The sequence below is a fragment of the Micromys minutus genome, assembly GCF_963924665.1.
Source record: "Micromys minutus genome assembly, chromosome: 1".
Lineage (NCBI taxonomy): Eukaryota > Metazoa > Chordata > Mammalia > Rodentia > Muridae > Micromys > Micromys minutus.
Window position 1 is genome coordinate 120,497,380 of NC_137969.1, and position 60,948 is coordinate 120,558,327.

At 42.7% G+C, this 60,948-nt stretch overlaps 1 protein-coding gene across 1 annotated transcript; it reads left to right on the top strand.

The window, feature by feature from the left end:
* Positions 1-35,143: 35,143 nt before the first annotated feature.
* PGM2 (phosphoglucomutase 2) lies at positions 35,144-60,534 on the top strand. Its single transcript, XM_080939433.1, has 14 exons — positions 35,144-35,264; positions 39,117-39,284; positions 42,048-42,154; positions 44,148-44,232; positions 44,654-44,737; positions 44,899-45,092; positions 46,714-46,903; positions 47,569-47,666; positions 48,624-48,804; positions 49,124-49,217; positions 51,019-51,148; positions 52,188-52,377; positions 53,741-53,874; positions 60,024-60,534. The coding sequence occupies exons 1-14, from the start codon at positions 35,160-35,162 to the stop codon at positions 60,124-60,126; spliced, it is 1,863 nt and encodes a 620-aa protein (XP_080795559.1). The 5' UTR covers positions 35,144-35,159; the 3' UTR covers positions 60,127-60,534.
* The last annotated feature ends 414 nt before the right edge of the window (positions 60,535-60,948 follow it).

Below are 60,948 nucleotides of genomic sequence, written 5' to 3' on the forward strand. Positions count from 1 at the left end.
TTTAGTTTGTTCTTGAGGGAAAATTTTTTCTTCTATTTAAATAATATATAGAGAGAATATATATGCATATCACTGCTATATATAAAGTATGCTTTTAAAAAGAAAAAAGTGATTAAAAACTAAAAGTTCTTTTCTCTGTGACAGAAGCATTACTTTATGACTAGCAACACTTGAGAGAGCACACAAAGAACTCAGAAAACTGGCGGGGAGAAGCCTGGAGCAAAGGTAAGCCCTAGGATATTCCAGCACTGGGCATTTTCATTGGAGAGTTGGTGCTCTGTTCCTAAACACAGATGGGCTGGTTTGTTCCTCAGTATCCTACTGAGAGGCAACAGCAGACCTGGGGCCTGGAGCTCACTCTGAGGCACTTGCTCTGGCCATCTTGGATGACAAGTTTTTCATTCTTAGACTTGCAAGGAACCTTATAAGAGAACTGAGCATTCGATTATCTGGATTTGGGGTTTGCTGCTACAGGTGGTTTTTGTTTTGTTTTGTTTTTTGGGTTTTTTTTTTTTTTGTTTTTGTTTTTTAAGACAATCACGAGGTATGAATGAACATGGTCAATAGACTTGGGTAGCAAGCACCTTTACCCACAGAGCTAGCTCTATGGTCTAGTAGAGACAATCCCCCTCACAATCCCCCTAAAGGAAAAAGAATGCTTTCTATTTTATTATTCATATCATGTTTATTTGATTCTTTAAATAAATGTGTAAATATGGCCAAGTAGCATATGACTCAAATTTTGATTTTCAAGTGAGGAGAGGAAGCCACGTGATTCTCTCAGGGCTATCTCAGGGTTCTTCTGGGGGAAGCACATGTCCCATTTCCATACCCTTAAAAAAGAGCTGCAGCACACACAAAGGTATGAACACTGCTCAACCAATCGAAATGAAGGAACAAACACTATCTTACAAGTAGCAGGGATGAGAGGGGAACAGAGAGAGAGCAGTAGTCCTGCTCACTGACAGGATTTAGTGTGTTTCCTTTTAATACTAAGTAACTATGACCTTGATACATATCAGCTGTGTTTATTGTGTAGATTAAGCAAAATAGTGGAGACACACCTTACTGAATATTAAACTCTAAATTTGCCAGCCAAGATAATAGTGTGGTGTCCTCCCTCCCTCCCTCCCTCCCTCCCTTCCCTCAGTCTCTCTCTTTCTCTCTCTCTCTCTGTATGACTATGAGTATGTTTGAATGTGTGAGAAAGCGTGTGTGTATGTGTGTGTGTACGTGTGCACGCATGTAAAACTCAGATTATATATGCTGTCTTAGAGCCCCTTTTTTTTAAGTATAGAATACTGTTTATTCAGGTGATGGGGAGGGGAGTTAAGAAGGTAGTAGAGGCAGAGAGAGAGGAGAAGAAGAGGAGAGAAGTAGAGGTCAGCCATGAGCATGTGGAGAGAGGGTGGGGGAAGAGAATGGGAAGAAAGTGGGGGGCAGGAAGGCAAGAGCAAGAGAGGAGCAAGAGGGGAAGGGAGAGAGAGGAGGGGGCAAGCCGGCCCCTTAGAGCCCTCCTTTTTGTTTTACAGTTAGCAGGATATTGTAACCATCTGCCCAGGATTTGTGTTCTAAACCGCACCTCTGTCTGTGGTTCATGCTCACTTGTCCCCCCCCGCCCCAATGTCCATTGTTTCATAATGGCAGATGTGACTTATCTATTGCATTGTGCAATTTGTGCCACAAATTGTTACAGTGGACTTTCATGCCTGAGAATTCAAAGATACTGTCTCAGGTACTTTTCTACTGCTGTGACAAGACCCAGGTAATTTATAGGGGGTGGGGAAAGAATGTATTGCTTGAAGCTTACAGTTACAGAATTTCAGATAGTCCATGTTCAATGTAGCAGAGAGTTTGACAGCAAGCTTGTAGGTCTCATATTGCAGAAGTAGCTGAGACTTTAGTTACCTACAAGTAGAAGGTAGAGAGAGAAACTGGCTCAGGCTTCTGAAATTTGAAAGCCAGCCCTGGAGTGACACACCTCCTCCAAGACCGTTCCTCCTAGTTTTTCCCAAACAGTTCCATCAACTGGGGACCAAGTATTTAAACATATGAGCCTTTGAGGATCATTCTAATTCTTTCTACCACAGATACTATAGACTGCTCTGTCAGGGACTGAGTCTGAGAGACAACTGTCTCAAAGGGCAGAGCCATGAAAAGTAAAAGACAGCTCTACAATGACCAAATCTGTTCATGGCTTACTACCACCCAAGATATTTTCTCTAACACCAAGAATGGAGCCCACAGTCTCACACATCTGTGGCAAATGCTCGACCACTAAGCTATATTCCCAACTCTCATTCTTTATTTTTTAATGTCTATTTATTTACTCTATGTATGTGAGTACACTACACTGTCTCTTGTCTTCAGACACACCAGAAGAGGGCATCAGATCCCATTACAGATGGTTGTGAACCACCATGTGGTTGCTGGGATTTGAACTCAGGACCTCCGGAAGAGCAGTCAGTGCTCTTAACCACTGAGCCATCTCTCCAGTGTCTCTGTACAGTGCCCAGGCTGGCTTTGTACTCACTCTCTTCCACAGGAATCATTGTACTCCTGCTCTACCTTTGAAAGTAACCAGGTTTACAGGTCAGCACCATTGTGCTTACTTCTTCATGAAAGTAATTTGTCTGGTTTTTTACAATTGTGCAACAATGGCTAGACATCAGAAACCTAATGAGGCTGGATGGGAAGGAGAAAAGCTGAACGTAGAGAAATAAGGCAGCCACGGAAGAGTTTTAGGAAAGGCTTGGAAGATATTAGCAGTTAAATTAAAGGCAATGGGAAGTTGTAGCCTATAAAGGCGATGGGTTGGAGAGAATTAATGAATACTTACAGGTCAACATAACCCACAAATACCACAATCTCTGGGCTTGTCCCACCCTGGGATCTTACCCCAGAAGAAACCCCAAACTCATGGCAAGGGTTTTCACATCCTGAGTGGCCACACCCAGGCTCCAAGGACTCAGCCTTTTCCTGGAGCTGATTCTGCTCACATCAGTGACTCTCCTCTCCCACCTTGATTTCCCAGATAGCTAGCACATCTTCAGCAGATCTTACCCAACATCACACCCTCCTCTCTCTGCCCTCATTTAAATGAGCGGACAGGGTAAATTATTTCTCCTCCCTGTGTTGAAGGAGGCTGTGTCCTTTGCCTAGTGTGTCACTAGGAGAAAAAGACTCAGCTGTGGCGTTTTGTAGGCCCCTGGGAGAGCAGAGATCTATGCGGTTTTCTGTTTGGTTTGTCCCTCACCCTTTCTCTTTCTCTTCTCTCCTTTCCTCTTTTCATTTCCTCCAAACCAATTATTATCTCTTGATTATCAACCAATTATTAACCAATAATTATTCCTTTGTTTTCCACAGGGAAGTTAAAATTATGGCTATTTTATTTTTTATTTTAATTTCTTTGCTGTTGTTAAATGTACTTTAGACATCCCCCTCGCTAATTCCAGTGCTAACTTTTTGTTTTCTTTTCTTTTTTCTCCTCCATAAAGTCAACTGTCTCCCTAAAAGGAATTCGGGTGCCAGGTGTGCAGATAAAAATATCCTCTACTTTCCTACATAAAATATAAGACATTTCTAAATCAGATCCTAACACTGAGTTTCTTAGAGATAGAAAACAGGACAGTACTGCCAGCACTGCTGAGGTAATGGTAATACTACCCAGGGGTGAGAGTCAATTCTAGAGTCAGGAATGAGAATCCCTCACAGAGTAAAGGATGAGACTCCTTGACAGACCCGACTCCTTCCAAGGGAAAAGCCTTCCCCAAAGGCTGAGCTCCTTCTCAATAAAGAAGGTCATTTTCTTGGGCTCAGGCAACACTTTGAGATTACCAGGTATATATAGGCTAAAGCCCTGGGTCTGTGCTGGCTCTTCTAAAACCCTGAACTGGATCGACCATGTGTGTGTGTGTGTGTGTGTGTGTGTGTGTGTGTGTGTGTGTGTGTGTGTGTGTGTGTGTGTGGTTTAAGAAACACTTATTTCATATTCATACTTACATAGAGTGTGTTTGGATTCTCATTCTCAGCCCACATTGGTTTATACATTGGCCATGTCCCTGTGGGACAAAGAAAATGTGTTGAAGGTTCATACACACATAGACATGAACCTCCGGGGGCCTTTGATCAAATTCTATCAGTTGTATCAGCTGTTACCATTTGGAGGTACCGCTGGTTTTCACTGGGCTCCAGAAGTCCTTTTTCATCAAGGACCCATGTCTCACCTTTCATTAACTCCAGAGCTCCAGGTTCAGGGCTCATACAAAAGACATTGAAACAGTTAGTATGCAAATAAAATGTACATCACTGACCTTCATACCTAAGACTGTGAGTTTGCTGTCTTATGTCTTTGATTCCCAGATTGGCCATATTGATCGACTTGGAGGAAGCACATTTTGCCTCCCTCAGAAATTTCTCGCTACAGTTAAGTGTCTTAGGTAAACTTGGCCACACTTCATATAACCCAGTCATGACCAGAGAGAACCTGGGTCTGTGACCTTCAGTGATACACTTGATGTTAAAAAAAAAAATGTCAATGAGCTTAAGGAGAAAATGTCAAAGAGTTGAGTGAACACAGTTGTTAAAATTAAAGCTTCATTGAGTCTGTCTGTGTGAATCCTAAACCTGCACATTCCTGAGGCATTAGTTAGCTTTCTAGTGTTTTCTTTGTAATAGAGCAGGCAACTCAATAAGGAAAAACAGCCCAGGAGAGATGTTTTCACTTCCCTGTGGTCAACTTACCTGTTAGATGCATGCTTAAGCCTAAGTCAAAAGACTTGCTTCAAAATAAACCAACATATGAACTATGGAATTATCTTTTTCAAAATAGAAATGATATCTTAATAATAATGTCTATACTCGAATATGATATGAATTTTTATAGCTCTCCATGAATGCATCTCTTATAGGTAATGCCTATCCTTATCACTGTAGAGCTGGGCTGTGCTCATTTACCATGGGCTGTTACATTCCTCAAGTGTTTTTCTGAACCAAATCAGGAAACCAACACATCTCACCGTTTTGAGTCTCCCAGATTGCCAGCCTACTCGGACTGACCCAAGGCACCACCCTGACCAGGATTGAGACACTCTGGAGTGCATGGTATTCCTGTGGGTACTCTCTTTCTCCTTTAGGTAAGGGATCCTAAGCAGTTGATAGGGGCTGTACCGAAAACACAGAATCAAAGGAGGAACCCTAGGCTGCATGTAAAAACACAGAGCAAGTGCCCTTCAAATTTATCATGAAAAGGTCAAGGGAACGGGTATCAGACTGGCTGATGAACTGCAGCTTCAGTCCATCAAGAGAGAGCATGGAAAAGGTCAAGGGCAGGAGGGATTAAGAGGAACAGGCCCTTTGGAAGCAGCCCTGGAGCCTGGGGCATGCTGAGCAGCTTTCTCCCACAGACACCATGACTGAAGTAGGAAACAGCATGGGAACACAATTGTCCTTCCTTCCATTTATTCCCTGTAAGCTGATTCTCCCCCACCCCTTTGGATCTTCCTAACCTATAAACAATTCCTCCACTAAACTTCCTGGCTACTGCTACATAGGGACAAACTGGACAATGGCCTGTGTCCTGTGCAGCAAATGAGGAGGAAGGAGGAGGATGTCATCAGTCCTAACACGGGAGGCCAAAGAAAGCTGGGTTCCACATAGTTGTATCCATGTTCATTTCTTTGGTCTGACATGGAAGCTTCCTGGGGAAGATGGAACCAGCCACAGTATGTTAAAGGATCACACGCCCCAGAAGAAAGTTCAGTGGCCACGTGACTAGCTATATAATGCAATCCAACTCCTCTATAAATAGCACGTTACTCAGCTCGTATGTTTGGCACCAAGAGTTAAGCGAGACACTCGCTACCTACTGAAAATAGCACACAGAGCAAGGAAAGCTGCTTTTAAGATCTAACCCGCCACCATTTTGGTAAGAAAATGGCTAATGGTTACATTCTCAGTAATTACAATGTGGTATAAAGCATGTAGAATTATGCCTACCCTACATGCTATATGTGTGCACTACATATAGAAGCATGTGCAGTAGCTCCTCAGCATTTCTTGAATGTTACTGTAAGACATGCTGTACAGCAGAGAAAATGGAGGCTTAGAGGGATTTATTGCCTCAAAGCCACACACTGAGCTGGGGTCTAGATCCCTGGATCTATCGGCTCAGGTGCCACATGCTATGACAGACGAAACTCATGAATAACCACAGCACCTTCTTTTACCCCACCCCCACCCGCCAGCTTTCTGTGGGAAGAGCCGCTCATGGAGATAGAGCCTGTTCCACGGAGGCACAGAGTAGGAAATTTCTCACCTCCTCGCTCTGCATCTCAATGTTGCCTGCAGCACTGATCCACAGAAGAAGTGTGTAAAAGCGTGGGAGAGAAGGAGAGGAGGGAGGGGAAAGGTGGAGGGTGAAGGGGAGGAAGAAGAAACGAGGGAACAGGAAGGAAGGGAGAGGAGGATGGGGGGATGGGGAAGAATGGAGATTTGAATGGTTTGAGCATTTCCTAGCAACCCACTCATGCCTGAGGAATGAAGTGCAGGAGAGTTTAGGGGGACAGAGAGAGGATGTGATGGGCAGATTGTTGCTTTCCATCTGGTCAGGAGTACTCCCAGGTGACTCACACTTAGCAGTCATTTGAAGATCAATGACTTCCACAGTCTCCACCATCAACCTTGTGTCAATCAAGAGAGGAGAGCAGACAAGGCTGTCCTTCAAACAGTGAGAAGGACTGAGACTCAATATGGGGCTGTGAGACAGACCTTAGCAAGCAGAAGGTCCCTTCCTCCCCAGAAGGTCCGTAGAACACAGAGGTGGGATCAGAGCCTTAGGTCAGAAGGCAAGGCCAGGAATCCTTAACTAACTGCCATGGGAGATGGGGGGAAAGTATGCAGGACATAAGGGGACCATGGACCGGACACAGGACACAAGGACCTGGGACCCTGACTGAACCTAGCCTACCAAGAAGCAGTTAGCAAAGAAGCCTGAGAAATGAACAGTAGAGGGCAGAGAATTGATCTAAACGCAAAGACAAGTGATTAACAGCAACTATGCCCGCCCACCTGCCTACGCCTCTTGGTCTTTAAATCTAACACCAGACAGATGGACTCAAAATGTTCAGCTTCTGTCTACACAAGTGTTTACCAGACAACTATTCAGACATGTGTAATAAAGTCACTCAGGTAAGTACATTTAATTACTCTCAGGGCAACTACTCTGTTAGGTTTTTGTTTGTTTGTTTTGCTTTGCATTTTTGTCTTAGCTATTAACTACTATAAAGTTACTAAAACAGTGGTTTGTTGGACTGTGCCTTACACTAGGAGAATCCTTTTTACAGGTAGCTTTTGACTCCATCTTGAGGGAGAAGGATGATCTCGGCTTCCTGGATGGACCAAGAAACTGTACCACCTATCAGGAACCCTAGGGGTACAAAGGAGCCACCCTCTCTAAAAATAACTTTTATTCTTCTAAATTAACTGTCATTTCTGAGGCTTACTGCCTCAGTCTGCTAACCTAGGCCTAATCCTGGAAGTTTTGAGCACTGTATAATCTTATCTAGGCCTAGATAAAATTTTCAGCCTCTGAGACTTACTGCTGAATAAACTTACCCTTTCTTGCTCTTTCTGAACTCTGACTGGCTGGTTCAATTCAGCTGCTTTGACTTAAGCTCCTCTCCAAGCTGACTGATTCAATCTGGCTTCTCTCAGCTTCTTCTGGATTGCTCTGCTTGCCCTCATACAACTCTGTCAATCTGTTCTAATCTCCTAGCTCCTCCTCCTCTGTTCACCTGTGTCTAGCTTGTTATCTCTCTGTGACTCCTCTACACAACTGTCCCAGTAAAACTTCTCTCTCTCTCTCTCTCTCTCTCTCTCTCTCTCTCTCTCTCTCTCTCTCTCTCTCTCTCTCTCTCTCTCTCTCTCTCCCCTCTCTCAAGTAGCCTCTCTTTCCCCTCTGTTCTGTTCTGTCAAATCTTTCTCTGATTTGTCACTTTGCCGCACAGTTACACATCACTTTTAAACATGGATACTTCCTTTTACCAACTAACTTTACCTTCATTGATTGGGACTAAAAGTGTGTACTAAGGGTTTGTGTGTGTATTTCAGTCAGAGGCATTAAAACTGTATGCAAAGGGCTGAGCACCCCATAACACAACCTCGAGGTTCACAGTGTGATCAAACGTCCTACAACAACCAAATAAGTTTATTGGGGGTAAACTGAAACCCTGAAAGAACATGAAAATATTAAATAATGTCAGGAAATCAGGCCTAAGAACTTACCAAACACTCCAGACCAAGGAGAGAGTGTAATTCCCTTGCTTGGACCCTGTAAAAAGATGGAACCCCAGCACTGTGATGGTATGGTTTTCCCACCAGCCTGTCATCTGTTGGTGTGTATCAAGGACGAAAGACTCACAGACTGTCCATGGAACTTCAACTCAGTGCTCCGCTGTCGAGGCCTGCTGGCCTGTGCCAGCCCACCTGTCTGTCTGGACCTAATCTGCCATTTCTTGCTTCAGGTTAGTCTTTGACCTCAGAGCTGGACTCTAAGCCCACTTGATAACTCTGTTGAACTCTGCTGGAGTCTTTTGAATTTGTATATTCTCTGTGTGTGTGTGTGTGTGTGTGTGTGTGTACGCACGCGCGCGCACGTTCGTGTGGGCATGCACATGCACATGCACTCTGTGCATAAGAACTAATATTAGTAATTAATATTTAAATAAAAGAGCCTGAATTCCTTGGCAGATTCTATGGCCAATTGTTATTGAAATCACTAAACCTTATGAATTTATTATCAGTCAATAAATTCTAAAATTGTGGAAAGAGACAAACATATTTGGGTATGTCTCCTGCATAGTGGGCTCACAAAAATCTCTTTAGAGGAAACCAGAAGTTGAGAAAACCTTACAGAAGACACCGTGGTTGTCCTGAGTATTACTCTTCATCCATTTCCCTCCCCTGTGCCTAAGCCCCCTTCCTATGCAGAGAATCCTCCTGATGACCTCTGCTGGGAGGGGGAGAGTCCCTTTCCACAAGGGGTGTAGCTAACAAGGTGAGATGCCACTCTGTCTCCTGAAGGAACAGCTGGGACCGGGACCGCCAGCCAAGGGTTAGAGAACAGAAGGTCTTGCTTGAGGACTCAATTCTTGACCACCAGAGACAAATGAGTAGTTAAGGTCATGTTCTTATGATGCTTCAGACAAGGCAGGCCCAGAAATGGACCCTTGGCAATGCTGGCAAGCCACTCCAGAAGGGTGGCCTTCTGGTGATGATTTCTCATGTCCCTCAGCTTCTTTCATTTGTTCCCTAAGCTTGATTCTTCAACCTCCCCCTGACCTATGAGCAGCTAATTTTCTACTTAAAGGGTTTTGTGGGTTTTTTTTTTTTTTTTTCCTGTTAATTCTATTACTTCAAACAAATGGTGAACAGGCTCACCAAGCTTTTCTCTCCTTTCCACCAATGACATCACTATTTTTCACTCCATCTGCCTCCTTGTCTTTGTTCCACATTGTAACTGGGGAGGTGACAGAGCATGTATGGGGGAGGTTGGGGGTGGGAATCTCACATTCTTCAGACTGGAACAAACTCAGAAATTCAGGCCCAGTCCTTCCAAAAACACTTGGCTTCTTATCAATCCCCTTCAGATAGTTCCTTTACCTCTGAGACACTTCTTGAACCCTCTCCACCATCTCTTGCCTGACTCATCCTTTGCCCAGGACTTAAGCCTCTGCCTATGGTGGGAATAGAAACCATGAGAGAAAATTACTGGAATAAACAGTCATTGCCCCTGATTGCCCCCACATTCAGTGCTTTCTCTTCAGCTTAAGATAGTCACCAGGGCTAGAAATGTATCTCTCTGGAGAGTTAGTGTCTAGGACTCCTCAGACATTAGGTGGAAACCCCAACATACACACATGCACACATAAACTTCTGACATTAAAATAATTCTCAGGATTTTCCCTGACTACATAAACCAATTGTGCCTAAAGATCGTGTGTGTGTGTGTGTGTGTGTGTGTGTGTGTGTGTCTGTGTGTGTGTGTGTGTGCATCACACATGTCTTTTGGATGGGATAATTTTTTTTCTTTATGCTAACACACACTATAAACAGAGCAGATATATTTGTACAACAACTATTATTGTTTATTTCTTTAGTGTATGTTTCCAGTAGAATGACTAGATTGAAGCACATGAAGAGGGCTGGGGAGACGGCTCAGTGGTTAAGAGAACGTGAACTGTCTGAGTTCAGTTTCTAGCTCCCAGGTCAGGTGGCACAAAACTGCTTATAACTTCAGCTCTAGAGGATCTGATGCCCCTGTCTTCTGATGGCACCTGCACTCATGTGCACATACCCACGTAATGACACACACACACACACACACACACACACACACACACACACACACACACATATTTAAAGACAAATAAACGGTTTTTAAAGAATGTAAAAACTTTAAAAAGATGCATTTATGTATTCTGTATATAGGTGTTTTGCTTGCATGTATTTACATACACTGGATGCATGCAGTACCTAGAGAGGCCAAAAGAGAGTGCTGGACTCCTGGAGCTGGAGTTACAGAAGGCTTTGCCATCTGCCATGTGGATAAAAGGAACTGAATCCCAGTCCCCTGCAAGAGCAACAAGTGCCCTTAACCACTGAGCCACCTCTCCAGAAGTGATGTATGATGTGTGGAGAATTTTAGAAGACCCTGAAACACACTGTAAAGTGGTTCTAAAGAAATATGTATATCTTATCATTAGGAGGCTGGGGCAGGAAGATTCTGAGTTGAAGCCAGCCTGGGCTATATAGTGAGAGAGTGAAGATAGGGAGAGAAGAAGATATAGGGAGAGAAGGAGGGAGGGATACATCTCCTCTACAGTGCTTTACTAAAATCATATCTTGCTTTTTCATGCTGAACATGCATCTGTGACTACCCTGGAAGTCACTATTTCTACTCATTTTTAACACCTTTTCTCCCTCCTGAATTCCTTTTCTACAATGTTCCTCATGCCTTGCTCCGTATCACCTTGAATTAGCCTGTTGGTTTCTTTATCTGTGTGTAACCGGTTAGACTCCATAGCAGATGAGTCAGGTGTTGTCTCGAGTTTCCACTATTCACTCATTTCTTCCCTTCCATGTTGGTTTGAATGTACTGTGTGTGTGCACATGTTCACCCTGACGGATGGATAGATGTGCATTGCACCTTCTGTGGTCACAGCCTGTCCCGCTCACTCTTCCCACAGCTGTTAGGACATTTTCATGAGTGATTCTACTTCAGCTTACTGAAACTCAATAAAACCTAACTCTGTCTCATTTGAGGTGTACTTTAGCATGTTTTTTTTTTTCTCCTCTTCTTCTCTGCTTGTTTGGAAATGTTTGTGTTACTGTCATTTAATCTCCATGTGTGCCCCCACTAGTTTTCAACTCCTGACAACCATTTCTTGGTTTAATATTTTGAGTGCACACCAGGGGACTATACCGACCTGCCATGTAGGACTATCTGCATTGTAAGAGGCTAACAAAGATAATTCAGACCAAAAGACTTTCCTTTGAGAGGACAAGACTTGTTTTTCCCTCAGCTCATGAGCATGTGGTAGATAAAGGCATTGTTCAGTTTCTCTCCCCCCTGTTGCAAATGAGGGAAACTGAAGACACCAAGGAGCTAATTATGGCAAAAGTTATTCTGCTGGGAATGTGTGAAAACATGGAGAATTAAAGCATCAATGAGAAGTTAAGAAGGTGTCTTGCAGAGGAGCAATAAATGCATCTAAGCATAAAATCTACCATCAAAAAGTCATATAGTTAAGAGAAAAAGCACACCACTGTAGTACATTGTTTCTAATGAGAATATATACTCATAAAAAACCTATGACTCTGAAGCTTTATGATCTAAGCCCTGGGCGTCTCTTCTAAGCTCATGACTCTTGGTCACAGTTCCCATTAATACCACTAGTAATTTGCTGAGATCTGCCACCAAGTGGCAAAAGTTGGATCTCACCCCTGCCCCCATGCTTTTCCTATACAACAGTGCCTCCCAGCTACCCAGCAATACAAGGCATGCTAAAGCTCCACTAAGGACCTCAACCAGTAAGATGACCATATAGTAAGTCTGGAGATGTTTGGCAGGTCTGACTCATTGCTGCAAGTGTGATTTAAGGCAAATCAGGTGACTCCTTAAAAGCCAGTTTACCCAGCTGTGAAAAGAGTAGACACAGACATGAAAAGTTCAGTGTAGAGATGACCTTAAAATCACTTCCAGTTTTAGCTTTTAGGATTCCATTTCCTGATGTTCACATCTTGTTCTTCAGTGAATAATCAAGAGTACAAAACTCTCTCTCTCTCTCTCTCTCTCTCTCTCTCTCTCTCTCTCTCTCTCTCTCTCTCAATTTTATGTCCTTTTTTCTTTAATTGTTTATATGTATATATTCATATATACATTTCTAAATACATAAATTCAGCCTGCCCAACCCATAAAATGTTACTGGTATGCATGTGACTTCTGTGCTGATCACTGGGTGTTGGATAAACAATTTGTGGGCTCTTCCCTGGAGGTGTGTGTGTGTGTGTGTGTGTGTGTGTGTGTGTGTTTTAGAGTCAGGGATAGCCTGTGAGAGCCAGTTGTCTCCTTCTACCTTGGGTTCTGGGAATCAAACTCAGGTCATCTAGCTTGGGTGGCAAGTGTGTTTGTGTTTGTAAGTGACTCATCTCGAAGGTAGCAGAACCCATCTTTGAGCCAACTAAAATATATTTCTCCACTCAGAACCAGTAACATTTCAGGTGATCATAAAAGAAAAGGAAATAATAAAATAGCCAGATTCTTTTACAAAAATTTCAAACTAACATCAGATATAAAAACAAATATTTAGTTTGTAGAATTTATGACATTAGCTTTTCATTTGTACATTGACGTATTTTTTATTTATCACAAAGCACAAAATTGTGATTTGCAATGAATCACTTTGACAGGATAATAACACCAGGATAGAGAGATAATTTAGCAATCAAGGGCACATGATGCTCTTTGAGGGGGTCTGCGTTCAGTTCCTAGCACCCATATCAGGAATTTTATAACCAACTGTAGCTTCAACTCCAGGAGATTTACTGCCCCCTATTGGCCTTCACAGACATTTGAACACATGGGAAATATATGCTTACAGACATATAAACATACACATAAATTTAAAGAATTAACTTTTAAAGAAAGAAAATTATGTCTTTTAATATGTATCATATATATTATATGGTGTGTGTGTGTGTGTAAACTCACTACATAGCTGTAGTTGGTCTCTAATTCACAACAATTATCTTGCCTTAGTCTCTTGAGTGCTGTGATTATGAAAATAAACATGAAATATTTTATGGATTCCTAAAAGGTTTCTTTTTTGTATGAATTTTTTTCTATGTAACTATTAAAACATTTATTTGCCTTTCCATCTCATTTTCATTTCTATTTGGAGATATGCTATATAAAAGCAAATTTTAAATCAAAGCATTATCATCTATTATATCAATATTTCTATGATCAAGATAATTATCACTTAGAGTTTAATTTCTGAAGCTGCTGTCCATGGACCAGGGAGCTGGGTCTATGGGTAAAGGCACCATCTGACAAGGCTGATGACATGACCCCTACTTGAGTGCTCTGAAATGTGCACATGCACACACACACACACACACACACACACACACAGGCATACATACGGCATACATACGTGCACACATGCATGCACATACACACAGGTGAGCACACACACACTCCAAATATACAAAAGCCATGTGTTTTTAAATTACTACTCATGCATTAAAACTACATTTTTGAAAATGCTTTGGGAAAAAAAGGTGTGCAAAATATGAAAGTTGACATTAAAATGCACTTGGCTACATAAACATAAAAACTACCTTATTTTCTCTCTAGTTACAAATATATATTTATGTCATCCTTAAATCTGATGAGAGCTCTCAAGAGAACATCTGGATAATTAGACAATAAAGTCTCTGCAAACAGATGTGCTGCCCTGAAGGCCTACTATGGTCCCTGATGACTAGGAGGCAAGCAATTGATGCCAAACGTCACGCACTAGAAACGAGATTCACAGATGAAAAGATGTCCCCCCTTAGAACTGTGCATATTATAATGTTTTACTCCCACAATACATTACCTACAGAGAGCAAAATGTTAACATGTCACTTAAGATCATAGGGAATCTTCAATTTTCAAGGAATATAACAAACACATTTTAATGAAAATAAATTCATTCGATTCAACAAGCTATAACCATGTTAAATGGGGTTTTATTATTAACAGTTAAAGACCAAAATCCCAACTGTAGGACGATTCTTGGGAAACAAAGTACCCACTTGGACTTACGCATCACCAATCTTCACCATCTTCAGACTAGATTTCTTCATTTCCTAAAGAACTAGGTGTTTCTGTTTCATTGATTTTAAAAGTTTCACCGTGTTCTGAAGTTTTCTTATATCTTCTGACTTCTGGCTTCACTTTGTATGCCATAAGGTGGCATCAACATTGCCATCCTATAGCCCTGTCCTTCATCCGTCCACCACCCAAGGCATGGATGCACTTTCCTTCTTGCTTTCTCTGTAATGTGGCACATGCCTCCTTGCTCTCCTGCTGTTCCGTGGATCTTCCCATCAGACCGAAGCCTTTCCTCTGGAGGAGTGGGAAGAAACTCCAGGAGGAAGAAAACTGACAATAAACTTGAAAGGCTGCAGGGCCTGTCCCTGAGATACATACGTAAGCAGTGTGCAGTCACACTGTGCAAGGGACTCTAGCAATGAAGCTTTGGAGATTATCTGAAGAACCTGGAGTTTTCAGTGATGCAGGTACCCCAGTTACCTGTGCTCAGAGGAGTAACTCCTTACCTGTGTTCATGTTTGTAACTCTACCAAACTTACTGAATCTTCGAGGTAGACTTTGATGAGAGTTTTCTTTGGTCTGTTTTCTGAATAAAGGTACTCTTGATGTAGAAAACAAAGTTTTTAGGGGCTCAGAGACTTTTCCAAAACACCCAGTTTTGAAAAGGGAAACAAGGATAGAATTTACTGGCTGACAGCCACAAGGTCTCATAGAAAAGTCCAAATATGAGTCATCATCAGCCTATACCCCTCAAAGTTTTTGAAAATGTATAGGCAAGGTTCTAAGAATGTAAAAACAAAGTTGTAATGGACAGGTCAGGCTATGTTGACTAAGATGAGTTAAGACAAAACAAAAATGACTGCTTTAAAAAAAAAAAAAAAAACAAAGAAAAAAAAACCAAAAAAAAAAAAAAACAAAAAAACACCCTCTACCCCTCCCAGTGATAAATTCTGAGAAAAACCACCAGGAGTCAACCTGACCCTGCCTGACCACCCAGTTCGTTCCCCCTTGGACACTTTTCCAAGCCAGCCCTTTCCCCAAGGCCAACCACAGGGCTAGATGAGAAAATGACTAACTGAGCCAAGAACAGCCCCTTGAGCGGGGCTGGCCAATGCCTCATCCTTTGCCCTAAGGTCCACCAATGAGGGTAAGCCAACTACCCTGTTGCTGAAGTCTGCCAGCTATAATGAATAAAAGATGTGTGCTTTTTGAATTTGGGGTTGACTCTCCCTGCAAGGATGAGCAACCCCATCTGTATGGAAGTAAACCTGTTATTGCAGTGGTCCGTCGTCTAATTGTGTTCTGTGGGTTGCACTCCTGAGCTAAGACTCCTTGGGAACAAGCTCGTAACACATATGTCTGTGGGTTCAGACTTTTCAAAACTGACTTTAATTATGGTTCTTTAACACTTCAACCTTCCTTCTAGGAAACCATGGTTGTGTTTAGAAATAGTTCATTGGGACGACTGAAATCTTCACTGTCAGCAGTCCAGTCCACTAGCAAAACACCAAACACAAATCAGCAGCAGCAGCTGGATCCAGAGGAAATCTGGAGGCTCTGTATGGTCAGCATGAGTCAACAGAAAGTGCAAGAAGCAGCAGGAACACCACCACAAGTTCTCTGTGAGGTCACGACAGGTAGAAATCAGTGAAGAAAAGAAGGCAAAGCAACACAAGAGTGTAGTCATCAAAGAACACCCTCAGCAAAGCCTGAAGAAGACCAGCAAAGAGTTGCAAGGTGAACCAATTCAAAAGCATCGTTCACTGTCTGTTGGGTTATACTTTTACTCTTTCCAAACATCATGTTCCTCTTGAGTGTTTACTCCAGCAAAGCATCACATGCCCTTTCACCAGGCAAATCCAGAAAAACATCATGTGTCTGTTCTCAGCAAAACATCCTCCATTAAGACAGTCTCCAGAAAAACATCACACGACACAACTGAGTCTCCAACGAAACCAGAAATTCCCGCTTCAAATGCCTATTTGACTTCTGGGGTCTCTGGTAAACCTCAAGTGCACAAGATCTGGAAGCTGCAAATAATAGAATATTTTTAAATAAAATATTGCTTCAAGATAACACAGGGAGATTAACTATTTTCATTTAATTTAAGACTACAATAATTATCATAAACAAGTAAACAAAAAAAGGAAATACTGTTTAACTAAATTGTGATGATGGGTTTAAAAAAAAAACAAAATCTACTAATTGCTTTTAAGCTACAGTTGCTATGACTTCAACTAAATTTGATGCAATCATTGACTACCTGGTAATTTCTGCTTAAATCCTTTCCATATACTGCACTTTTACATTTACATGAAGGTGTGTGTTAAATATTCAGTCTAACCAGAGTCAAGCTGGCTAAGATCTTGGAGCTGAGCAGATGTTTCCTCTCTGAATAGAAACAGAATTCTGAAAATTCGTTTAAGATTACGTAAACTGCCAGTATAAAAAAGATTCAGCCTGTCTCTCTATTGGTGTCATAGCAGGTCCAGAATTTGACCGTGTAAGAAATTTTGTAGTTTTCACTTTCCAGGGGAAGAAGCTACAGGGTTCTATGTTTCAAAATAAATAGAAATTAGAATTTAAAAAATATTTTTATTCATTTATTTTATGCATAAAAGTGTATATAAGGGCCTGAGCATATGGCTGTGTGCCGTGTGCATGCCTGGTATCTGAAAAGGTCAGAAAAGACCATAGGATCCCTTGGAACTGGAGTCACCAACAACTATAAGATGCCACATAGGTGGTAGGAATTGAAACCAGGTCCTTTGGAAGAGCAGTCAGTGCTTGTAACTGCTTAGCCATCTCTCCAACACCTATTTTATTATTTTTAATTATGTGTGTGTGTGTGTGTGTGTGTGTGTGTGTGTGTATGTGTGTGTGTGTGTGTGTGTGTGTGTGTGTGTGTGTGTGTGTGTTATGGGGGAGTGTAGATTATCCTAAAGCTGTTCGTATTTTAATGCTAATTCCAATTCCCCAAGAAGGGCTGCCTAGTCATATACTCATGAGGTGACTTCATCTGAACCTTCCCATTTTAATTAGAAAAATAAAAGAAAGCCAGTGACTGGGCCCGGTAAGGGAAGTGGAGAGAGAGGGTCAGAGGTCAGAGGACAGGAGAGGACCGAGGGGAGTTCCACAATGGAGGTTGAAAAAGATGAACTAGATCCAGGTGGGCTTTATTGACAATAAGTAATTATGAACATTTTAAAGGATTTATAGGTCTTATATCTCATATAGAAGGGCAGCTTGTATCTTTGTCTATTTGATGTAATCTTGTTGTGTAGAGGGTTTGTGGACTGAGAGTTTGATACATTAAACTAGTATGAAAAGCTATCGGGCATTAGAGTGATGTTTGTGTTGGGATTTGGGGTAAAGAAAGATGGAGGCTGTAAACAGGCAGTGTAAAACCGCCTGGGAAGGGAGAATGCAGACAGAATGAGACCATGGTGGTGGCTCAGACCAAGCAACAGAGGTACACACAATCTGTACTAGAAGTGGGCCCTCGAAGTGAGACCGAGGGACAGATAGAGAGATAAAACATTTATTATATTATTTAATATTTACTGCAACAGGGGAGTACGATGTGCATGTAAGAGCAGGTCCCCACTGAACCAGTGCTGGGTCTCCTAGATCTGAAATTACAGGCAGTAAAAAAGGTGCCCAAGTTCATGTCCTCTGGAAGAGTAGTCAATTCTCTGAGCCACGGAGCCATCGCTCCAACAAATGGGGAACTTTTAAAATTAGAATTAAATAATATTATTAAATACAAATTCTAAAAACGCCTATTCATCAAAACTTCTAAAATAATTTGGACTGGCTGAGACTAGGCGTGGAATGCCTCTTCTGCCCTCCCACAGTTTCTGATGTTTTTTAACTCTACATTTTCTACTGAAATTACTTTACCAACATTAAGCATGGGACCTGAAGAGGGCAGCCTTTCCTGTAAAAACCAAAACCCATTTGCTAAGCCTTCAAAGCTAAACTAATCTGAAAGAGGGAGTAGTAAGTAGCACACCAACCTTGGAATTTTAATATCAATGTTTTTAAATATCCAAGCAAATTTTAATAAAAATGTATATTATCATGTTATTCCTGCCATGCAGTTTAAAACATGTGAGGTACTCCCACAAGCCCTGAAGCCCGGAATTAAATTAAGCACATGACTAGTGATATAGCTCACAAGGACTAGGATTTGGTCCCCCACACTAAGCAGAATATAGTCAAATGTGGGGAAAAAAAAAAAACAAAACAATAGCCAGGAAGCCCTTGTATGTACCTCTTAGTGTTGCATTCACCCCATTTCCTAAGTGAATCACTTTGATTTTTTTCTCAGTTTTCTCCCTTTATATCAATTTTGTGACTTTTACATTACTTAATTTTGCCTCTGTCAAGCCTAAATGCCACGGCATTGTACTGTAAGATTTCTTCTGTGGCTGCCTTCTTGATCAATAGAAAGTTTGAGATCAACCATACTGACTCATGGAGCTGTCTGAGGTTCTTGCATTTAGGGAATAGAATGCCATCATATGGATACATCATGTTACCATTTATTGCCTGTGCTGACTGTGCCCTCTTCATGTTGTTACTGTTACAAGTTACAGCAACCTTCCTTCAGGAGGCACTGCAGTTCTAAAACAGGGGTCAGCTGCTGCAGTCTGAAGGCCAAGGGGCCAGCTGCTGCAGTCTGAAGGGTAAGACACCTTCCTGCTTGCATTATCTAGCTTGTAGCTGAGAGTAACTTTTACATGTATAGTTCTCAATTTTGTTTTGTTTTTTTTCAAAATGGGGTTCCCTGTGTAGCCTTGGCTGTCCTGAAAGCCACTCTGTAAAACAGGCTGCCTCTGCTGCTGCCCCCATCCCATCCCTGCCCCAGTCATCAGGTTTGGGCACCTTTAGCCACAGAGCCATCTTGCTAGCCCAGTGTTTACATTTTTTTAAAACTTTATTTATTTATTATATAGAAGTACACTGTAGCTGTCTTCAGACACACCAGAAGAGGCCATCTCTTGCATTTTCTTTGTTATAAAATGTTTTTTGTTTGTTTATTTGTTTGTTTGTTTTTTGGCTCCCTCTTAACTCGGCTTTAGAAATAGAAGCTAAATGTTATAGAGGTTCTTTCGTTTGAAACAGGGTCTCCCTATGTAGCCTATGGCTTGGAGCATGCTAAGTGTCCCAGATTGGACCCAAGCTTTCCATCCTCCTGCATGAAAAAATTAAAACAAACAAACAAACCAGCGAAATGCCCAGTTCCTTCTGCTAACTGAGAGCATGGCAGAAAAGCACTGAAAGACCCCCGGGTTGGGGAAGCCCCTCACTCTACTACCGGGAGAACTCGAACCCTAGAACTCACAGAGATCCAATCTTGCTGCAATCAGGCAAGAGGTTGATTGGGGGAGGGGGAAAGGCTAGACCTCTGGGGACAACATGTATCTCACGCAGGAGATAGAGGAGTTGACCCCAAACCCAATTAGGGGGACATATTTATAGGGAAAATTACATAGGCAGTTAGCACAGGCACATAACAGTTTCATTGGTTCATTCAAATTGGCACACTCTATCTGCTTTTGGAAATGATTCAACTCCAGACCACTCTGTTTTGGGGCACACTGACCTTCATACTAGTTTTTCTCAGGACTGCAGAGTCAGACCTTATCGAGACCAGGTGGTCTGCGGTTTTTGTTCTCAGCCTTGAGACATACTTGTCCTCAAGGCAGGGTGTGTGGGATCTAACATGAAATTTTAACTCTTTCAGCAGCACCTGTTGGTGCTGGGCCCTCAGCAGACACTAAGTTCGTTTCCCCTTCAGCTTGGGCTTCCAATCCTCTAGAACTGTCAGAAATCCATCTGTGTTGTTTATGAACTGCTCCTCCTGCAAGTATTTCATTAGAGTTATCTGATTGGACTAAAGCACAAACTTATTATTCCCCAAACATAAGTGAACATTAAGAGACAAAATTATGAGATGGTGTCTCTGTCATTCAGAAATTATTAACCTTGCTGAAAACCTCTCATTATTTAGGTGTCCAACCATAAAATTACCTACCTGTATTAGTCAGGGTTCTCTAGAGTCACGTTGTTGGGGATAGATTTCTTGGCTCACGTCCGGACAAACCCCCACACCAAACCAGCACGGTTCCACATGGAGAGGTTTAATAGAACAATGAGACAGGGGTCAGGGTCGAGAGAGGAGAAGGAGAGAGAAGGGGAAGGGGTTTGGGCTTTTATGGGGGTAGTGACGTCACTTGCTCCCAGGTGTGGGTGGGCATCTGAACTGGTGTACCCTGGGAATGCTTGGCTGTTTCCATGGCAATAGATGCTCCAGGTCCTTGTCACCTGTGGGTGGTGCCGTCCTAGTGCCACTCACCAAACTTTATTGGAATGTCTTTCTATCAAAGGAATTTATTGGAATAACTCACAGTCTGCAGTCCAACTAACCCGACAATTGACAAGTATGAGTGGCAAGTCCAAGTAGCTGTTCAGTCCCACAAGGCTGGGCGTTTTGGTTGGTCTTTGATATAAGCAGGCAAAGAAGGAAGCCTTCCTTCTTCCATTGTTTTTATGTAGGCCTCCAGCAGAAGGTGTGGCCCAGATTAAAGGTGTGCACCATCTTGCGTGGGCCTATGCTTTCCATGGACACTATGCCTCAAGAGCCATAACATAGCCTGTGTCTTCCAGCCTCGGGATCTGGATGGGTCGCAGGTGAGCCCTCCATTTCTGGATTGTAGTTCATTCCAGATAGAGTCAAGCTGACAACTGGGCATAGCTGTCACATCCCCTAAGCCTTTAATTTGAAAAGGAGTCTGCGTTAAACAAATTATACTCATCAAATCATGTTTGATAAGATTCTATCTAGTCAAACCATTGATGTCATATTTTTCAGTCAATTACCGGAGCCAAGACCCAGACACATTTTCCCTGAGTGCTTCTTGCATAAGTCTTTATCTCCATTTAAGACACTTTGCAATGCCAACCATTGACATTTTACCAGTAACAACTTTTATGGTGTGTGAAGAAACAATTTGATTTTCTTATGATTTAGAAGAAAGCTCCAGTGTGGCCCTATACATCTAAGGAAAGGAATGCTGCTGTTTCCTAAGGGACTCTTACAGGTGGAAAGGGCAGAGGGATTAAAACAAACCACTGGAGAAAAACAGGATTAGAAAAAAAAAAAATGAATAGCAATTAGAATGGAAAGGATAGTAGGTTTCTTTTATTACTTTTTTTTTTAGCTTTTTTTTTATTGGATATTTTCTTTATTTACATTTCAAATGTTATCCCCTTTTCTGGTTTCCCTTCCGGAAACCCCCTATCCCATCCACTACCCCCCTACTTCTATGAGGATGGTCCCCTACACACCCACTACCTCCGCACCCTGGTATTCCCCTACACTGGGACATCGAGCCCTCACAAGGCCAAGGGCTTCTCCTCCCACCGATGTCCGACAAGGCCATCCTCTGCTACACATGCATCTGGAGCCATGGGTCCCTCCATGTGTGTACTCTTTGGTTGGTGGTTTAGTCCCTGGGAGCTCTGGGGGGGTCTGATCGGTTGATATTGTTGTTCTTCCTATGGGGTTGCAAACCCCTTCAGCTCCTTCAGTTCTTTTTCTAACTCCTCCATTGGGGACCAGACAAGGTGAGTTAATTTTTTTTTTCTTTCTTTCAAGCTCTGGAGATCAAACTTGGGGTCTGTGCACACCAGACAGGTCCTACTACTGAGCTACATCCCAGGCCTCAAGTTGTTACAGTTTAATAACAGAAAAGCCTAGAAGGAGTTAAAAGGCTTTATTATTAAAATGAGCAATGAGAGGAAACGAGTCAGTTTGAGGAATGCCATGAAAATGGATATAAATAATTGATAGTTTTAATTTTCACTGGCAAGGCCCCTGGGTGTGAGCCTGCTGCAGAAGCTCCCACTATTGTTCTAGTTTGGATCTTGCCAGTGATAAATGCTGACAAGGGTCTGCCATAGGATTGGTCTCATCAGCCTTGGAATTAGATCACGAGAGCACAATCATAACTGTTTCATTTTCCTCTGTGATATTCAGAGAGTTTGGCTAATTAGTTCTTGTAGAAAAATCATGCAACACTTAAACCTGCATATTATCATGTTTAATTTCTTCCTCATAAACATTAAGCAGTCCATTGATTAGTTCTACAATAAACATTTATCAATTATATATAATTGATAATCTATAATAATCGATAAATAATGTTTATAATGAACTTATGTTCTATACACATGAGACAGAAAAAAGAGAAATGATACATAATATTTTCATTTTATTTATTAAATTGGTTAAATATTTTATATTTCAGTGTGTGTATGTGTGTGTGTGTGTGTGTGTGTGTGTGTGTGTGTGTGTGTTTGAGTTTGTACTTATGTGTACACGAGAACATGTGCCACAGAGGCCAAAGGAGGATATTAGAAGATCTTCTCAAGATGGAGTTACAGGTGGGCTACCCAGTATGGATACTAGAAACTGAACTAGGGCTCTCTAAGAACAGTAAGTGCCACGGAGCAGTATTTTTAACCCAACAGACATAATTTTAGTGATGAAATTTTTAACATGATGGCGCACAATGATAACTGCTTAGAAGAAAAAATAAAATAGAAAGTGGTGACGGCCCCTTACGGTTAGAGTGCCCATGAGGGTCAGGGCTGTGCTGCTGTTGGCTCCTCCATTTTCCTGAGCATGCGCTAACACAGTTTGGAGATTTTCAAGCCAGTCATTACTAAAAGGTAAATTAATCCAGGCGTGGTGGCTTGTGCCTGCGGGTTGCAGTCTATACGCAGGTGAGGGCAGAGTCTGTGATTGGGACATGGATAAAGAAGGCATGCTGAGAGTTTTAGAGACCGGACAGACAGGGACACACAGGGGGAGAAAAGGAAGGAAGATGGAGGAAGAGAAGGATGAACTTGATCCACGTGGCTTTGACTAGCCACAGGTAGCTATGGATATCTTATAAGGGATGGATAATTACAGGACAATTTGTCCAATCTAAGTGGGCAGCTTATATCAATATCAATTGGCTCTGAGTTCATCGTGCAGGCGTTTTGTGGGTTGAGAAATTACTTATATAAATCTGACTGATAAATTACAAGCCTCTAGAGTTTCTATTTTACCAGGTGACAGGGATTTGTGACAACTAACCACAGGGGGCAGATGGCTAAGAATGTGAGCAGGATCCACAGCAAGAGAATAGCAGCAAGTTGGGCTATGGCTGCATGGGGACTGTGGGGACCTGGGAGGCAGGGAAACCGCGGCACTAGCATGGGGGGCTTTGTTATATCTCGTGAAAAAGATGCCAAGAATCACAGCACTCAGTAGATGGAGATGGAATAATTGCAGTGAGTTCAAGGCTATTCTGAGTAATACAGTGAGATACTATCTTCAAAACACCAACTGGCAGATGTAACTCAGTTGGTAGAAGTATGTGCCTAGCATACAAGAGGGCCTGTGTTTAAACCTCAGAACACTAAACTGGGGTTTAGAGGTAGGGGAATCAGCTATTTGAGGTCAATCTCAGCCTATAAATGAATTCAAGGCCAGCCTGGGCTACATGAGCCTCTATCTCAACAAAAATAACAAACAAACAAACAAACAAAAAACACCCAAAACACTGAAAGCATTTTTATAAGTTAAATTATATTAACTTACAAGCACTTCTATTTAAGACAGAAACAAATATTCAAGGCATCATTTGAGGATAGACCATGAGCCGTGATTCATTACAGTAAGCACAGGCCCCATGTAATGACTGGCTGTGTGCTGAAAATGTATTCCAAAGCAAGTTCATCACTGAGCAAACATTTTTCTTACACGACAGCTTACTACACACCTCAGCTCTGTGAATGAACGCATGTGTATCTCCCAAGGGTAAACGTAACCAAATGTGTATGAGCACATAGGCCTTTTGCTCTCAGGCCATGATGAGTAAAACCATGTGAGATGGAATTGTGTGTAGGCAGAAATGATGAATTCTAATGACTCACTCAACATGAGCTTGGTGACGCCACTGTCTGTTGAGCACGGCATATGCATCTCAGTATTTTTGTTTGTTTTCCAAGACAGGGTTTCTCTGTGTATCATGGCTGTCCTGGAACTCATCTTGTAGACCAGGCTGACCTCAAAACTCAAACTCAGAGATCCACCTGCCTTTGCCTCTCGTCATATTAAAGGCATGGACCACCATGCCCAGCTAGGTTGTTCTTATTTGTGTTCTTTTTAAGTAAAATAAGTATATTCTAGAATAATGGTTAAGAGTTGTGTCTTAGGGTTTTACTGCTGTGAACAGACATCATGACCAAAGCAACTCTTGTAAGGACAACATTCGGTTGGGGCTGGATTATAGGTCCAGAGGCTCATTCTATTATCATTAAGGCAGGGGCATGGCAGCATTCATGCAGACATGGTACAGGAGGAACTGAAAGTTCTATATCTTCATCTGAAGGCTGTTAGGAAAAGACTGATTTCCAGGAAGCTAGAATGAGAGTCTTAAAGCCCATGCCCACAGTGACACACTTCCTACAACAAGTCCACACCTACCCCAACAAGGCCAAACCTCCTAATAGTGCCACTTACAGGTCCAAGCAAATTCAAACCACCACATTCTGGGAAATGGTTATGGTCCTGTACCAGTGGCCAGGGTAGATACACACACACACACACACACATGTATGTATATGTATATGTATATGTATATGTATATGTATATGTATATGTATATGTATATGTATATGTATATGTATGTGTATGTGTATGTGTATGTGTATGTGTATGTGTATGTATATGTATATGTATATGTATATATATCAAATCAATCACACACACACACACATACACACACATTTCACAAGAAACATAAAGCAACAAAACATAAAAATACAGCAACAAAACAACTGTTTATACAGCTTGGTAGAGCACTTTGCAAGCACTCATAAAATCTTGGGTTTGAATCTCAGGACATAAATAAAAGTACAGTAAATAGATAAACCAGTAGCATTGCCACTATCAAGTATTCTGCTCTGTGTCCTATTATGGCCATCGATAAGAAACTACACAAACTCAACCCAGGCAAAAGGACACATGGCTCAGAGCTATGAGGAACGAAGGTGCAGGTCACGTATCCAGGTAAAGCATTAAAGCCAGCTAAGGTGCAAGAGAAAGTCAGAGGACCCAGACTGGGTAGTTTACAAAGATAGTTATAAATGCCAGCCATGGCTATGTGGCCAATTACAGAATCAGAGGTTATAATTGTCGTGAATGTTTCTCTTCATTTTGTTAAAGCTGTTTATACACATATACTGTGCAGTTCACTGTCACTCACAAGTGCACACACAGAGTGGGTAGAGGGAAGGAGAGAGACAGATTACTGCTTCTGTCTCTCTAGAAAACTCTGACTAATACATGATTATTGCTTGTACTTTAGAAATAAAGAAACAAAACTTAATATTGCTTGTTGTCCCCAGAAAAGAAAGTGAGGAGTTAAGAACTCATCACCAGCAACCTACCTCTAAAGTCTTCCATGTTCTGACCTGAGGAAAAATACGAACAGCTGCTGAATTTCCTCATTTTTTTTTTTTTTTTTTTGGAATAAATATTTTTATTAGATACTTTCTGTATTTACATTTGAAATGTTATCCCCTTCCCCCACCCTGCTCCCACTTCCTCCTCCCCCTCCTAATCACCCTCTCTGCCCCAGTGCCTTGGCATTCCCCTACACTGGGAAAAGGAGCACTCCCTGGACCAAAGTCCTCTTCTCACATTGATACCAGACATTGCTATCTTCAGCTACATATGCAACTGGAGACATAGGTCTCTCAATATGTGCTCAATGGTTGGTGTTTTAGTCCATGGAAGTTGTGGAAGATAGATTTCCTCATTTTTACATGTATTCATTGAGACATACACTGTTAGATTCTGAGAAGGCAAAGATAAATAAGACACTGTTTTTTGATCTCAGAGAGTTCACAGTGACGTGAGGAAGGTCTCTCCCTTAAAGAGAATATTGTAACAAGCGAATTTACAGGAGGGGAAGGCAGGAGAGAAACAGGTCAAAGAGCCCAGAGGCAATCAGCAAAATCCAGGTTGCAGGACAAGGGACTCCACTCCTTTACAGGCAAATACCAGGAACCCAAGGCTATACCTAAAGACTGAAGGAGACTTGAGGCGCATCAACCTTGGCTCCTAATTCAAGCAAACTGAAAACAAAACACAGGCAAGACAGGATAGAAATTTGGACACTTAATGGACAGTTAGTAACACTGGAGAATATGAGCTTAATTTTTAAATGTTTATATGAACTCACTGTGCTATGGTTACTTTGAAATGGCTTTAGATTTCAGAAAAATACAAACAGATATATTTGTAAACAAAATGATACAATGTCTGAAACTTTTTTTCAGTAATTTAGGAGGAAGGCAGTAAGTGAATGAAGCAAGATTGGCCACCAATTAATAATTATGTTTCTGCATGAGAGTTACAAGGGTTCAGAGTTAGCAAATATTTAAAATTTCTCATAGTAAAGAGCTTTAGATGGCTGGAGAGATGGCTCAGTGGTTAAGAGCACCGACTGCTCTTCCAGAGGTCCTGAGTTCAATTCCCAGCAACCACATGGTGTCTTATAACCATCTGTAATGGGATGTGATGTCCTCTTCTGGTGTGTCTGAAGACAAAGACAATGTACTTACATACATAAAATTAATAAATTTAAAAAATTTTAAAGAGCTTTAGAAAAACAGTACTTGAGATGGATACAAATGGGTTAGAAACTGCTAAGGATTGGGACATGTTGGGATGCTTCCAAGGATATTGGAATATTCATATGAGAAATAGCTCTTTGGCAGCCAGAGAGCATGGTAAACAAGTAAAATCATTCAGAGCATCTCCTCCTGATGTCCATGTCAAAAATTGGTGGTATTTATTTATCATGGAGTGGCAGCTACTATCAGATACAAACAGTCTACTAGAGCTCATGGAACCTCCTCCTATAACGTATGTTATATGAGTTGAGTTGAACAGGGGATTAGATGTCTCTTTAGGAAATCAGGGGAATATGGATTGTATGATTAACCAGGTGCAAGTATTAATTTTTTTCTCTTTTTCTGTTTTTCATTTCCTTATCCATAATACTTGAGATTAGAGAACTTTCCTAGGTGCCTAAATTATTCACCTTTCTATTGTTTTGAAAAAGCACCATGACCAAGGCAATTTATAGAGGAGCTCATGTGGGCTCTCTTTCCCAGGGTTAGAGTCTGTGGTGGTAGCAGTCACAGTGGCTAGAGTCCCAAGGTAGGAGCTAACATCACCAGAACCATGAAGCAGAAAGAGAGCAGTGGAAATGTCCTGGGCTTTTTAAACCTCAAAACCCAGATAACCTATCTTCTCTGACAAGGCCACACATAAACCTACCCAAACAGTGCCACCAACTGGGGACCAAGAATTCAAATATCTGAGCCTATGGGGGACATTCTTATTCAACCACCAGGGTGCTGTTTCTAGTCTGATAAACTGTTCAACCGGATTCTCCCTGAGTGTGGTGTGACCATTGCCAGGCACTGTACCAGATGAGAGGCAGCAGAGGGCTGCTTAGACCCAGGAAGGCTCTCAGAGGGGCACAGCAGGAATGGGCTGCTCCCTAACCAAATCAGACTTGGGCCTACTTAACTCCATAGAGACAAAGACCACGGCATCATGATAAAGCCAGTTAAACTTCTGTATTCCTGACAAAGAACTGACGTGACAGCAGTCAGCTAATCTAACTGATATACTTGGAAAGTCCCCGCCCCTCTGCAAAGTCTCCTCCCTTGTCATTTTTCTTTCTCTCCCACCTGACTGTATAATCTAACCCATCTATTTCATTAAACAAGCTGTCCTCTGACAGTCTTCCACACTACTCACTGCCCGAGGGGACCCTGTCCAGCTCCTCCACATCCTGAGACAGGTGGTCAACAACCACCAATGGGGGTGGGGGACCCACAAAATACCTGTGAGAAATCAACTGCTTTAGGTCACTGCAGTATCACTGTCCAAACAAATTGTTGGTATGTTTGTTAAAGACACTCCAAGATGGGTTTCTACATGGAGAGACACCCCACCCCCAACATAGCCCAAGAAACTATTTTCTACTTCACACAGGGATGGTGGACTCTGTTGTACATTGATTCTCGGTGCTGTTCTTAAGAACTTGGCACTCTTTTCAACGAGGGAGACAATTGGCTATGATTTGGTGATATCCTTGTTCAGAGTTCCTCTCCGCATGAACACATTTATTTGTTGCCTTTTCTTGGTTCCACAGAGGAATATTGAGATTCTTGGTGTAGCTGATGACATTAAAAATAGTTCTTACTGGATATTACCTGGGGTCCATAACTCCTACAATAAAAGGTATGGAAGAACCCATTTTGCTGCCTTGCTCTACTTTGCCAATTCTTTCTCATTTTTGACCCAGCAGGGATTTAGCTGCAGTAACCCCAGGTGTCTTAGTTAGGGTTTCTATTGCTGTGATTGAAACACCATGACCTTATCAGGAGGAAAGGGTTTATTTGGCTTACACAACTACACTGAGTCCATCACTGAAGGAAGTCAGGACAGGAACCCGATCCTGATGCAGGACCTGTATGCACAGTTTATGGAAGAGTGCTGCTTACTCGCTTGCTTCTCATGGTTTGTTCAGCTTGCTTTCTTAAAGAACCCAGGACTAACTATCAGACCAGAGGTGGTCCTAACCATAATGGGCTGAGCCCTTACCCATCAATCACTAATTACTCTACAGATTTGCCCATAGCTTTTCTCAGTTGGAGTTCCCTCCTTTCAGATGACTCTAACCTGTGTCAAGTAGACATCAAATTAGCCAGCACATTGCCCATCAGGGACTGGCCAATAGTAGCTCTGATGCATTGAACCTTCATTATTTGGAAGCACCTCAGCCCCATCTTGGCAGAAGGCAGCAAAGTACACAGACAGGGCGTGAACTGTGCTGTGGCATTTGAAAGACAAACAAGAATGAGTGAGGTCAACTAGGTCAACTCCGTCCCTTACTACAGTTGGAGCATGGATGGGGCAGAGAAAGGAGATACCAAAATTGACAGAGGGGGATAGCAAAGCTGACTTCTTGCTATGGTTGGAACATATCTCCCAAAAGTTCACGATTATGCTTTTCCTGTTTTCCAGATGCATTAGTTAAAAGAAAAAAAAACTTTTTATGGTTTTCCTGTTTTCCAGATTCATTGGTGAAAAAAAAAACCTTTTTATGGTTTTTCTGTTTTCCAGATTCATTAGTGAAAAAAAAACCTATTTATTAAATATCCAATATCTATATCCAGTATATATTCAGCTATAGCCATAGAAACCTAAGGCAGCATCCTTCTTTTCTTCTTTTCTTCTCTGCTTCCTCCCCTCAGCCTTTTGGTTCAGACAGGATCTCATGTTTAAAATGCATTTGCAGGCTGCCTTGCCCAAGGTCAGCCACATCCCCTTTCTTGTCTCTGTGATTATTCAAGGAAGCTTCCTGATCCCAGAGGCCTCTGCTAATCCTCACCCTCAGGATTTCCTTTGTTTCCCTGCCAGCTTTGCTATAACTTAGTAACTATGTGTTAGTTCCTTTGCGCACATACCATACATCCTAATATGTGTGCTTTTATCTACCACTGCAATGGAACACAAAGAAAGCACACAGCTCTTAAAACTGTAGCTAGGTATGGTGGTGTGTGCCTATGATCCCAGCATTTAGGAGTTAGAGACAGGAGTATTGGGTGTTTAAGGATGGACTTTACTACATATTGAGTTGAATATGGACTACAGGAGACCCAAAACCAAACCAAGAAACCAACAAAAACACTATAGCACTATCAAGTAACATATGTGAATGCATCTATATCATTATCTCCATTCAGGTCAGGAATTGGAATAGGTCCAAGCAAGGGATGCTGGCAAATATCAATAACCTCAGCTACTCTAGGAGGCTGAGTCAGGAGGATCATAAATTTCAAGCCAGCCTTAGCTACAACTCTAGCCACTTTAAGACCAGTTTAGACAAGCTTTGACAACCCAGTCTCAAAAAAAAAAAAAAAAAAAAAAAAAAAAAAAAAAAAAGTGGCAATTAGGTAGATGGGATTGGGGATATAGCTCATGGCTAAGTGCTTGGCCAGCACAGCAAGGCGCTGATCAATTCCAGTAGTAGGGAGGAAGGGCAGAGCAGACACAAAATCCTCCTTCCCAAATATAATCAGTCTACTAATACCCACTGATCAACTCTTCTGTAGTTTGAACGTTAAAACATTTTTAAAAACTGAGATATGAAATAATGAGACAGCTTAGCAAGTTGTCTTAGTCAGGGTTTCTATTCCTGCACAAACATTATGGCCAAGAAGCAAGTTGGGGAGGAAAGGGTTTATTCAGCTTACACTTCCATATTGCTCTTCATCACCAAAGGAAGTCAGGACTGGAACTCAAGCAGCTCAGGAAGCAGGAGCTGATGCAGAGACCATGGAGGGATGTCACTTACTGGCTTGCTTCCCCTGGCTTGCTCAGCCTGCTTTCTTATAGAACCCAGGTCTACCAGCCCAGGGATGGCACCACCCACAATGGGCTGGGCCCTCTCCACTTGATCACTAGTTGAGAAAATGCCTTACAGCTGGATCTCATGGAGGCATTTCCTCAACTGAGGCGCCTTTCTCTGTGATAACTCCGGCTTGTGTCAAGTTGACACAAAACCAGCCAAGTACACAGGTAAAAGCTGTAAAGGTATCTTTTATTTGCCTGGTGTAATTGTCATCTCTGAGACTTATTGCCTTTGGTCTTCGAACCTAGGCCTAGTCCTGGAAGCCTCCGTACAATCTTACCTAGGCCTAGAATGTTTTCGGCCTCTGAGATTTGCTGCTGAATAAGCTCTCCTCTCCTAGTTCTGTCAACTCTGGCTGGCTGGTTCAACTCAGCTATTCTGGCTCAAACTCCTTTCCAAGCTGACTGATTCAACTTGGCTTCTCTCTCAGCCACTGCCTTTTTGCTTTGCTTGGCCTCAAACTAACTCTGACAATCAGTTTTGATCTTCTGACTGCCTTTACCTGTGTCTAGTTCTCTTCTCTCTGAAACCTGACTCTTTATAACTGTCCCAGTAAAACTGCTCTCTCTCCTCTCTCTGTGCTGCTCTCTCTTAGGTAGTCTCTCCTCTCTGTCCTGTCAAGTCTTTCTTTGATCTGTCACTTTGTCCGCCACTCAATTAGACATCACTTATAAACATAGATGCTTTCTTCTACAAACCCTACCTTCACTGTTTGGGATTGGTGTTGCTGTAAATAGTAAAAAGGAAGGCTTAGCCCTTTATTGGCCCCTGGGGTCTCACTCCGTGGATGCTCTTCTAATGTGGATCCAAGAGCACAGACTCTGTCACTCGGTCCACAAGCTACACTCTCCAAGAGATTCCCTTCCCACTCTGCCCGTCCTGGTGCTTCTGTCCCTGGTGAATAAGACCGTCCCGGTGCGTTTCTTTCCACTACTGCCCAGCACAAACATTACTCCAACGCCCGGTAACTTTTCAAGCAGGTTTATATAAAAACTTCCCAATCTACAAACCCTCTACACAATAAGATTACATCCAATGGACAAATATACAAACTGCCCTCCCATAAGAGATAAAAAGACATATAGAATTTCTTAAAAATATTCATATCTACCTAACGCCAATTACAGCCACCAGGATCTAGATCTCCTCTCTCCAGCTTTATCTTGATTTCTTCCAGTCTCCTCCTCTTCTGTTTTCCTAGCCTTTCCCCACCTACCTCTCCACTGTCCAATCATGTACCATCTTAATATAAAACAGATTAAAGGTGAGTACAAAGAGCGTGTCTGTATCCCTGCCAGAGGGATTAAAGGTATAATGGAGTGTACTTCAACACTGAGATACAACTGATAACTATGGTTCTAAGTTTTTATAAGCACCACAAACTCAGTGAATATACAGACTTGACCCTTCTCCTTAACCCCCAGTGACCTTTGTAGTGAGGCTCTTGGCCAGGCCACCTAGGGACAAGTTGCAGTTGTCCCCTCCCCATGGGACTTTTCAAAACACCCAAGAATGTTGTGAGGCTCTGGCCAGGTTAAGTTGTCCCTGCTCTGAGACTTTCTCAAGATACCCAGTTTTAAGAAACAAAACAAGAACAGAATTTTCTGACTGACAACCACAAGGTCTCATGGAAAAGCCCCAAATATGCACCATCATCAGCCTAAACCTCATCATCCAATGAATCCAAGGGTCACTGTAACCCACCACTGAGACACCACCACCCCATGCTGTTGCTAAAATTTGCTCTCAGAACTGTATAAAAATTGTGTACTTTGAAACCTCGGGGTTGTCTCTGTCCTGCTTGTAGAATGACCCCAGTGCACTAGACTTATGAGAATTAAACCTCTTGCTTATTGCATCATTCTCAGACTCTGTGTCTCTGTGGGAGTGGACACCCTGGTTGTTGGGCCATGTGGGTCCAACATTTTCTTTCCTGTGCTTTTCTTACTCAGTGTTGTCAGACCCAGCCTCTCTCAGAGGTCTGAATTCTTTCAGTCTGTGGGATGTGTATGAGCTGCATCCATGAGGTTGTATACAGTTCTTCTTTCTCATTGGGCTGTGTAACTCATGGCTGAGCAGCCATAATGTGTTTATATTCTTTTTTGTTTTGTTTTGTTTTTTGTTTTATTTGGAGATAACAAAATTGCCTTTATTACAAATTTCTGCAAACTAGAAAATCCAAAGATCTATTCCAATCACCTTCTACTCCAAACTGCTCCAAATTCTGTTTACATTATTTTTTAACCCCCGGGCTTGAGGCTCCTAAAGTCCACAGAACGCTTTGACTCATTTAAGTCATTTACATGAATCTAGACATCACAGATCCTATATAATTTAAGTGCTAATTAACAAGTCAAAAGATTCCCCAACACCAGGAAAAGTTTAGTCTTAAACAAAAAGCAGCTTCCGCATCTGCTGTGTGGCATCACCAACAGGAATGGCAGTGTACAGTTTAAACTGACTGTCCTAACTTAGCATTCTCAGAAGGAGCCCATCTTTGATAATGGCAGAAAGTGCAGAGACATCTGAATGGTTCACTGTTCCCTTCAAACTCATTTCCCTCAAGCCTCTTTCGTCTCTGCTCAATCCGAACACGTCTTCTCATCCTAGCTCTGCGATCCTTCAGCACCGACAGCAATGTGCGGACCTTTCTCTTGGGAAAGGCGCTTTGAACACCCCTCAAGATTCTTCCACTTCCGTTCTCCTCAGGTCTGCTCTCAGTGTGGCGACAGAGGCTGGGGCCACATGCTTGGCGCTGGGGTTCAGGTTTAGCTTTTTAATGACCTTCACTAGCTGCTTCTGGTCGTAGGATTTCTGAAACGGAATCATCGGATGAGTCCTCTTCATCTTTCATCTAAGGAGTTTCTGGGCCCACAACTGGGCCGACTTTCTCTAATGGCTCCTCCACGGCGGTGGGCAGAAGCCTCCAAAACTAGCTCTGAACAAAGTTGCTTAGTGTTTAAGAGGACTGAGAACCAAAGCACAACTAGCAGAGGCCATTTATATTCTTTAGTATGAGTGTACCACTATATATTTATCCATTCTATTGTTGCTGGTGATCTGGATGTGTCTGATCGGAGCTTTTTGTGACTAACGCTGCTAGAAACTTGTGTTTTGCTTTCATTTATGTCTGTGCACCATAGATATATGTGACAACGGAGGTCTGAAGAGGATGCAGGATTCCCTGGAGCTGGAGTTTCAGATGGTGCTGAGCAACCACGTGAGCGCTGATAATCAAACCTAGGTGCTCCTGCAGGAACAGCCAAGTGTTCTTAACTGCTTTGTTGTTTGTTTGGTTGGGTTTCGTTTCGTTTTTAGGGTTATTTGCCCGTTTGTTGAGACAAAGGTCTCACCAGTAACCCACTGTGACCAGGAACTCATTTCGTAGGCCAGGCTGGGAACTCCAAACAGTCCCACCTCACTCAGCCGGGCTGCAGGAGTGAGGGAAACATCGCGCACAGCTCAGAAACGGTCTCGCCCGTGCTTCCTCGTGCCCAGTCAGGTACGTTCATCGCCCAGCTGACCTGGAATTCTCGTTTGTGTGAAGACTTCAGGCGGATGAGTCAACATTCTTTTCACACTTTCTAGTGTAAAAATCCAGTTGGCTCATCACCTTGAAATTACAGCTTGTTCTTCCGGGTGCTCTTCTGACATAAACTGTCCTTCCAAGTGTTAGCTCATTTCTGGTTCGCTGGAATAAATTTGGTGATGATTTATTCTCCATTTGACTCTTCTTTTTCAAGATTAGTTTTTGTTTGTTTTACTCTGCTGTTCTCTAATTTAATTTACATTTTGAGACAGGATCTCGTTGTGTACCCCCAGTTGGTCTGGAATTCACTTTGTAGACCAGAATGGCCTCTAACTCACTGAGACCTGCCTGTCTCTGCTCCAATGTGCTCTGCTTCGGAGCGCAGTCAGACTAGCATCCCAGACGTGGTGGGCATTAAATACACACTTGATGTTTGCTGGAGGACCCTGGATATGGCCTAGGAGACTAGAGTGAGGACATCCTCCAGCTCTCTTAGCCCTCAAACATTTCCCCAGTTGCCTGGCCCTACGGGAGGCACACCCACTAAAGGCAAGTCTGGAACCGGGCGGGGCTGCTGCACGTCCTCTTTCCCTCCGGCTCTCTGACTACGCCGCTGTCCCCGCCCTCTCCCCGCCCCGCCAGAAGGGTGACCCGGCCTCCTCCGTCCGCTTGTGGCTGCGTTGGGATGGCTGCAGCTACACCCGCACAGACAGCAACTCCGGAAGGCAGTGGCTCGGGTATGGACGCGCGACTGGACCAGGAGACCGCGCAGTGGCTGCGCTGGGACCGGGTAAGGACCGATCTCCGGTTCTCGGGTTCCCGGGAGCCGAGGCTTGAACGGCAGGGAGGCAGGCCCAGCTTCCTGCCTTCCCCGCTCCGCCACACCGAGCCTGCTGGGCATAAACTGCTGCCGGACTGGAGACAGCTGCTAGACTCGGTAGAGGAGCAAAGTGGGGAGGGATGAACGTAGAGGAACTGGGCCCAGGGTAGTCCACGCACAAAAGGTTTCTCGGGTTCTATGGTGGGCTGAGCATCCTCATCCATTCAGAATCCGCTCTGTTCCGCCTTTCCGGAACCTGGACTTGTCCACAGTCCAGACCACCTTTCCTGATTGCATGGTTACTAAAAGGTCCTTGATAGGCCAGGCTAACCGGGAGTTTTCCAGAGGAAAGGTGACAGGGTACACTTTGGTCCCAGATGCGCCTTTTCCCTGTAACTAACTGTCTTATGGCTGAAGCAGCCAGGCCACCAGCTCCAGACATCACTTCCTTTGCTCTCTACAAGTTCTCTCTGGCCTGTGCTTTCCTGTGCCCTGTTGCTTCCCCATAATGTTCTGCTGATTTTATTTCTCTTGTTTTCATTCCTGTGTGAACTTAGCAGGTCTTTCCCGTCTCCCAAGTGCAACTTATTTAACGCAAATACTCGCTCTAGACAGCCCGGTCTCTTCTCATTCCCAGCTCTTCCTGGGATTGGAAGAAACAAACCAGTACCCCCCCCCCCAGCACAGGTTTGTTTTTTGTTTGTTTGTTTAAAGTCTGTCGGTGTCTGTGGCTGACTTCAGGAGGTGAGACCCATGCAGATCCACTGACCCAGTGGTCAGGGAAGGGCCTAAGCCATATTTTAAAGCACTACCTTGAGACTCTCTATTGCTAAACCCGGAGTCTCTCGTTTTAATGGTGCACTGGCCTCTGAAATCAGGAAGCCAGTGCTATGTGTCTCTGCTGCCTTCCGTGGTCTACAGCACCATAGTACTTATACTACATGTCTATGTCTATAGCAGATTCCTGAAACGTTTCTTAGATAGAGGCTGCGAGGCTCAGCAGAGGTCATTCCATTCTCACACCTAGAAAATGAAAAGTCAGCCATCCTGTTTCCAGTGCCAGCTCCTCATGGGAGTTTTTATTTTGTTTTTCCTGGAAAGTTAAAGCCTCCAGGATGTTTAAGGGAAGGAAAGTGTTTCCATTACTGGTAACTTAGTAACGTGCATTGTGTAGATTCTCTTAATGCCCAAGTTAAGAAGTATCATTGTGTGTGTGTTAGTCAGGCTATTGTACCTCTGGACTAAGTGTCTGACATAGACTGAAGGCGTGGAAAGAACTCCTTTGCTTAGACTCTGAGATGGTTTTATCCTTCAGAGTAGAAAGGTATAGAGAGCTGTTTGTGTCCTGTGGCTGGGAAGTAGAGAAAGGGAAAGACAGGAAGAAACCATTGCAGAAAAACATTGTCCGGGAACCTTGATCCTCCAACTAGCTCCCAATCCCCACCTTTTGTCACCTCCTCATAATCCCGGCAGATTTTGGATCCATCAAAGGAGGAACCCTTTGATCCCATCAGAGCCTGGGGGCTTAGTCCCAGGAGGCACTTTACAGGTGCACTCAGAAGTGAACAGAAAGTGTAATTACACAGAACATGGACTCTGTCTTGGAACGGTACCTCCATGAGTAGAAGTAGAGGGAAATCAGCCTTTTCTCCTTTGAAGAGGCTTCAAGGCTAATTTCCCAACCAGGTGTGTCCATGTGGTGTGTGGTTGTCTCTGTGTGTAGATGTGTGGGCACCTGTGTGCAAATTCGTGCAGAGGCCAGAGGCTGAGGCTAAGCGACTTTCTCAGTCACTCTGCCTCAGTCGGGGTTTCCATTGCTGTGAAGAGACACCATGACTGAGGCAACTCTTACACAGGACATTTAATTGGGGCTGGCTTAGAGTTTCAGAGGGTCAGTCCATTATCATCATGGCAGGGCAGGCATGATGCTAGAGAAGGAGCTAAGAGTTCTATATCTTGTTCCAAAGGCAAACAGGCAGCCAGGAGAAAGGTCTTTCAAAGCTTACCCCCAACGATGACACACTTCCTTCAACAAGGCCACTCCTCCTAATAGTGCAGCTCCATGGGCCAAGCGTATTCAAACCACCACATAGTCTCCACCTTATTTTTTAAAGACAGGGTGTCTCATTGAGTGTGGAGCCGACAGTCTGAACTGACGGAACAGCACACTGCATACACTGTCTGTCTCCCTCCAGCATTAGATTTACAGATAAACCCTGCTTGGCTAGGTTTGTTAGTGCATGCTGGGTATGTGAGCTTGGGTCTTAAAGTTTGCGTAGCAAGCACGTAACTGGTGGAGCTGACTTTAACCTCTCAATTACTTTAGCTGGACATGGGTGCCTCTCTGGGAAGCACCCACTCATTCTTCAGAGAAGCTCCTATCAGCTGAAAGCACTGAGGTTGCTGAGCCACCCAGGCTGGCAAGGACCCTGGTAGTGCACTCTGCAAGACTACTATGTCCCCTCCCCTGTGCCTCCCTCTTCTGTAAGTTTCCACCACCCCCAGGTCTGACCCTTATCTCTGCCACTTTCTTCGCTCGCTTTGTGACTTTTCTTTATCTCTTTGCTTTGTTCTCTCAGGCTGCTGAGTCTTTTCTGTCATCCAAGGCCAATTAAGACTTTTGAAATCCACTGTAGGCCTCAGAGAAGCCCTGGATATTGAGTGTGGCCAGGAAGTCTGTGTTGTCTCAGCCACTCAGCAGATGTCTGTTGAGCTCCTTTTGTTTGCCAGCTCTGAGCCTTGCCTTGGGGGCACCTGACAGTAATGGGTAAGACAGTTCTCTGCAATTGGAATCTAGTGCTTTTAATCAGAAGGTTGGTCCTGGTTCCTGTTGAAACTGGAACAATCAGGGCGCATAGGCTTGATTCCAGGAAGCCAAGGTTTTATTTCGACCACATTTCAAAGTTTAATTATGGGGCCTTATCTTGTTCAGCTTTCATTTTATCTAACAATGACTAGAAGAGCTTCCCACCAGCATTCCCTCAGTTCTTAATGTAAAAGTCCCTGAGGAGTTAGATAACCACCGCCCCACTTCTCCAATCTTCGGATCCAATGCCATTGTTAGCAAACCAGGCAATGTAAAAAGTCCTTAAGTGATTCATGCTCTTATCTGTTTGAAGTTAATGTAATAAAAAAGGCACTAAGTTAATATTCGTTATGCAGTGTAAGCAAGCCATTCAATTTCCTGTAGTGAAAACACTACCAAAACTGTTGGCTGTTATTGGCCTGACTTAGAGCCATTGAAACATGACCAGATATGAAGGAAGTACTTTGTAAAAGTTATAAAGTACAACAAAAGTAATTAAACTGTCTGACCTACCACCCCGGGGAAGTCTGAGGACCTTAGGGAAGGAGATGAACATCACAACTCAGTGTCAAACAAATTTAAAGTCTTTGAAATTATGTGAGAGAGATTCTAGCTGGTTCCCCTTTTACAGATGGGGAAACTTAAGTACTCACAGCCTTCTCAAGCACAGGGTTGGTAAGTGAATGATCTGAGAGCATGGTTAGCTGTCTGTTCTAGAACAGCATCTTGTTCATTTTCTCAAAAACGATTACCTTAGTAGGAAAGAGAATACAATTCATATCATACTATAAAATTTCTTAGCTCAGATTTCAAAAACACCAGAAAGTGTAAAAGCCTACATTTATATATACAGGTTTTATTTAAAAAATAGACGTTAGACGTGTGTGTGTGTGTGTGTGTGTGTGTGTGTGTGTGTGTGTGTGTGTGTGTGTGTGTGTTGAAGGTGTGGTCTACCTTGTAGATTTTCTGTTTTTCTTCTAACCAAGCTGTGGCTGGTTCCCACGTCTGTCTTTCAGAATCCTCTAACTTCAGAGTCAGTGAAGCAGCTCATTGCTGGAGGTAATAAAGAAGAGCTACAGAGATGCTTTGGGGCCCGGATGGAGTTTGGGACAGCTGGCCTTCGAGCTCCTATGGGAGCAGGAATTTCTCGAATGAATGACCTCACCATCATCCAGACCACACAGGTACCATGAGTTTGTCACTGCTGGTCACTCCTGGTGTATCTCCCTGAGGCCTGGGGATCTGATTTAATTTGTTTTAGCTATGGATATGTCTTTGGCTCTGACCAAAGAGAGAAAGTGCCCACCATTTAATCTACAAATGAGGTGTGTGTAGTTCTTATTTAAAACCCATTAGCTTTCTACCCACCCGGCCAGCCATGGAACAGATGTATTGAGTGTCCACTGCGTGTCAGGCATAGTGAGTTGATATGACTAAGGCAGAGCATTGACTAAAATGACGTCAGGGTATGAACATGACTATCTCAGCTGGAAGCTGTTTTTGGCTTTGATAAATAGCTGTGACTCCAACAAAGTAACTAATCACCACTGGATTCTGTCTGTCCAAAGAGAAGGTCAGTGTCACCTGGTGGGGGTATATATTGCTGTGGCCATCTATGGATAATCCAGTTTGCCACAGCTACTGGAGGTGTGAGGCCTCTCTAGATTGAAGATTCACCTTGATCCTTTTCTCCTATATCCAACTCTTATCTAATTTTTCTGAAATGGAGAAATTAGACTTAAGTTCAGGGCCCACTGTGGCCCACTTTTCTGCTAGAATAATGGATCTCTTCTGAGAGTGGCCTAAGGGGTGCACGTAGTTAGGGGTCCTTTGAAACCACAGTGGAGAGACATAAGGGATCTATCCCATCATCCACGCACTATGTGATCCTTAGGAGCCATCTACTCTGGAGTAATGCTTCCCATGGACATGAGGATGCTCAGGGCTCAAAACATTTCAGGAAAGCAGCAGATGCAACTTTAACATCTTAGGGGTCATCCCAGCGGAGGAGAAAGGACTTCCGGAAGGGCTGTCACTGCAGCTGTGGGTGTCGTTTCCTGATGGAACACTGACATACGGCTTGGCAGCCACATCTCTGTTCCCACTGTGGCGTTGACACTGTTGTTCTGCTCCTTTGGTTATGAAGGCCAAGCCCAGTGGTCCCTTAAAACTGCCCTGCTTTGGTCAAGGAGCAGGTGCACTTGACTATCCCAGCTGGAAGCTGTATTGGCTTTGATAAATGAGCATCTTTGATAAAAGAACATCTCAAAGAAGCAGGGCAGAGAGTGGAGGAAAACTCCCTCCTATTTGCCTTAGCGATAGAGATTATGATTTATTATGATAATTAATTCACATCTTTTTTATTCTCTGTTTGTGGTTGCTGAGGAGTATTTCATTTTTACCCGGACACATCAGTGACTAAGAACTCAGTGGCCTATGAAATAGTCCATTCTAACTCAGGGATAATCTAATTGTATTAGTCAGGGTTCTCCAGAGTCACAGAACTTATGGGTAGTCTCTATATAGCAAGAAATTTGTTGATGATTTACAGTCTGTAGTCCAACTCCCTAACAATGGTCGGCAGCAGCTGTGAAGTCCAAGGATCTAGCAGATGCTCAGTCCCACAAGGCAGGCAGGTTAAGAGAGACAGCCTTCCTTGTTCCAGTGTCCTTATGTAGGTCTCCAACTGAAGGTATGTCCCAAATTAAAGGTGTGTGCCACCACTACTGGATCTGGGACTTGCTTTGTCCCAGATGACCTTGATCTCAGGATCTCCTTGCCTTCCTGTCCTAAGATTCACAGCCTCTATGCCTCAAGATCAAGATCAAAGGTGGGCCTCCCAATTCTGGATTGCGCTTCATTCCAGATATAGTCAAGTTGACAACCAGAAGTCGCCACTACACTAATTTAAAGATGGTTTCAGAGTGCTGGAGGGATGGCTCAGCGGTTCAGAGCACAGGTTGCTCTTCTTGAGGAACCTGGTTTGGTTCCCAGCACCATGTCAGGTCATTTCACACAGCTTGTAATTCCAGCTGCAGAGGACCGGGTACCCTCCTCTGGCCTCATGAGCCCCTGAATACCTGCATACCCGCACATACCCATTCACAGGCCACACACATACATAATGTAAAATAATCAGGAAAGGGGCCTGAGGGATGGCTTAGTGGCTAAGAATGGCTGTTCTTGCAGAAGATTTGAGTTTGGTTCTCAACAACTGCGTCCAGTGGCTTATAGCCCCCGTAAGCTCCAGGAAACCAAACAGCCTCTTCTGGCCCCCTGCACACATGTGGCACACACTCACCCAGAAATGGGTATAATTAAAAAAATAATTTTACAAAGAGTTTTATTAGTTTCATCCCAAACCCATCTTTTTTTTTTCCTTTTAGCTTTTATGGATCGTAGTTATATATTTTGGAGCCATGTGAGTTTTTTGTTTTGTTTATAGTAGCATTTAAATTCCAAAAGCCTCCCTCATCCCCATGGAATAGTGTTCTTTCCCTCAGCTGTTCTCAGGTCCTCATACTCAACAGGGTCCAGAAGCTTCTAGAAAATTTAGAGAAATGAGAATCTGGACTCGGGCTATGTATGCTTTTTGCTCCCTGATGTATTGAGGTCACAGTCTCCTACACTGGAGACTCAGGTGTAATGTCACCACTGTCAGCTGTGAAGAGTCAGGCATCTGAATTCCTTCTTGGGAACCCACAAGACCAATATGTAAAGTGCATCCTTATTTCCTCATCACTGTGTGCTGGATGCTACATGTTTGCCGTGGGAAAAGAAACATTCTAAACAAGAGATACATTCTAAACAATGTATCCCTCTACCAAAAATCACAGGTGTACTTCCTTATTTGTAAGATTTCTTTTAGTAGAGCGAACTGGGGATTAGGTCTGATTCTTATGTTGTAGGTATGAAAAATGTGTTTTTAACCCCTAGGCTACTTTCAGGGATTTTGCAGGTACCTGGAAAAGCAGTTCAGTGACCTGAAGCAAAGGGGTGTGGTGATCAGCTTCGATGCGAGAGCTCACCCTGCCAGCGGAGGCAGCAGCAGAAGGTACTTAGGCTTTTTTTTTTTTTTTTTTTTTTGAGGGGGGGTGGCTTTGGGATGGAACCTAGAGACATTTCTCAGAAAAGGATATTTCATAATTTCTTTTATACCTTTATTTTGAATCATCATTTTAATAGTTTGACTTTTAAAAATTATATAAATGTGTGTCTGTGTATATATAAATGTGTGTGTGTGTGTGTGTGTGTGTGTGGATATTTGCATATGGTGCAGGTGCCCACAGAGGCCTGAGACACTAGGTCCCATCGACTGTACTTATGGGCAGTCTCAAACCTTTGTAAGAATAGCACATAGTCTTGACCATTGACCCATCTCTCTAGCCCCTTGATTATTTTTTTTTTTAAGGACTTGATTTTAAACCCATAATTACTTAGCTGTTAAAAGTCATGGATTAGGGCTGGGCATTCCCAGCACTGGGGAAACAGAGCAGGCAGATCTCTGTGAGTTTGAGGTCAGCCTGGTCTACAAAGTAAGTTCCACGACAGCCAGGGCTACACTGAGAAACCCTGAGTTAGACTGTTCCCCATCCCTCAAAAAACACAGTTTAGCCTGGGCCTTTAATCCCAGTGCTCAGGAAACAGATCGGGAGGACTTCTGGAGTTCAAGGGCAGCCTGCGCAAGTTCTAAGACATCCAGGGATACACAGCGAGATCTGTCTCAAAAAGCAGATAAAAAATGGTGGGGAAAAATTTTGTCTAAACAGGTCTCTCGCTTGCCTCCATGTAATTCTTCCCCGATATGTATGTGTGTATAGGTGTCATGGCCTCTTCCTTTGCTGACAGCCACCTTTCTCAGGGTATAGCTTTGTGACAGTTCAGCTGTGGGCACGTGATGCTGAAGATGGAGATGGCAGTAAGGCAGCAGGTTTTTGAACGCTGATCCTGTGCTTACCATTCGAATCCCCCCAAACAGCATAGAAAACATTTAAAATTGGCCCTGGGTATCCGCCTGAGACCTTTTCTAAGACACCCACCCTCCACTGCACAAGTCACCTATAAAAAGGCACATGGCTGTGTGACGCCTGCACACAGCTTCTCCTGCTTCTCCTTTTCAGGTTTGAGACAGGCTCGCACGCTGTAGCCCACACCTGTACTGGATTCATGATTATCTTCTCAGTATCTTCGAGGGAGGGATACAGACGCTTACCACCAGGCTTTCCTCCCATATACCATAAACCCTGGTTTAGACCTGTCACGGCTGAAACAACTGTATTTTTCAGATGTGTTACACTGTTGGTTAAAGGACAGCTCTTGCTCGGCTCATGGAGCCATGGCATTTGCTTGAAGTGACAGGCATTTGCCAGTTCTTTTTGGGTTTGTGGTTCCTGCCTCTGCCTACTCACATAAGGACACATCTTATAATAAAACACACACCCAGTCAGAGTCCGTATGAGGTGTGTGCTGAATTGTGTGAATTGTGATAGTGTAAATCGGGGCCTCTAACCCTCTACATAGTGACACGTGATGTCACAGCAGCTGGCCCATTCTTTGTCGTGGGGGACTGTCCTATGCGTTGTGAGGTGTTTAGTAGTACTTACCCATTCATTCCCATTAATCGCCAGTAGCACAGCACCTCTCCAAAGGATCACAGCTGATCATGCCTCCATCAAAATCCTGGAGAAGGACAGATGGGCCGAAACAGAAACCACTGACTAGGCCCAGATAAACAGAGTTGAAAGACTTTAAGGCAGGCCTGGCTTATATGCTCAGTGGCTTTGGACATGTGGCAAGGTGACCTCTGGCCTTTATGCTACACAAAAGAGAGGAGAAGACTCCAGCTGCCTCAGGTCTTCCTCTTCCACTCACTACCGAAGGCGGACATGTTGGAAGGAGCCAGAGCTGCAGTTCTGTTAGTGGAGGGTTTGCCTAGCACGCATGAAGCCCTGGGTTCCTTCCCAGCATGCTGTGTTCGTTGTTTCTCACTGTCCTGGGAAGCTCTGACCCCAACTCTCCTTTTTCTGTCCCTGTTTCCGCATTTTTAGGTTTGCCCGGCTGGCTGCGACTGCATTTATCAGCCAGGGAGTTCCTGTGTACCTCTTCTCTGATATAACCCCAACCCCCTTTGTGGTAAGTCACCCTTTCCTTTCTAACTACTTGTCAGAGGGCCGCAGACAACATAAAAGGTCATGTAACTTGTAGCCTATGTAGTTCGTGCCAATGAATGCTTAATTTGTGGGTTAAGAATATAAAAGACTACCAACAGTAACTAATAAAATGGAACAGCTGCGGCACTATCCTGTCATGAAGTTATATGAGTGTGGCCCTGCTGAAAGAGCGGAGACACACACTCATCTCCCAGGAGCATGAGCAACTGAAACAGAACAAGACAGACAAGGGGGATGTTGCATGGTGCTTGGATGGGACACGGGGCGCTGAATGGCGTTAAGATATTAGGGTGATACAGGGGGATGACTGGCTCCAAACAGTGTACAGTAGGCACTTCCATTCTGCTTAATCTTTGTTAAGAACCATCTCCTGCTCTGTTTAGCCTTATACAGTGTCACACCTGAAACTCTGTGCCGGGATCATGATCACTGCCTCGCACAATCCAAAGCAGGACAACGGCTATAAGGTATACCTCCCCCGTCTCCCCGCCCCCCACATACATGCTCTCCTCACACACACACACACACACACACACACACACACACACACACACACACACACACTCGTGTTGTTCAGGAGAGGGTGCTCTGCACCCTGAACTGCTAAACGCATGCCTGGCTTCTCTAGGTCTACTGGGAGAATGGAGCTCAGATCATCTCGCCACACGATCGAGGCATTTCTCAGGCCATTGAGGAAAATCTAGAGCCCTGGCCTCAGGCTTGGGACGAGTCTTTGATTGACAGCAGTTCCCTTCTTCACAACCCCAGCACGTCCATCAGTAATGACTACTTTGAAGACCTTAAAAAGTACTGTTTTCACAGGTAACTGAACTGTGGTTTCACTTCAGCTAATGTGATTCAGCCGACTGTAGCTACATGTATATGTAAGGGACAGCAGCTCCACTGGCTACATTTTCTTAAGGGAACCTGTACCCGATCCTCATGGCTTTGCTGGCTACCTGTAGCCTGACCTCGCCCCTCAGATGTGCTATTCTGCTATATAAACAGCACAAGTGACCAGACAGGGAAGCCACACTAAGGTGGCTTTATTTACAGAAGCAACCCACAGTTTGAAGTGTTATAAATACAAATATACAAATATACATTTGTAACTGTGTCTACATAGATGCTTGTATGGATACAACTATATGTATATATGTGTATTTAAAAAATACTTTCAGGACTGGGAAGATGGTTCAGTGGGTAAGAGCACTTGCTACATAAGTGTGGGGGCTTGAGTTCTAAACCCTAGTGTGCAAGTGTGGTTGTACAGTGCTATGTGTCTGTTTGTTCAGCCTGGGGTAAACTTGGTAGTCACAGTCAGGTACTGAGCAGGAGGTTAAGTTCCACTACTGTTAATTGCCTCTCTGAAACTGAAATTCAGTTTTCGTTGTCTGGTGCTGTGTTCATTATATAGCCCGGATCTGGCTACTCTGGTGCAGAGTAGAGACTCCAATCCCGTCGAAGGGAGAAACCACACTGGCTTAGGGTCTCCCTGGGCCATGGGATAAAGATCAGAGTTCCCAGGTCACTGGATTTTTTTTCTTTAAGCTCTAAAACTGTGGTTATCTTTTCCTCCCGTGAGTATGGAATGAGAACAGGAAACATCTGTGAGCTCTCCCTCGGATCCTCTCATTCAGTTTCCAACAGGGAGAGGTGACAGGGTGCTTGTCCATTTTTGTATCACTGCAAGAAGCATGGGAAAGCAAGTTATTTGTGTGTGTAAGATACCCTCTTGCATAATCTAGCACAGGTTGAGGGTGATCAGCAAGCTGCCCTTCAGTGTGGTTGGTACCCCCACCTGCAGCCTGTGGTAATAACATAGGACCCCACATTCAACCTTGTGCTTCACAGTATCAGATTTATCAGCCTCCCCCCATTTTTTAGAAAAGCATAAAATCTCACTTTCATTTATAAACTTAATTAAGAAAAACATTTTTATGTTTATTTGATCTATATTTGTCTTTTCTGTGTAATTGCTTGTCTGTCAAATTCAGTAAACTTCTTTATTTAGGAAAAAAATGCAGTCTTGTTTCTTTCAAGTGTCTACCCTCCTCCTGTTGTTACTTTTGACATTTTTTAATTGAAACTTTTTATGGAAGCTTTTAAACAATGTTGTTACTATTTAGTTGTCTTTTAATTCTTGGTTTCTGGGTTTTAGTCATACTTCAAGAGACTTTATACCAAGATAAGAAAAAGGAAATTCTGGTTTTTGAACTTCTGTGTTTGCATTTGGTGATAATAAGTCTTTCAAGTCATTGGTGATCCTGTTTGGAGGGCATATCTTAGGCCTCTGAAAGTCTCACATCTGTACCATCCACGTGCACTGAAGCATCTTTCCTACAGTATGAAGTGCCCCTCCCCCATGCATGGTGCTTTCTAAACCTTCCCTCCAGAGAACCTTGCTTACGTCCTTTGTCATTTTCCATTTGTCTTACTCTAGGACTGTGAACAGGGAGAGCAAGGTGAAGTTTGTGCACACCTCTGTCCATGGTGTGGGTCATGAGTTTGTGCAGTTGGCGTTCAAGGCTTTTGATCTTGCTCCTCCTGAAGCTGTTCCCCAACAGAAAGATCCGGATCCCGAGTTTCCGACTGTCAAATACCCGAATCCTGAGGAGGGTAAAGGTGTCTTGGTAACCTACTTTCATTAAATAATGGGCTTGGCTTTTAAACTCTGAAGCGTTGTTTTAATGGGGATTTGTCATGCTGGGGAAAAATAAATTATATCTCTATAAATGTGGATTTTGGACGGTTACTAATTTCTTAAAGGAACTTTTAGACTTGACATCTTAAGTGAGGATATAAGAGCTAAAATCTAAATTATGCTTTAAAGTAAATATTTGTTGATGGTTTCTCTACTGCCAAGAAGTAATGCTATAGAATGGAGAGGTTTTTTTTTTTCTATTTTTGATTTTATACTTTCTTGTTAAAGAATATTATTCACAGTGTGGCTCACACACCATTTTGAAACATTAGATAATAATGATACTGTAAGAGATGGTGTGGTCTGGTCTGTGTGGCCAAATATACACAGTGCCTAGAAATACCAGTCCAGCCACAAGGCTGCCATAGTTCTGTGTATCTGACCTCTGATTTAGGAAGATGAAATACAATCTGGCTAAGCAAACCCAGCCCCAAGAAGTAGAAAGAAAGAAAGAAAAAAAAAAAAGCAGAAAAACAACAACAAAGTCTAATTTGGGGAGAGCCTTTTTAGCTCATAAGAATATGCAAATCTTAAAGACTAAGTGTGCTCCATGTTTTCCCAAAGTAACCTTTACTCTTCTGAACTTATTTCCAGACTTTATCTTTTGCGTTGGCTGACAAGATCAAGGCCAAAATTGTCTTAGCCAATGACCCAGATGCCGACAGGCTTGCTGTGGCTGAGAAGCAAGACAGGTGAAATTAACATTGTTTATCTGTGTCATAAAAATTATACAGAATGCCAAATTAACATTGTTTATCTGTGTCATAAAAATCATACAGAATGCCATCTTTAGCAACACTGTATTTGTGGGGAGGGTGAGTCCAGATGGGAAGTTTTCATTGTTTAAAGTGATTCGTTTTTACAACAAAACCTCTGGATTCCTCTCACAGGACAATCTGCTGATCCTAAGGGCAGGGGAGCAAAACCCTGACATGTGTGTAACACAGAGCAAAGCAGTCAAGTGTGTGCAGGGACTGGAAATGACTCTGTGTGACACCCTCACTTCATAATTGAACCTTAGTACGTGAAGGTCTCCATGCTAATAAAGCAAAGCCCTTTGCACGATGCCGGCTTTTCAGTGCAGTGTCTGCCGACAGGTATAACAAAGCACCAGACCTCCAGGGCAGGTTGAATTTAGAGGGAACAGACAGGCAAGGGATAATAAGAGTGTCTGGTACCGTTTCAAACTACAGTCTTTGCCAAAGATGGAAATCGATGGGTCCTCTGTCATCCCTGACACGCTAATGGTAGACCATCTTCCAAGATGTTAGTGTTTGTTTAGAAGCATCTGCCGACACATGAAAGTTGCTCAGATATTTGTGATGTAGGTCCACCTCAGCCCAATTAGTTCGTTCTCACTCCCACCCCCCGCTTCTTGTCTTTCTTTCTTATGTATTTATTTTAGTTTTTTGAGACAGGGTTTTTCTGTGGTACAGCGCTGGCTGTCCTAGAACTCACAGAGAACTCTGTGTGCCTGCCTCTGCCTCCCAACTGCTGGGACTGAAGGAGATTACCAGCACACCCAGCTCAGCCCAGTCATTTAAAGAGAGCAGCAGTTTTATAGAAAGTGCACAAGCTTCTTTTGCCTAGCTCTAGGACCTCGGTGCCTTCCTAAAGATTGCTAAAACAAAGGGCCTGCTTCCTTGCAGTGGCGAATGGAGAGTGTTCTCAGGCAATGAGCTGGGGGCCCTGCTGGGATGGTGGCTCTTCACTTCCTGGAAAGAGAAGAACCAAGATCAAAGTAACCTCAAAGACACATACATGTTGTCCAGCACCGTTTCCTCCAAAATCTTGCGGGCCATAGCCTTGAAGGAGGGCTTTCATTTTGAGGTAAGGTGTTTGTGGGACTTGGATTTCCCTGCTTCTTTCACTTTTCCTTTTCTATTTTAAGATAGGGTTTCATATAGCCCAGGCTAGCCTTGAACTTTATATGTAACCAAGGATGACCTTGAACTTCTGATCCTTCTACCAGCACCTACTCAATGCTAAGATTTTAGGCACATACCACTACACCCAGTGTGTGTGTGTGTGTGTGTGTGTGTGTGTGTGTGGTACTAGGGATTGAACTGAGGGCTAGGCAAGCACTCTCTACCAATTGAGCTCCATAACCTGCCCCAAAACATTTTTCTCTTTTGTGTTACCCATTTAGGAAACATTAACGGGCTTCAAATGGATGGGAAACAGAGCCAAACAGCTAATAGACCAGGGGAAGACAGTCCTATTTGCATTTGAAGAAGCTATCGGTAAGAAGCAATAATGAGATTATTATCAATAGTGAGTATGTGTGTGTGTGTCTGTGTGTATGTGTGTATTAAACAATATATGTTTATATATATATATATATATACAAGCTATATATATATATATATATATATATATATATATATATATATATATATATATATAAGCTATATATATATGTAATAACAGATGAGGTCAGTATATGATGGGAGCACACAGTTTACCTTGCTTTTCTTGTTTGACTCAAGTGTTGAACTATCCTACTCTAAAATTGGACTCTCATATCTCTTCAACAACAACGACAACAAAATAGGATGCAAATGGTTGGGTCGTCCAGACAGCTGACGGTGGTGGCATTCTGCACGGGGCAGTTGGCAGTGCAAGAATCCACACTTCTGTGCAGCTGACTGTTGGGTCTCAAACAGGACAAATGAGTAACTGAGATGCCTATTTAACACATCAAAGCAGATTCTCCCATCATGTTCTCCCAGCACCCCTCAGTCCCTACCTGTCCCCTACCCTAAATCTCTCTAAGGCAAGGGGCTAGGCTGCTCTTCCCCCAGCTGCTGTTCCCTATATACTCCAGCCATTTTGGTTATCTACCTCTTCTTGTCTTTCCTTTATCCCCTGACTCTCCCCTCTTCCTTCCCATCTCCTCACGTGGTGTGGCTCAGGGTTCTGTTCATTCCGGACTCTCCCAAAAGTCTCGCCTCTGGCTATGTTCTCTCTCATATCTACAATGAGCCTTCTCCCCCACCATCCCTAGGAGTAGTCATGTCCTCCCTTCTTTTCCTTCACTGGTAAAAGTCACAGAGGGTGTGTGCACTGAGAGTGCCCAGGGAGCAGAAGGCAGCTCTGTGGGCTCATGTCATCACTGCCATGAACATAGGAGGGGACATTGAAAGGTTGACCAGAATTACTGAAAAGACCTTATCCCAAACTACCAGTCAGTATATATAAGAGGGAAGGAGAACTAGGTACGGGCGTAGGGCATTCTGTTGTTTGTGCAAACAGGTGCACAGCTGTCAGTTAAGTAAACTATTACCCACTTCCTGTTCTTCATACTCCTTAAAGTGGAGAGATACTCGTTCAGTTTAACCAACTCATTACAGAGGGATGGTGTGTGCTGCCTCTCGGTAGTCAGGTTTTCAGAGTTGGCTTTTGTTAAGGAGACACTGTCTATCAAGTACAAATCATAAATGTTACTCAGTGACTCAGAAGTATATGATGAGGGCTTTATCCTCCAGTAACTGCACAAAAGAGGGTAAGGGCCAGCCGTCAAGATGAATGGAGCAACTGCCAAGTCTCAGAGAAGGAAGAGGTGGAGAGTGACCGGAACGGGCGGAGCCATGTGTATCTGAGCTGGAGCTGGGACATGAGTGTAGTCACTGAACGTCATTTGCCAGCCGGGGAAATCGCCACACAGGTCATTCAGTGTGGATTCCCTCAAGGCTCCTATATTCAAGGCACTGGGCTAACTTGTTTTTGTTTTTGAGACGGGAGCTTGTCTAACCCAGAACTCCTGATTTCTTGCCTCCATCTCTCAAATGCTAGGATTACAGGCACACATCACCACTCAGCTCTGTGTGAGCTAGCCACACTGTGGTTTATGGGGGGCTCACACGATGGCATGGAACCACATGCAGGTCCAAGTTCACAAACACAGAGATAAAGGAGGAATGTGTGTGTGCTCCATTCTAGACCCTAACGTGCAATAACCAACAGGCCTGCACTCATATGGCCTGTTCTGGTGCTGTAATGAAATCCACTCCTAAGCCTGTGTGTCTACTGCTTCCTCTGCAGGATATATGTGCTGTCCCTTTGTTCTGGACAAGGACGGTGTCAGTGCTGCTGTTATAAGCGCAGAGCTGGCGAGCTTTCTAGCAACCAAGAATTTGTCTTTATCTCAGCAGCTAAAGGCCATCTATGTGGAGTAAGTGTTTATGGACTATTGAAGGAGTGTTGGTCATATTTCAAGTGCTATTACTCTGGTGACATGCTCTGGTCATTAGGAAAGTGAAGATCACCTTCTCCATTGGATGTGTCACCACTAGTTAGTAATGACCATTTGCAGTTGTGTGCATTCTAACACACAAGAACACTTTGAGAATGGCTGAACTGAAGAGTGTGAATCTACGTAGTCCATGTCATAGATTATATTTTGGGGGTCAGTCTTCGCAGCAAGAACCGAATTCTGCATGTGTGCTGTGGAAGCTGTACAGATGACATGAACAGTAACCACACAGCCTGGCTGTGTTCTGTAAAGCCATAACTTACCTGTACAGGTTGATAGGGAGTATGACTTTGAGGGATTTCTCAGGTTCTCATGCCTTATAAGACAAGCGCTTTATTGATTGGACTATCTCTTCTGCCCTGGACCTCTTTTTCATCCCATTTTTAAAATTTAGTCACCTTTATTTTGTGTGTATGGGTGTTTCGACTGCATGTCTCTGTGTAGCCTGTATGTGTCTGTTGCCTGCAAAAGCTAGAGGAGGTCACTGGATCCCTTGAAATTGGCGTGATGTGTGTGAAACTGTACATGTTTGTAAGCCACTGTGAGGGTGCTGAGAATGAAACCTGGGTCCTCTGGAAGAGCAGATCATGCTCTTAATCACTGAGCTATTTCTTCAACCCCTTTACTTTTTTTTAACATTTATTTATTGTGTAAATATGTATGTATATATATTGTATATATATGAGTAGGTGTAGGTGCACACATGCCACCAAACACTCATGGAAGTCAGAGGAACAACTGAGGAATTCTTTCTCCTACCGTGTGTGTTCTGGGGATCAACTCAGGTTGTTATGCTTGGCAGCAAGTGCCCTTACCCACTGAGACATCTTGCCAGCCCCAGCTTCTTCTTTAATGTTAATCTATCCTTTAGAAGCTGGCTAGGGCTCCCTGTTCACTTACTTTACTCTGCAGAATGTTTGTGGCCCAATGTGCTTAAATTTATGGTTTCTTTTTATAGGTATGGCTATCACATTACCACAGCCTCATATTTCATCTGCCACGATCAAGGGACAATTAAAAAATTATTTGGAAACCTGAGAAACTATGATGGGAAGAATAATTATCCCAAAACTTGCGGCAAGTTTGAAATCTCTGCTATCAGGGACCTTACAACCGGCTATGATGATACTCAGCCAGATAAAAAAGCTGTGAGTGACATTTATGTCTGTCCACCAGTTGATTCTGTGTTCACCACGCCTACCTTTTGAGCAGATTCATTCATTCGCAGGGTCGATTGAAAATACGGGCTGGAGGTGTACAGCTCAGAAGTAGGTTGCTTGCCTAGCACATGACAAAGCCTTGGGTTAGTTCCCTAGCATCAGAAAAGAATAAACAAATAGAATAAGATATGTGGAAAAACTAGAAACCACGAGCTAGAAATGCAAGTGATCTCACAAGTCATTGATAATGGATGACATCCCAGGCCATCCTCTCACACGCAAGGAAATTGGGACTCAGAAGAATGGTGGTTGGTGAGGGTCCAGGTGGAGGAGAAGCCTTTGACTCTGGACCCAGCTTTTCTTCTTCACCAGAACATGTCACCCCAGAGAGTATCACACACACACCACGAGGGTGAGTGACTAACCAGTATTATCTGGTTGTATATGATGATACATACCAGTGAATCTTTAAATTCCTACACTTGGGGAACCAAGACTGGAACATCATATGTCTGAGTTTAAAGCCAGTTTGGGTTATATTATGACATCCTGTCACAAGCAAACAGTGCTGAAAGCCCCCCTGGAGTTTCTCACTGAGTAGGTCTGGGATGAGAACCCAGACTTTGCACATTGAATAATATTCAAGCTGATAGAGACTGGCCCACTCTGGGAGGGCCACGGATGAGTGGCTTTCTGAAGGCTTTGGCCCTGTTCTCTGATTGCATGAGGCCTAGCTGTAGATGTTTGCATGAGGACCTCCCTTCGAGCCAGAGGTAGCAGAAGTGTAGGGCTGCTTACGCCCAGTTTAGGAGGACAGCAGGAACAGCCTGGTGAGTGAGTCATTAGATGTCTTCCTTGATATTTACCTTTTTGTATTTTGTTTAAAATTTTTGTTTAAAATATGAGCAAAATATATTCATAAGAGACGAATGGTATTAAAAGAATCATAGTGAAGTATGATACCCCACTTCCATACAGAGACAACCAACCAACTTTTCTCTCAATGGTTTCTCCTGCTGTTTTCCATAGAACTTTTTTCTGTCTCCTGGAGATAAAAAAAATCCAAGAATACACTTCCTACATACAGGAGCCCCCTGCCTGTATTGCCTCTGAGCCTTGATTACAATGGTTAATCAATACCAAGTCCTATGTTGCTCAGTAGCTTCTTTACAGGCTTTCTCTACTTTCTGTAAAAAGTTACATTCCTATAGCCAGTTAAAGTTCTTTGTTTTGTCTATGTCCGGATCTTGTTTGTCTGGTACTGACTCTCTCGCTTATTTGGGACAGTGTTCACTAGGCCAGAATGGGTTGTGGCTGTTGAAATGTGTGACCCGTGCAAATTAATCCCTAGGTTCTTCCTACCAGTAAGAGCAGTCAGATGATCACCTTCACCTTCGCCAATGGAGGTGTGGCCACCATGCGAACCAGTGGGACAGAGCCCAAAATCAAGTACTATGCAGAGCTGTGTGCTCCCCCCGGCAACAGGTATGGTGTGGATGGTTAGCTGCTATGGCTCGTATTCCTGAGATGTCCTGGTTCTGTTCAAGGGTTAAGTAGTAAAAATTCCCAGGTGCAGCCCAGTTAGCAACCGCGCTGAGATCACAGCCAGCAATGACTACATGAGATTAAAAATAAATAAATAAATAAATAAATAAATAAATAAATAAATAAATTTACTTTTTTTTTTAAAAAAGAGGAACAAGGAGATTAACAGTGATTCTTAAAATTGGCTACACATCATCTGGGGGATTTCCCAAACCTGATACCTGGGTCTCACTGGGAAGTGCTGATTTTCAATTATAATGGAGTATGACCTGGGACTCAAGGGGTTTTGTTTTTGTTTTTGTTTGTTTGGTTTTTTTTTTTTAGATTTTCTTCCTCTCTCTCTCTCTCTCTCTCTCTCTCTCTCTCTCTCTCTCTCTCTTTCTTTCTTTCTTTTTCCATTTCTTTCTTTCTTTCTTTGTCTTTCCCCTTCCTTCCTTCCTTCCTTCCTTCCTTCCTTCCTTCCTTCCTTCTTTCTTTCTTTCTTTCTTTCTTTCTTTCTTTCTTTCTTTCTTTCTTTCTTTCTTTCTTTCCTTCTTCCTTCCTTTCTAGTATATATGGGTGAAGGGGCAGGCTGTGCCCTTGAGGCCAGAGGCCTAAATTATTCCCTGGAGCCAGATTTATAGAGAGTTGTAGCTGCCCTATGTAGGTGCTGGAAATGAGACTCTGATCCTCTGCCAGAGTGCTACAAAGTTAAAAAACAAACAAACAAAAACAAAAAAAAAAAACTACACTGTTTTAAAAAATTAAACAAGACAAAACCTCCTGAGAGGTTTGGAGGTTGAGAACTCTTCCTGCTCTCCCAGCAGACCTGGGTTTGGATGGAAACAGCCACATCAAGCAGCTCACAACTGCCTCCATCCCTAAAGGATCCAATGTCTCTTCCGGCCTCCATGGGCACCCACATCCATGTGATAGATATACACATTAAACAAAACCACCCTTTACAAATGTCTGCAGCAAAGCAGGTTCAGGATACCTCCTCTACCTCTCCATTCCGCATCTTACTCTTAACAGTAAGACTTCCCTTCTTTGTGTATTTGTATTGGTGATTAGTGCCAGTGAATTTCACTCTTCCATTCCTATGATAAAATAGCTTGAAATCCATTCCACGCTCAGCAAAGACCCGAGTGTCTCCTCCGCTCTGAGCTGAGTCCCAAGGCAAAGAAGGAACCCCAGCAAACCTCACGCTTGCTGACCCAGACATGGCCCATGTGGTGCAGCTACGTGTCTGCTGTCTCGGTACACAGTTTGAATTCGAAGCTGAACTAGCTGGCATTCTCTCACCAGGATATGGCTGATGATCAGGACAGCAAATATAGCCAATATTTTCTGATTAAAAACCGTATGTAAAGCCATGTATGCAGTTTAAGAATGTTTACTAACCACTTTTCAAAAGCCTGAAAAGAGGCAGATGAGATGGATTCCAGTACTTTATTTCACTTAACTTAGTATATCCCAAAATATTATCTTTAAAATATAAAGTTCGTGTAAAAAGATACTGATAAAATACCTTCCATTATCTTTTAACGAAAAGAAGACTTTTAAGCATCCAAATAGACACTAAGCATATTCACACAGCGTAAGTCAACAGTACATATGTAAATGATACAATTTTATTAAGCACACTTGATCTATACTTAGCTTTCATGAACCTTATAGTAGGAAAGGTTTTTATAGTCTGATGATTCCAATTATTGAATTAAATACTATTTTTAAAATTTACTATTTTGGGTAAAATTTCGACCTTTAGGCAAACAGAAAGCAGTTCATTTTCTAAGAATTCCAAGTTGCCAGTATTTTATCACCAGTGCTCAGGATCAATGTTTCTACTTGCACTGCATTGAGGCAGCTTTTCTTTGGTCATCTCTGTGAATTTTAGTTCCCATTTACCATATCTGTTTACGTCATTCTTCCAAAAGCCCCCCCATTTTTTAATAGACTGAGAAATGTATTTAATATTTCAGAATATTTTTGTTCATAATAATAACACTGTTTAACATGTAAGGCTTTATCTATTCACACTCTCATGTAGCTTTTTAGAATAGAGTTTATTTTAGATGCTTATTTATAAACTGGCAGGATCTTTGAAAATTATCCTTGTTAAAAAATCACTGAAAAATGACTGCTGTTTATTAGAGTGACATTGGGTACTAGGTTGGACATAATGCCACAGTTCAGGGGTCACCAACCTATTAATATGCAATGACATTAAGACCATACCTAATATACGATTACTATTAATAGACTTCATATTGTACATTTCATTTATTAATAAAATTAAATAACCTATGAATCAGAATCAAAAGCCTTTCAAGTCTAGGTGGTGCTATTTAAAAGTATTTTTGTTACAACTGATGTCTTTTGTAACTTTTTATTTTTAAAAACTTTCAGACATAGAAATACTAAAGTGATAATTCACTGAACCCTCACGGTCTTTACCCAGGCCAGAGGATGGCAAATATGAGACAGATAAAATCTTAGTGTTTCTGGGGCCTATGGTGCTGTTGAAGTGTAGAAACAGGGTGTGGTGGCACATGCCTGTAATCAAGGCAGACAGAGGCAGAGAGACGGGGGTGGGGGAAGGAAAGAGAGAAAAGAGAAATGTAGAAACAACCATATACGTATCAATGAGTGGACGTCGTCTGTGAATAAAACTTTATTCACAAAACCAGTCCATGAAGCATAGTGTAGACCCCAACATAGCCTCCCCCATTGCTGGCATTTTGCAGCATGTCTCTCCTTGATGTTTTTGTTTGTTGTTTTGTTTTTTTTTTGTTTTTGTTGTTGTTGTTGTTGCTGCTGCTGTTGTTTGGGGGGTTGTTTTGTTTTTTGTTTTTGTGTTTTCCCAAGACAGTGCTTCTCTGTGTAACAGAGCCCTGGCTGTCCTGGATCTATTTTGTAGGTCAGGATGGCCTTAAACTCACAGAGATCCACCTGCCTCTGCCTTCTGAGTGCAGTTAAACTGAAGTTAAAGTTAAATTCTTTAGGAAACTGCTCTTTTGAATGAGCCTAGCCTTGTCAACATGAATTCAGATGTGCCCTGAAGTCATACCTTTTCCCCCTTTCCTGATTCAGAACTGCACTGAGAACTCTGACTGCTTCCCTTGCCATTAACTTTACGTAGATTTTTGGCCTGGTTAGAGGGACACGCTGCCTGATTGTGAAAAACACTCCACTGCCCATTTCCATAACGTGACATACTGAAGCTAAACTTAAGAAATAAGGGTTGGTTCCTAACCCAATTTACATAGCCATGCAATGTGTCCTTGTCTTTAAAATATAACTCAGCAATATCACACTTTAAATCTCAAAATGGGTCACTTAGGATTAGGATGGGGAATAAATGCTAAAATCAAACTTTACTTTTAGTAGTTATCACATTGCTAAGCCCTACTGGGTGGTACTAGTGTCTAACATGCACTAACTGTACACCATGGAAACATTATTTCAATGAGCAAAGGGATCACTTCACAGACGTGTCAGGTTTGGGAACTAAATATTTATAAAGTTATCAATAATTGGCAAATTCACTGCCGTTATTTTAGGCTCCAATTTTAACTAAGTGTAGTCATATTTACTTTCCAAGGAGTTTTTTTCGAAGCACATTTATAGAAAACAAAGAGAACAGCATAATTTGGATGCACTTATGAGTAATAATTACTATGTATGTTGTTAGTAGGAATAAAAATAATTCTAACGATTGCTCTTTTTATTGAGGTCTTTGGGCCAGGTTCTAGGCTAATTACTTTAGATAGTATATCTAAATATATACGATAACTCTCTGGAGAAGGTAAAGTCTTTATCCCAGATTTACAGATGGAGAATATGGGTCTTAGCGAGCCCACGCCACTCGCCCGAGGGCACATAACCAATAGAGCCAGAATTAATGTCTGCAGTGAAATTGGTCACCTTAATTATACTATTGTCATCACCAAGTCAAAATCGATCTTAGCAGAAATTGTCATTTCCTTTCTGAATAAACCGTCTAAGTCAGCTGGTCAAGAATGAGGTAATAGAAGTGTCTGAAGGGTTAATTTTCAAACTCCGCTGTAGAAACTCACATTGGACTCCATAAGCTGCTGTGAATCGATTTCATTGGCAGGCAGGCTTATGTTATTGCTTGCATCCATGGGTCTGCTACATACATGTAAAAGTTTCATATATATATGCTTGAAAGCCCGTCTTAAAGGAATCAATTTTCCTAGATTTTTTTTTTTTAGGTTTAGGTTTGGGGGGGTGTTTTTATGAATTTTTCCCTTTTTTCTTTTTCTTTCTTTTCTTCTTCTTCTTCTTCTTCTTCTTCTTCTTCTTCTTCTTCTTCTTCTTCTTCTTCTTCTTCTTCTTCTTCTTCTTCATCTTTTCTTGTGATGAGCAATAAAGATTCAACACTGTAACTCCCATTTCCTGCTATGTGCTTTGACCTATTGGAAAGAAGTTTGGGCAAAGAAAGAGTCAGCCACTCCAGCTGAAGTGGCTGCCAAGGCAAATGTGACCCTTGATCACGAGGGTGCATTTAGAAGAGCAAGCTCTTGGACTGTCTTTTTCCTGTGGGCTGGCGTGGTTTTAAAAGTATGGGCACAAAGGAAAGGAAGGAAACAGCCAGCCGGGGAGACTGAGGACTTCACAAAGATGTAGTTAAAGTTGAGCAGGACTGAAGCACAAAGGAAACTGGGAATGTTTCCCCTGTGGTATTGGGTACACAGTGTACATCCTCTGGGGATGCTAGGAGCAAAACTGTGGTTCTTTAAAATCCTTAGGAGAAGAGCAAGGAGTGATTCTGTTTTGTGGAGACCTGGAGTTGGAAAACCTTTAGGGAATGTAATACATATTGCCTCTTGGGACATTTTTCCCCTCAAAGTCAACACATGTGTTCCCACTCAAAAGATCATGAAGTTCTGTTTTTGTGTGAGGGTTTGTATGTGTGTGTGTGTGTGTGTGTGTGTGTGTGTGTTTCAGTTTTCTGAATTCTATACTCTTGAAGTTTAGTTTCAGTCTAACTAGATTCAGGAAGGGAGCATTTTCTTAATGATATATTTATATTTATTTTATATGCATTGGTGTTTTTGCCTGTGTGTCTGTGTGTCAGAATCCCTGGCACTACAGTTTTGAGCTGCCCTGTGGGTGTTGGGAATTGAACCAGGGACTTCTGGAAGAGTAGCCAATGTTCTTGACCACCAAACCATCTCTCCAGCCTTGAAGGGAGCATTTTAAAATACAGAGTAGAGGGGCTGGAGAGATTGGGTCAATGATTTAAAGTGTGAACTGCTCTTGCCAAGGACCCTAATTCTTTTCCTAACACCAGTGCTGGAAGACTCACAGCCACATGTAATGCCATCTCCTAGGCACGTGCATTTGCGTGTACACATGCACATAGCTAAAAGTTAAAATAACTAAGTCTTTAAAACAAACACATTTGCTTTCAATTTTTAATTTTGCTTCGAAGCAAGGAGTAGCAGCTCATATTTGCAATCCCTAATTCCGGCACTCAGGAGGCTGACTTCAAAGACAGCCTGGGATCCGTAACAAGATCCTACCTCAGAAAAGAATCAAGTTCAGACATGCTACTTACTGCATGCCTCTCTCTCAGCCTTTGGGAGGCAGAGGCAGGTGGATCTCTAAGTTTGGGTCCAGCCCTGTCTGTGTAGTTACATAGAAAGACACTGTCTTAGGGTTTCCATTGCTGTGAAGGGACAACATGACCAAAGAAACTCCTATAAACATTTAACTGGAGCATGGCTTACAGTTCAGAGGTTCAGTCCATTTCATCAAGGCAGGAAACACAGCAGCATCCAGTCAGACATGGTGCTGGAGAAGCTAAGAGTTCTACATCTTCTTCCAAAGCAAGCCAGGAGCAGACTGACTTCCTGGCAGCTAGGAGGACGGTGTCTCAAAGCTCACCCCAATAGTGACACACTTTCTCCAACGAGGCCACACCCATTCCAACAAGGCTACATCTTCTAACAGTGCCACTCCCTGGGCCAAGCATATTCAAACCAGCACAGACACTGTCTCAAAAATTATCTAATATGTGTATTTTTTCTGCATTGGAATATTATTCGTTAATCAGTTTTCCCCTTTATATTTTTCAGTGATCCGGAGCAGCTGAAAAGGGAACTAGATGAGTTAGTTGGTGCCATTGAAGAAAATTTTTTCCAGCCACAGAAGTATAACCTACAACCAAAAGCAGAATAAAATATTCCAATGCTGGATATGATTACATTTACCTCCAATTAAGCTCAACTTGATTTTTAAAGCAGTATTTTTTTTAGGGCCAAATGATTCAGATCATTGCCACAAGTATTTACATATCTTCAACAGCTCTACCTTTCTTGTGTGGTTTTGTTTTGGTGGTGGTGGGGGGTGGCCTACAAAGTGAATAAAGAAAGCTTGTCCAAATCCCCCAAAAAACTAGTATCTCTATGAAAATGTTAAATCTGGGCATTATCTGAATTTTTAAAATAAAGACTCAAGTAGATTGTAAACTATATGCCTTACTTTGTACACATGCATGTCTTCTGTGTAACTCTTTGTGTGTAGTTGAAATAGAGAACCAAGATGATTCCTAAGTTCTGGGCTCTTGTGTCTAGGATAGCTACCTTATAGAAATACTTATCCCTATGTTTCTGTCAGTTACTTATAAAGTAAAAATAAAAGAAATCAAACAGGCTAATATAGTTCATTTTTTTAAACCTAAGACTTTAGTTTTAATAATATTGCGCACATACTCAGATTTTGTTTATGGGGAGTTAGAAGGTTATAAATGCAGTACCAAATTTGCTTGGGCTGTCTTTAGCCCTCTCAATAGTCCTTCATATCTGTGTGTGTGTTTATGGGAGGAGGTAGAGACAGGGTCTCGCTGTGTATCCCTGGCTTGCCTAGAACTAGCTTTGTAAACAAAACACAATCAAAGGGATCTACCTGCCTCTGCCTCCCAAGCTATGTCCTGATCTAACAGCTTTTTGACTGTTGGGATAAGAATGTTTCCTTAACAGACATGCAGCTTCTAGCCATCCA

Excerpts from the sequence above, each read along its gene's own strand:
- PGM2 (XM_080939433.1), top strand. The coding sequence starts at position 35,160 with ATGGCTGCAGCTACACCCGCACAGACAGCAACTCCGGAAGGCAGTGGC. Across the intron at positions 44,233-44,653 it reads TAACCCCAACCCCCTTTGTG|CCTTATACAGTGTCACACCT; the intron begins GTAAGTCACCCT and ends TGCTCTGTTTAG. Across the intron at positions 45,093-46,713 it reads AAAAAGTACTGTTTTCACAG|GACTGTGAACAGGGAGAGCA; the intron begins GTAACTGAACTG and ends GTCTTACTCTAG.